The following is a 67,930-nucleotide window of genomic DNA, read 5'->3' as shown; positions in this document are numbered from 1 at the left end:
TTAGGTTGTGAGTGTATTGAGTATTTGAATTCACACCTATGCCACTATTATATGATGATATGGTGCATATGAATATCATCAGTGTTAGAGAAAAATGTGCAACTTTAGAGCGCAACATACAATGTGGCTTATACCTTGCCTTAATGTGCGACTTTCAGTACACAACTCCAAACTAGTGCATTAATGTTAAAAACACTGGAATTTTGTTCCAGAAGTATAAAGTTGTATGATAATTTGTGCTTATACACCAAATTCAGGCTAATTGTTGGCACTTGTGCTTGGTGTCTATGAGACTATGAGTAAGGTACTAAGGTGCTTGCAAATAGGTTCATTTGTTCGTAGAATACTTTGTCTAAAACAAGGTTTCACATTGTATCATTTTCAATTGGCTCCCGAATGCAAATGCAGATCCAGACTCTTGCAGTTGTGGTATTACTTTCTGAATTACAATGAACCGTGGTCAAGCTTATCTGCAATACCGAAGAGGGAAACCATTAATCTTATGTTATTTTGATTTGATCATACTCATCATAGTGAGATAGTTAACCTACCTATGCTGTTATATGTTTTCTTACTGAAAAAATAAGTAATACTTCTAACATGTTTCTTATTCTTCTATGTTTGCTGCAGTGATGTTGATGCCGCTACACTGGCATGTCTTGCAGTTTCCTGCCCAAGTTTAAAAACTCTTGAGATTACCATGGCTGCCAATGCAGTCAACAGGATGACTGGGTATGTTATGCTTGGTTGTACTTTAAATGATTAGTATGGAATGTGGCCTATGTATTTTCCAATGCTTGCTTCTCAACTAAAATGGCAAAACCATAACAAGGCTCTTGAACAATTGGATTCTATCAAGCAGAGATCATATGTATATTCGATTTTATTTACAAATTTACTTGTGCAGCACGATTAGTTGATGTGTTTTCAAGTCATTGCGTTAGTCATCTGTTGATTGCCATGGTAGCGTTTCTTGCATAAACCTGTCTAGTTGTGGTTATCCTACTGCACTAGTCATCTTGGTATATATTGCTTTGTAAATGGTTATATTTGTGAAACATATAAGGAAAATCTGGTTTTCTTTTGAACTTCCAGCACCTATTTAAGCTAAGTTGATTTTATTTTGTGCACAGAGAGGATCTAAGTCGTTTTGTTTCGGAGAAGTCTTCTCTGTCAGTCCTCAAAATTGGTGGTTGCTCTAATTTGGATTTTATTAATCTATGCTCTTCAAGCCTTTCGGTTATTTGGCTGTCAGATCTTTGTTCCCTTTCAAAATCGGTAATACTGTGTTCTAATGCTATTCACAGTGATAAAAAATTTGTTTTCTGCATTAATTCATTGCACGGCGCATTTCTTACAGGTCATGAACTGTCCTAATATGAGTGAGCTCTCACTGTGCTTCGCACAGCAAAGTAATGATTGTACTGATATGGTTACTTTGATGGATGGCATTGGTCGTACATGCCCTAACTTAAACAAAATGCACATATCGTCAAATCAATTATCCAATGAAGCTGTATTTGCTCTAGAGAGTGCTAATCTCAGGTATCTTTCTGTACCCGTCTTTCTATCCAACTCTCTTTGATTGCCAGATCATTTAATTGTAACATGCTAAGCTCATCAATATTCTAGTTCTGTATTATTTCAACTTTCTAATTTTTAATCTTGTTATGGCTTTATCAGGGGACTGTCAATGCTATCTTTGATTCTAGGTTCAAAAATAACTGATGCAGCTGTTGCATCTATTGTTCGATTGTGCGCAAGCTTGGAGTTGCTTGATTTAAGTGGGTAAGCTCCATTTCTTCACCTCGTAACTAAAATGAAATTGTCGATTATCACAAAGCTGCTGTGTTATTTCCCAGCAGAAATTACATACAATTAGCTGATGTGATTATCTGTTTTGATTATACTCCAGATCTAGCATCAGTGATAATGGTGTTGGGATGATCTGCAAGGCGTTCCCTCATACTTTATCAAGGCTGCTCCTTGCCCTCTGCCCAAATGTGACTACACGTAAGGCCCCAATTTCTTTCCACGGTCTATTAGTCCCGCCCCATTGAAGATGAGTTCATTGGTCACCATACGCGTTCCCCTGATGTGACAACCATTCTTTATGTGATCTTCCAGGTGGGATCCAGTTAGCCACGGCACAGTTGCCACATCTTCAACTCATGGACTGTGGAATGAGCCTATGTGCTAATTTGAACAATGACAAAGAGGGGCCATGTTTTGGTGAAATCAATGGAGGCATTAGAATCATTCGAAAGTTATGCACCTTAAAAAAGCAACCTGTTCTTCAGAAGCTTATTATAAAGCATGGTAATTTGAAGAAACTCAGTCTGTGGGGTTGTTCAGCGATTGATGTAAGTCTTGGAATTTTATCTGCACTGGTACATCCTAATGCTTATTTAAAGTCTAAACTAATTTCACATATGGCAGGCTCTATATGTAAATTGTCCACAATTAAATGATCTCAATCTCAACTCTTGCACAAATTTGCATCCAGGTATCATTGCCTTTGATTTTTCTTTAGGCTGTCAAGCATGTAAAATAGTATCTATCATTTTTGACAATCAGAATTGCTTGTCACAGAACGTCTGCTTCTTCAGTGCCCAAATTTGAAGAATGTCCATGCAGCTGGATGCCAAGATATGTTGATTGGAGCAATCAGAAATCAGGTATTCCTTGACACTGTCAGCCAAACATGTTTAACTAGGCAATCATTTTCTTTAGAAAATGTGATTCGTTAGTATTTGAATTCCCAAGTACTAGAAATGAGGCAACTAATGGTTAGGGCTATTAAAGCTAAGAGGTGCATCTTGGGAAGCATGCCATGGGAGTAGTGATGTGTGAAATCTTTGTGAACGAGAGCATTGCTATACGTACAACCGTTTGAGTACAACTCAAGATCCAGTGGTTAAAATGATTTGGGATGGAAAGCTCATAAATGCACTGTACTGTTTAGATGCACGGATTTACATGAGTTGTACTCAAGTTGTTGCATTCAAAGCATTTCCCACATGTGACCATGCATCTAAACCATCCAAAATATTAAATACTGGGGGAGTACTAATATAATGAGCCAATTTCTCATGGTTACTGTTACTGCTAGGCAGAACATAATTTTCTGTATGAAGACACAGTAAGTGGATAATATTTCTTGAGCTTCTTATAGTCATGGGAAGTCAAATAAGACACTGAGTTGAACTGACATGAAAGTTTTATTGGCAATTGGTAAAACGTACTCATTTCTAATTTGTTGGGAAAGTTAATTCATTTTGGCTTTTGATTTTTGGCTCATTTTTGCCCTCCAGACACTGATAACCTGCAAGCCACAAAACCTAAACAAGCAATTTTTGTGAACCGGAGTCTAGCATGGAGTGAGCTGCATTGGAGCCGAAGGTGTACCAGGCTTTGCTATAAGCCTATAGGCATTCCGTAACTTAAGACACCATTAATTTGGTATTACCAGTACAATGTAACTGTAGTGTCGTATGTAGCGTGTACTGATGTTGTAACTTAATTCTTTCAACACACTGAAAGCAGTCATTCTGCTCCCATAGGAAAACATATTTATAGACTTCATTGGCTCAGGTTCCAGGAAATTTCACTGGGCGTCAACCTCAACAACCCACATCCTGGATAGGCAGGTTGTACTGTAGCACCACATGTGCACCCTAACCCTAGCTACACTTTTGAGTTAATTCTCGTGTTTGGTTTGTTCTAGATTCCTTGATCTACCATGACCGGTGCTATCTACCTTTTGTGACTTCTTGTTATCACCCAGGCATTGCCGTCTTTCAAACTGATGTCTGTGCGTGGCCACGAGTCACCTCAGTGCAAGCTACACTTGTGATGAGGTGGCTCTGCCATCCATGAATGTGTGGACATTACTGCTGGTATATACTTTGTTGATCATTGAACTGTTAAGCATGAAAAGTAAAGTATTTGGTTTATTTTTTTTTACCAAATGCCCTTAAAAAGTTTTGTTTGAGCATTTGTAGATGGAGAACCCTTTTGTTGTAAACTGAAATGGAGACCATATAAGATACTGTTTACTAGTACTGCTCTTTAAGAGAGCATTACGTTGTTGATAGAGATAATCTTAGTTACAGTTTGAAATTTGTTGCTGAGATAGTCCTAGTTACTGTTTGAATTTCTTGCTGGTTATGTAACAGAAAACTTCAACCAAAGTATAGCTTGGTTGTGTGTTCCAGGAAGAAAAATTATAGCTTGGTTCAGTAATTTCAAAATTTAAACAAAGAGACAAGCAACTAAACCTAGAGGTTACAATGCAGACCCTTAAAAAAAAGACTCCTATTTATTGCTTTCACAAAATTAACTGACATAATTATGAAATTTATCCAATCTGCTTTGTCTAGTTTTCACGTGAGCCATCTATTCATTACAAAAATAGAAATAGACCCCTTGTCTTCTGTTTTTCCAATGTACTGCCAAAATTTTGCCAGGTTCTGAATGAGTTCGCTGCAGCTGAATCATCTCTTCCATGCAAGCGGCTAGTGGACGGTTCAAAACGTGTTCAACTCCCCCAATTCCTACAACATCAGGTAAAACTCTCATCTTTCAGAGCTGTGCCTGTCCCCATAGTCCCTAACAGTTGTGGCAAGGCATTGTCTAATAACTCTTGTATTTCTTTCAGCCGTCGGAGGATGACAAATTGTTTGAATTGAGCCGTACCCAGTGCACCATGCATCTTGACATCACCAGAGCCAGTTAACTGAGCAGTTGTACACACCCAATTATGCGAATTATGAACCGCATAAACTTATTAATTCTTTGTGTAATTACTGCATTGCCTCATAACCTATAGTGTTTGTTGTATAAGTTGCTAATTGCTGTGTAGGATTTGCATGAATTCCATCATCTGTTTCTTGTAGAGCAATAATTTGTAACAATGACCCTGTATTCTCTTGGAAGCAATAATGATCCTAGATCCCTTCAACTGTTGCGTTTGATATGTTACAGCTATTTTCCTTTTTCAGCTGATGATGCTAAATCGCATGGCCCGGTCTTGTTAATTTCTTAGGTTCGGTGGTGGCCCTGTTTGTTTCCTTGCTAGATTATATAAGCTAGCTTATAATTGTAGGACTATATAATTTCACCACCTGTTTGTTTCCTTGCTAGATTATATAATCTAGCTTATAATCTTAGGACTATATAATCTTGCTAAAAGGATAGATTATAATCTGAAATAAGCACCTCTTTCATAGCTTATAGGATTATCATAATTTAGAATATAGATCATATAATCTACATTATAATCTGAGACGTTTGTTCACCACTGAAGATTATTTAAGCTATATTATATAATCTACGGGTAAGTATACGGAACCTTAGTCTTTTATGATTTATGCACTACTGCAGTGATGATTTTTTCTCGAACACGCAATTGAGCTGCACAATCGCGCACACACGCCCCACACATCAAAATACCAACGCGCTCGAACCAAACATGAGTCGACCACGACTACCACCACTCACTACTAAACACCAGGTCGAGAAGCGACCAGACCACGACTACCACCACAGCACTGATGGTTATTTCTAAAATGTTAAGGCGTGAAAAATTACCCATGATCCATAAACCTAGTATTCTGCTTTTGCTCTGTATATATATGGAAAAGGGCTTTATTTTGGAGAGAGAACCAAGAGCATTAGCACTTTTTATGTATCTATAAACTTGTTGCCAAGATACTTGGGAGCTTAGTCGAATAATAATGATTAATAATAATAAGGCTTTTCGAGCATTGATTGAAGCATTAAAAAAAATTAATCGATTGCTTAGAACAAAAAATGAATTTTTTAAAGAAACAATTGAGTTTGCCATAGAAATAGTTATCCTGTATGAAGCCAGCATCGTTTCGCTTTCGCGGAGAGCCGGAGACTGGTCCAACCTTGTCCTTCGCCAACCTTACATCCTTAGGCAGATTGGCAGCATGCAAAGAACCACAAAAAAGAAATAGTTCAAGTTCTTGTTAACAGCCGAATGTCATTTAAAAGTATGACCCCCTAGCTCGATGCAAGCTTACGGTCCATCCACAACCTAGGAACAACATCCCCAATCTGTCAACGCTAACTTTATTGCAAATCCTAATATCCTTGCACATCAAAATTAAATGGACCATTTCAAGACAAAACGGTTGCCTTTGGTGCTTCAAATCAGCTCCGAGGTAACTGGAAAGCACCTAGCTCCAGGGGATGGAAGTGCAGTTGCTGGCAGTAAGAAACAATGGTCTGACTGGAATCTCTCCTTGCTAGCGGTTGATGGGGGTGTGCATCCGCTCGACGATTCTATTGATCGCAGCTCGAGTCATTACAAGGGTGTCATGCTGGAGGATACTGTAAACGTTGAGACCCTGCATTCCAGGGTATAGAAACATCAGCACAATGCTCCTTGATCCCTCAAAGACATACTCAGCAGAAAACACTAATTTTGATTACTCAAACACTCAAGTAGTGAAATTATGAAGCTTACAATGGAAGGAAGGACATTCACATAGTGAAGGTTTTGAGTAGCCAGCTTTAGCTTCTTATCAATATCATCTCCATCCACCAATAAAACCTTCTTTGTATCATCCATCTGGCGTATGTATTGCACAATGTTTTTTGTCTTGTGGCTAGGAACTTCCAAGTCCTCAAATATCAAGAGCTATACAAAGATCAAGGACCAGTAAATTTAAAGCAAACATTCTGATAGCGAATAATGAATACATCTGTTAAGGACTTAAGGTACAGACATTTTACTATACAGGTATTCACATGAAGGACAGAAAAGGTTAGGGATTAGAAGTGCTCTGAATGTTTGTACGCTAAAAGTATAACCATATTGGAAAACATGGCAAACAAGCATGTATTGTCATATACTCATATTGCTTCACAAATTTCAGTTAACTTTCAGGAAAGCAGGGTAAAGATGTCAGTTTCTAGTTACATCTGGTAACTAATGATTCAGCTTTTTGTGAGAACGTGATAATAGTAATTTAAGTTGACAGTAATATCATTAAGTCCTCGAAGACCAAGAGCTATGGAACAGCCAAACTGCATAAATTTTAATAGCATGGAAGAAAATTATAAGAGACACACCAGAAAACATTGCGTAAAACAGATATTTATTGTCATATTATTTGATAGATTTTAGTTAACTACAATACTTTCAGGAAGGTGGGGCAACAATATTAGTTCAGAGTAAACTCTGGCAACTAACAATTCAACCTGTTGTGCAAACATGACCCTAGTAATTTAAGTCGATCATAATATCATTGAAATGGCCATCTGAAAGAACAGCATATTCATGTATAACTACAAAACTCAAATATGCTACAAGGACATTAGGACACAGGGGACCAGCACCATGTATCATGGGACTAAGCTCATAAGTAGACATGTGGCTGGCCGCGTAGCCTGTAATCCTTAAAGGGATCTAGAAAGTCAAGATATGCAAAACAGTTCTCCAATTATGTCAGTGTCATTTACAAAGTTCATCATGTGAAAACATTGGAACAAAGTCTTGTATATGTCTAAATAACAAGCATATTTCTTCCCAGAGCACACTATTAAACCATTAAACATAGCAATTGGCTTGTCTATAATAATTTTGTAATATAATATAGTTGTTAACCAAAAATGACCACATTGAAGCGCATATATATTTAGTATGTTAGCAAATACCTTCCCCTCTGCAGTTCGAGCAGACAGCGCAATCTTAAGCCCCAGCCGCCGTACTTTCTTTTGCAGCTTGATTGCATGGCTTCGTGGTTTAGGCCCATGCATGGTCGCACCACCACGAAACTGTTACATTCTTAGTTTATTAGTTGACTGAACTCCAAACTGGATGGGATGTTTCTAACAACCTCAATAAGAATGATGTTTAATTCAGTAATAATAACTAGCCTGAGGACCACGTAGTGTTCCATGCCGTGCTCTTCCAGTTCCTTTTTGGTTGTAAGGCTTTCTTCCTGTGCCACTGACTTCACTGATAGTTTTAGTTGAGTGTGTCCCCTGCAAAGACAAATGTGCATCCAATTTATCAGAACATAGAACTGTTATTTCATCAATATGATACTGTAGATCTCCAAGAGTCAAGGTTCCAAAGTCAGGGCCAAATAAAGAGAACGAGAGATCCTATGAGTGCACCTGCTGTCTTTTAGCAAGCTGCCACCTTACAACTCGGTGAACAATATCCTTCCTAATTGGAACATCAAAAACATCACCATCCAAAACCATGAAGCCCTTGTCCTCATTATGGAAGTTTGTCACCCTAGCTACCAGGTCTTCATACTGCCCTGCAATGTTATAAGAAATCAGGTAGCCAAAATTTGGCATATGCTTAGTTCAAAAGAAAATCAGCAACTCAGAGATCCTATATTTTTTTTCATCGGCCCATAAAGAAGAAACTGTAACACTGCAGAAGTGAGGTCAAGTTGCATTCATGTCAAACTTTGATCAGGATAGGTAAACAGCTAGCAAAGCTGTAGTTAACCAAAGATAAGATAAGCAGTCACGCAATAAATCAATCCTAGTTAAAAGGAAAGTTGAAAAGACTAGTTTCATCAGAAATGGCATTGAGATGGTGCCTTGCAACTGGTCAATAGGGGGAGAAAGTACCAAGTTCGCGGTCTGGTGTCCAAACAGTCTTGCTGGATAGAAGTTCTGGTGGAATCAGCACCTCGTTTGCCGGAGCCAAAAGAGTAGAATACCCACTGAAACAGGAAGCTGGCAAATTCTGGAAATGAAAACAGTAGTTAAAACAAATGTCAATGCTAAAATCATGTGCAGTTAAATATACCAATGCACACTTCAAAAAGGAGAGATGCAAAAAATCGACTTCTTAACAGATGAGTGGATAATAAGCCAAATATTCACAACAAGAGAAATTGCTTTGTTGAAATATCGACAACCCAAATCGCTAGCAGGGGGCATATAATCGACGCCATCCTCTAAGGTATACCTATCTTATCTAGGAAACGCAATATATCAATTATCGTCAACCAAAATACCAAAAATCGAAAGGAAAATGCGCCACAAGATCAGAGCATGTCATAGATGTAGCGTTTGCAGTGCATTTATGGGCAAATGCCAAGCCCAAGTTTAAAGGATCATTTCAAACCCATAGTGAGCAGTAACTGAATGCAGCCTAAGGTTAAGGTAAGCAGGCAGAATCACAGCACCAGCAGCACCAAGAACAGAATAAACAGAAAGAGGCAATTGGACTAAGGCCCAACTGAATCAACACCCACAACCACAACTAACACAATGTAATTGCAGTAGTATGTTTTCTCACCCAAGGCAGATTCAGAGATGAAATCTCAATTTTCACCAGCCACCAGCATGCTATAATTAGATGGGCACCCAACAACGAAATCTACTCGATGCACCCCTTCCTAACCCGAGCAGCTGCTGGTACAACAGTAATTGCTGGAAAATGACTTAATTTGGCACCGCCCTTCAGGAACTTTGGGAATGGAGTAATCCCTGGACATGCCAACCAGAGTAGACCTCAAGCAAACCTAATTGCAGTCGAGTGAAATGACCCCCCCAGGTGCATTAGATGTTTGCTAATCACACTAGATTTTCAAGTCGAAATACGAATGATCCAGACAAGCGGCAACTAAACCACAGCTCTACCCCCAAAAAGGTTCATTTCCCATCCTACGCGGCACCGAGCATCCGAACGCAAAAGCAACAGCTACTCAACCCTTTCTCCTAACCCACTCGTAAACCCTACCGAGGCGGCAACCAGACGCAGCACAGGATGTTCAAACGGGCAGATCGGAAACCCCTGCTGCTGCTGCTGCCGCCGCCGCCGCCGCCGTTGCGGTAGCAGCAGCATCACCATCGGTACCCGGGCAACGGGGCACCGCCGCACGGAGGAGAGGAGAGCGGAAGCGGAGGAGAGAGGGGGAGGGGGGGGGGGGCGATCCGGACCTTGGCGAGGCTCGGCCCCGCGCCGGGCGGCGGGCGGTACGGCGCCACGGGAGCCGGAACCGACCCCGCAGCGCGTCGGAGCAATGACGCGGCGCGCGCGAGGGCTCGCATCGGGAGAAGGAGAGGGAGGCTGCGGCGGCGGCGGCCGGCGGTGCGCAAGCAGAGGGAGGCGGTGGCGGCGGAAGGGACGAGCGCGGAAAGGGGCACGGCCTGGGCATCACATCTTCCGTGCGATGGGAAGCTTCATCATCGCACGGCCTGCGGTCGGCCCAGGAGGAGGCCCATATAAGCAAGCAGTAGCAGCAATTTGACATCTGCTCTCACGGTCCCATCCAACCAATCACTATCACCGTTTTTTTCCTTTCATGTTACTGGATATGCGGTGGTTCTCCCTGCTCATCCAGCCCAGCAGAATGTAGGTTACATTATTATTTTCTTTTGCTTTTGTTTACTAAAATTCATGAGCAATGCATAATCTGTAATTAATTTTTATCTAATTTATTATACATTCAACATTCCGAAAGATTAAATTAAACATTTTGCATAAACTAATTCAACATTCTAAAAAAAGTTCAACCCTTCATGTTGAAATGATATACCTAAAATGTTGAAATGTATCCCCAAAATGTTGAAGTAATACATTCCAAATGTTGTTTTTAGTAAGAAAAATAAGTAAAATATACACATATGAGACCTTATTTTATTGTATTAATTCTAGACAGCATACTGGTCCAAACGGAATCGAAAACGGAGTTACGGTTTGAGAGAAAAATACGTTTCATGATTGCAAATCAATTTAAACCTTCCCACCCGCCAACCAATCCCATCCTAACACCTGTCATCTACTGTTCACAGCAGCTCACCCTTCACTCCCACCTGCATAAATCTCGGTTGTCCGTTTACCTCTAGCACAAATCATAAAGCGGAAGTTTGATAGAAACTCTCTTCCGAAAGATGTATTGGTTTTCCAGCACGGCTAGGGGATCCTATGTATCTCATAGAAGATATTTAATCTATGTATCTTTGATCCAGTAACGACGAATACACTAGCAGGCCCATGAGGCCCATAAACCACAAGCAGCGACAGTCTTCAGAGATTCCTTTTCTTCTTCCGCCCGCGCCCCACGGGTGCTTCAACAACACAGACAATACGTTGGATAGTGGTGGTGGGCCAGCAGGAGCAGAACCACGTGAGCTGCTTGCCCTGTACCGTGAGCACTGGATCAACTTTTCTCTTTTATTTTTTCTTGCTCTCGCTGCACTCAAAGCTGCTGATTTTTAGTTTTCCTTTTCAGCAATAGAAAATGAGTAGATATTGAGCTAGCATATATTATTTCAAAATTTTAAAATACCAGAGTCAACATCACTTCGAATTTAATTCAGCATTCCGGGTAAACAAGTTCAACATTTTATCTAGTTATATTGGAATAATTATCGGGGCAAATATCACGGATCCCAAAAAAATGTTTTTTAGGAAGTTGATCATGGATTAGCTCTCCCAAAAATGTTTATTGCACGATAAGCGTCCACTAATTGCGGTTGTTCCCACGAGCCACGATCCCCATTTTCCTCTGAACGTGCTTTCCTCTCGACGAGCCCATCTCCTCGACTCAGGCGTCTTTGCGCGGCCCGGCGAGGGCGCACCGGCGCAGCCGAGAGGAGCAGCAAAGGACGTCGGCGACTCAGAACATCCCCCAGGCACGGTGGAGCCGCGCACCAGGCTGCAGTGCCTGAAGGATGCAGGCCGCCGCCACCATCACGGCAGCCGTGCCTGGAGGCAGGGGTGCGCGGGGCCAGCGGCACTGGGCGGGCGGCAGATCTAGCACCGGTGGTAGGGGAGCTGTGTAGGGATGAGGCTCGGCGTAGCCACGGCGAAGTGGCCCGGCTGTCCTACCTTATTCGTCCGCATCGTGAAGGTGCATGAATGTGTTGGGGTGACAGCAGCATGGTGAATGTGCTCGTGGTGGCGGCTGCAGGGGCACCCGGCTGCCGCCGTAGGATCCATGGCCGGCAACTCAAATCTGGTCGGTTTGTTTTATGAACAAAACAACGATGTGCTGTCGAATTCATGCTGATCGGAGCACGTTTTACCATAGAGATTATCCCCACTTGTGATTTTTCACGTCTTAATTTCCCTTCTTCTGAAGCTGCTAGTGATCGGTTCTTTTTTTGTGATTCAATTCACTGTATGTGCTGATCTGATGTTATCTTGTTCAGAGTTTTGTGCTTAGTCTAGCAACCATTTGATACTGTCAATTTGGTTTTTGTTTAAGGTCCAACGTTCTCATTCTCTGTTTGTGTGGTGAGTGGTGACTAGTTCTTTGGACTGAAATACAATTCCATGCCATTGGTTTGTGATCAATTGGTGTAGCCTGCTAATATTAAATGGGAGCTTCAGGAAGCAATAGTGTGATTGGAATTTGGAAAGCAGCTGCAGATGTTGCAGTGAATCTGATAGTGAGAGGCAACTAAAACATTCGTCTGCAGTAAATCTACGTTTTTGAACTTTAATTCGACGTTGCCTGCAAAGATGGGTGCATTCCTCTGCATTGATCTTAATCACACAGTGATATAAGCTGCTTGCAGTGAATTCATGTTCATCTTTTTGCACATATATGCAAGTTATTTTATACCATTAACTCAAAATTGTTCTTAGAGATTTGGAGTGGAAAAACATGTGGTGTTCATCTTCACAAATATGCATGGTCAATTATTGCAAAAGCTAGCAATTCATGTATCCAAAATCGATCCCTTTGATAGGTTTCAAGTGCAAAAATTTATGTACTCAGATGCAACGACAATTGATTCACTTTTGCCGACCAATTATGTAGGTACAAGTGTCACTATAGGTGCTTCCGGCCAGCATTGGTCATTGAAGCTGCAGCTGCGTTCTGGTGTTCTAGCTAAGTCACGCGCTGCTGCTGCAAACTTGAAAGTGTTCGTGTGCAACCTGAGAAAACCATGTCGAGTCTGACGGCGTGCGACCGTTGACTGAAGAGGAAGGATGCGAGGATAAACTTTGATTTTTTTGGTCTAGTACATCTGTGTGAATATCTTCAAGCAGGATGTCGTACTTGTACCAAAGAAATATGTTGATTATTTTCACTTCACTAGTTATGAATGCAGATGTCCCCGCTAAACAAAAGAAAACCATCATGTTTCATCTTGAACACAACGAATCAGCTTTTTACGGCTATAAGAATCAATTATTTTTCTGGTTACATTTGCGCTTTTTCCCGGTTTGCACAACCACACGCTAACAAGCAGCTACCTAAAACATATGATTTTCCGTTCGCCAGAGGTGAGCATCAAGTGTTTTCTGTCACATAACCAATTTCTGGTCACAGATCGTCATTCCGGTCAGCGGCCGCAAGAGAGCGGTAGTGCGCCTTTTTCCTGCCGTGGGACTCAAGATAGGAATCTTTTCCGGTTAGGAGGTTTTTCTTTTTCTTTTTCTTTTTCTTTTTTCCGGCCGGGCAGCCACGAGCGGCACCTGTTCAGTATGTTCCGGTTGCGGTGAAGATTCACTGCCTTTATCGGGATCCTGCAAGCATCATGACAAACAGCGATATCTGATCCCTCTCTGTTTTTTCTTCTTGTTGTTCTAAGAAGATGGCACGCATCACTAGAGATCAGGCATCAACAATCACATCTTTTGTTAAAAAGAAACAAAGTTGAAGAGTCCGGTATGCGAAAGGCGCAAGCCGATCAATCACACCATCTTTGTTACGTGTGTGTGTATATGCTTTATATAACAAGACGAAACTTAACCACAACAACAATACATGCATGGAGTCCCTAGAATTAAGAACGAGAAAGAACACACTAATACATGGACACGCCTTAACTGAGACGACGAAGACGATGACGCAGGCTTTCAGGGCAGTAAACTCGATCAACAGCATTAATATGACACAGAGAGGAGCAGAAGCGTATCCATCATCCTTGCAGTTAATAATTAATACAGGCCGGACGCTTGCGATGAGCATGCCTTCCTCAGCAACTGTTCTTGCACTTCTCCATCGCCCTCGGCGCTGAAGAAATTAACAGCCCAGACAACGAAAAGAACATGTCAGTGTCAGACAGAATATCGCAGTGTTTGGTAAGTCATCAGTGACCGACCGAGGCCGACGGCTTCCGATCCTTTCATGATCCGGAGGCGCTTGCACGACTCCACGAACATTCTGCAGTAGTTTCCCAGAAGAGACTTGGATGGTAAGAACATTCGGTTGTGTCGTTGATCAATCAGAGAAATTAAGCGGCGGCGGCGGCGCTTACTCCCAGGGCACGTCGCCGACGAGCATCCAGTCGCCGTCCTTGTCCTCGTAGGTGGGCACGTACTCGGAGCCGCTGAGCAGGTCCGCCAGCTTGGTCTCGTTCACGCCCTGCATCCCCTGCTGCGACCCGCCGCAGCTGCCTGGAGAAGAAAAGAATGGATTGGACGACGAACATTATTAATTATTGCAGCGCGACATGCATTAGAATCATCATGTGGGCAGAAATGCAGAATTGAAGACAGCAGAATGAACTGGCGGAGGTTGCACGAGCAAATCATGGATCAAGTTGCTAACAGCAGTGGAACTATATATATGAAAACCTTATCTTTTGGTATGAACGTATCTGTCGAGAGTTCTTGATTAAGCAACTGACAAATCATGAAGCGTGTACACATGGTCAGCCGTATCCCATCGTACAGCTGCTGGATTGGATATATACGTACACGCCGACACGGTGAGTATATGTACGTCCCCGTGGTGGGACAGTGCCAGCCATGACAGACAGCTAAGGACCAAGCAACCACCGTACGTACATGCCTTCCTAGCATCATGTCAGCAACCGAGGTACCGTATGTGCAGTGCGTACCGATGGTGAAGGAGCTGAGCATCTTCTCGAGCGCCTTGGACAGCTCCTGGTAGCTCCCGTACGTCCTCAGGTCCACCTTGCGCAGGTACGGCGCGCCGTCCATGCTCACCTTCACGAACGCCGCCGCGCCGGCGCCGGACTTGCCGTCGTCCTTGCCGCCTTTCTGCACGGAGAGGATGTTCTTGCGGGACGACCGGACGGGCGGCCACCCCACAGCCTGCGCCCTGCAAGCGCCATCAGACGGGACGCCGTACGTTCAGATCACAGACGCGTTCATGATCCACACACAGCTTCTGGTGGTGACGAAACAAAAAGAAAACATTTCGCAGGAAATGAATGCAAGGCTCTTTTAATTCTTTTTGGAATGAACAAATCGTGTCGGCAGCACTGCAAGCTAGTTGGGGTGTCCCGGCCCGGTCCGTGCCCCCACATGGTACCCGCCTGTCTTATTCTCTGCGCTGTTCTTGCTGTTCATCCATGGACCATCATCACGCCTGGGTGTACGAGTGTGCCCACTTGTCCAGTCTAGAACTCTAGATGTCAAGATCCAAATGACCCCGAAACACACAGACCCTCAGCAACTGTTTTTGCGTGGAATGCATAAATTTTGTAGCTATGAATTCATACTAGTATATATAGGTGCCAGGCACGAAATGGTTAAAATTCGCCGCAATTTATCTGCTCGAGAGGCCGGCTGGAACGATAAGAGAAAATAGAAGTAATGGCGGGGAGGCCGGCGACGAGACGTACTTGGGCGCGCGAGGCTTCTCGGGGTCCGGCTGCGCGTCGTCGGCGGTGACCACGCTGCTCTGGCTCGGCGACCTGCTCTTCATGTTACCTCCGCCGGTGGCGGACGCTGCCGCCGCCTCCGCCTCACCCTCCTCCGCTTCCTTCTCCACGCACGCCGCGGCCGCCGACGCCGGCTGCTCCAGCTTCAGCTTGAGGTCGATGGTCTCCTCGAAGCCCCGCTTCCTCGCCGCCGCGGCGTCCCCGGCGTCGCTCCCGCCGCCGGGCAGGCCGAGCCGGAGCTCGGTCTCCTCGAACCCGAGGCCCGCCATGGATCAATCCCCCCCCGGCGCCGCCGCTCCAATGCGCGCAGCAGAGGTCCTCCCGTCTCGTATAGCTCTCGTCGGATTTGTGTGCGCAAAGCTTTGGCTTTTGGTCTGTGGGCGCACGCGGAGACAGATGATAATGGCAGGTGGGTGGTGAAAGAAGCTCGGTTCCCTCTTTCCGGAGCGGCGTATATAGTATATATACCAGGGCCCATCATGGTGTCACAACACATGATGCAAAAATGCCGTCCCTTTGCGCCCAAACTTTGGACAATGAACGTAGCAGTGCTGAATTTCTCTTCGGCAAATGATAGAAGGGCCCGTTTGCGCCATGGCGCCCTTTTTGCCTAAAGTTTGGAAAAGATGATCATTGTTTTGGTGTACGCTAAACAGCACGTTTAGTTTCAAGCCACCTGTCTAATAATAAGTATGTTACTACTATTGATTGTTCTCAACTCCTTTTACATATAAAAAGCATAACTTGGTAAACTCCAGAAACATATATTGCGTGAAAAATGGTCAGTAGTGGCGCGGGAAAACATCGTGCGTCACTAGAGATGAGCTAGCTAGTGACGGGCGGTCACCCACAGGACTATCAGTGGTGATGGGATGGGCGTGCCGGCACCGGCACGTCAATATAATCGTACGTGACAGGCACTAACGTCGTCGACCCTCACCGTGAACATTAACCCCTCTCGGTGCTTAACGAGCTAATCGATCCGAGCTCGAGCCTGATCGATGCACGACCACCCCTAACCACGCGAAAGCAACTTAGGCTTTGGCTTCTGCACGAACCTGTCGATCTGTACTGAGGTGAGGCCCTACCCGTTACTAATGCAATCAGTTTTCAGGTGATGTACCTTGTCGCTGCACGCGCGCGTCTGCCCTCTGGGTCGTCGTCGTCCCTGTTGGCGCCCGCCCGTACCAGCCCCAAGCACGGGCGCGCTGCGCATGTGGCGCACATCTCTACACCACGCCAAAGTATGTACGGCCGCTAGATATATAGCTAGGTTGCCTGCCTCGTGATCTATTGCTGTTTGCCGTGCCTCCTCGCACGATCTCCAGCCTCCCGCACGTCCTTTCCGTTCTCTTGCACAGCCCGTGAATTAGAATTAATATAAAAATAAATTTTATAGCTAATAATTTTAATTAGCTATCTCACGCCCTTTTTCATCTATTAAATATTCTAACACATACTCTAGAATACATATTTATTATTATTATATAGTTGCAATAGATTTCATTTTGCATCACACCTCTACGTGTATTTGATATATATTTAATTGAACTATTTATTTGTGAATTGTTATTCTTATCTCTTCCATCATGCATAATACATGGTGGCACATATCGTGGGTAGTATTTTTATATAAACAATAACATAAAAAATATATTCATAATGATAGAAATAGTAATTTAGAATTTTATATTGGTGCACTTTAATATTTTATTATAATTATATAATTTAGATTCAGAATTAGAGGTTACTTTAACTTTTAATAATGACACAATTGGATAATTTATATACAAATTTAGGGAGTTATTTGCATTATTTTTATAATGTCATAGGTGGGTAATTTACACAAAGATTAGGGGTACTTTAGATTTTTTATAATGGCAGAGGTAGGTAATTTAATACATGTTTAGGAGGTTACTTTAGTCTATTTGCATAATGACAGAGGTGGGTAATTTATTAAGAAAGATAATAGATCCAATGACTATTATGATTAGAGTTGCCGGATTGATGACCGGATGTTTCAGATTTTTGTAAAAATTTCTAAGATTTCTCTATTTTTTAAAAGTGTAGCTAGGATCCTAGTAATAGTAAGGATTTCTCTTTTTTTTAGTGTCTAGCTAGGATCCTAGTAAGGATTTCTCCTTTTGTTTTAAGTGTCTAGGTAGGATCCTAGTAATAATAAGATACCGTAACAACATAGGACCAACTAAGTTTTATCTTCCAAAAATGGGCAGCCGTGCGTGCAGCATGAACATCCCCTCAGGACCTTAGCCACAACAGTCTCAAGCATGACCCGTACCTATAGTTACATCCTTTGCTACAGGTTGTGATTGAAGCTAGGCACCTACCTTTCATTAGTATGGATTTGTTGTGCTGATCGAGTGCTGACACAATGAGTGTATCTTGCTGTCCTCTTCGTCCTTTTCCCCAAGATTGCAGACATGCATACATGATGCTGCGCTATAGGTCTGCATCTCAATGATCTCATCACAGACGTCTCACTTGCTCCAGTGCCATTGCCCCCGCGCCCCATCTTTAGATGTGTCGGCTACTGATCGTGACGTGGGCACTGTTCATCTCCGCTTGTCTCCATATATAACCATACCACGAGGGTTTGCAGAAGTCCAAGTGTAACTATCCGGCAAGTATAGTCGTATAGTCTGATCTTTTAAATTCCTGTTGTGAAAACACTATTTAGGAGGCAAGGTTTCGATCAGCTCCACTGCTCCAGCATGGAGGACGGTGTGCCACCGCGCCACCACTTGGTATCGATCCACACTTGCTTCCTGACTCATGCCTGTGTTCAAAGTTTGAGTCACCATCAACCTGAAAGTTTTGATCAGTGCTTGGATGTTGAGATGAAAGCTACAACATTACATTTGGAAGTAATTGTGGGCCGGATCAATGGACTGGCATTGCGGTTTAGCCATATTGGAGCCACCATGGGTTCTAGAAGGCTCAGGTAGGGGCACGGAGGTGTTGTTCTCTGTTTACAAATAAAGGAGCGGCGGCCATGTATGGTATATGTAGATTGTAGAATAGGCAATCCTATAGACCTCTACATTATTATTATTATTATTATTATCTACTTTTTTTCACTTTTGTCGTGATATAGAATATAGTGATACTTAATCTCTGGTCAAGGGAACTTAGTCTGTGGTCAATCAAGCATTGGCAGAAACAAGAAGAAAGGTTTAGCTGCCATCTAATTCCCTACTTTAGTAGTGGGGACCGGCCGGTTACTTCCTTGATCGAGAAGCGCTAGCTGTACTGAAAACTGGACGCGGAAACACAATAATCAACAGAAACTGGATGCAGAGAAGATGAATAACTGAGTAGCACATGATTCATTATACGGTTCACGCACCGGCAACTGCATTTGTTTATACGGCTGATGTGGGAGGTTATCGCGACACATGGCATCTTTTCCAAACAGAAAACTAACACTGGACATGAACCTTTGCTCTGATCGTGGTAGTGGGAACCCGGACGACGCAGTATTCAATACATCCATCGAGCTGCGCGGAACAAGTCCAACTGCACTGCATCGATCGGTGCCAACACTTTAGTCGGTGCAGCTGTCAGAATCATACGCGATGCATATGCAGCAGACCGCCTGGAATCCAAGGAGTTTTCTTCTCCGCTGGCCGGCCGGGCGACACCAGCAGCAGGACAGGTACACATCGCAGCTTCATCGAGAATATATATAGCACAAATAAATAAACTTTTTAATCGTGTACGGTTGAGACGCACATAGTTTAGTTATTAGGAGCCCAATTATCAGAAGCGTTAATTAGCTTGCTAGGGTTTCTATCTGCTTGTGCCTGCAAGAGGTTGCACGAGCAGAAGGCATCTGCCAACAGTCAGATGGTACTGGGGAGCTTCTAGTTTGATGCATACGAGTGCATGCATCCAATCATGGACGGCACCACTGTGACAGGGAATCAGGCTGTTGCTTGATTCTAGCGCGTTAGTTAGGTGAGGAGCTCCATCATCATTTCAAGGCAGGCAGCTGCTAGCTAGATCATCAGCAGTTACCAACAACAAACTGATGGTCAATAGCTAGGTCCGATAGATTGCATTTGGATCGATTGGTGATGACAAGAGGAGCATATATATCATATGCAGCATGGGATAGCGCACACGACCTTGCTAGCTGCTGCAAAAACAAATCATGGAGCACTGCGCATGTGTCGACATCAGGAGCAGGATCTGAAGTAGTTCTCAACACCTAAAGAACGCAAGGAGGTCAGATTAGCTAGGCTGGGTATAGCTACTAGGCGTCGATCGACCTGTTTAAAACGAACTGTACCAATATTTGTTAACTTAATTTGGACGTTTTTTGTCCATTCTATCAATCGCCCGAGACGTTTGTTACCTTTTGTTTGGCGCCTGTTCCTTGGCGTGATGTCCATGTGTACATATACAGCCTAACTACAATCTATATGTCACATGTGCATACGGTTAGACCTCGCTTGCGAATCGTGCTATATATATGGTCCATACCAATGTCGAAAGATGGTCGGTTGTAGTGGCAACTTTGGCAACGGTTCTGACAGATTAGGGCTCTGGTTCACCGGTGTCCCCCGGGCTTTACAGGGTCACCTAGCTAGGAGGTTGACTTACATATATGTAGACATTATTGCAAAATATAATCTCTAGAAAGAAGATGTTAATCTAGGTAATTTATAAATCTTTGTTTTCATGAAAAAAAGTTTTATATGGTTTTCATGCCACGAGTAGTAGTCTTTCATCTTTGGTGTGCTGCCGTTTGGCGTTGGGGCCAAACTAGCATAATGGTTGTTGTAATGTTTTTTTTTCTTTGAGGGAAGTTGTTGTCTAGCTTGTTCTTAATGAAATACATGCATTTGTACATTCTCGAAAAAATGATTTAGATGATTTTGCCCTCCTGTTAAATTTCCTATCCTAAAGGTTTAACTCTGAAACTTGATATCCTTGTTTTGTTTCATTATTGTTTCCTTAATTGGAACATACATGCACGCCAAGGTTGCATCTGCTTCTTGTACCAGTTGTGATGATGAGCTAAGAAAGGAGCATCATGCATAGAGTTACTATAGTTTTTTTTACAAATCACCTGCTTGTTATTGTGACTATGAACAAACTTGCTTCAAGATACTAGTAAGTGATCATACGGAGTTCTTGCTTATTTGTACGAGTATGGATTAGTCCTATTCAAACTGATGGCAAAAAAGAAAAGTAATTTCTTCACCATTATCTAGAAGGCACTGCAAACAAGCCCTTAAATACTGGAGGACATGATTTTACCTACGTCGTACAAGACAAGCCTGTTCCCGAAAGCACTAACCTTTTGCTTTTCTAGAAGTGCTCGTTAAGTGTTGTTTCCAAAAGGTATGTAGTTTGATTCAACTAGTCCCAACTTCCATCATGATACCGTATTATGAGCCAAATCTTTTACGCAGGGGGACCATTCGGTTCTCATCATCAAATTAAGGAGTGCACTTTATATTTAGGGACTAGCACAGCCCAACAATATGCTTTGTGTGAAGATTTTCAAACAAACAACTCCCCCACTTGGCTTTGTTGGACCTTTACCAAACCAAAAGGTGTAACAGCAACAGCAAGAGAGATTTGCTGAACAACAGTATCTCATTTAGTGGTTAAAGCAATGGGGAAGTGAAGTAGATGAAGATAGGATAGAGAATTATGAACCTTAGCTTGAGTAGCCTATAGCTTTAATTCGCTCGCCTCTTTTATTCGTCAGTTTTAGAGCGCCTTTCTCTTGTTAAACACCATTTAAATGTTGGCCCGACAAAAACAGCTGTGGCATTAAGTACGTCGACTATCATTTTTTCCCCCAGTGATCATCAATTGCATGTATTTTAGATCTAACCGGTGCGAAGAATTCCTTCATGTTGCCTAACCTTAAAGTCTAGGTACGAACCAGGAGACGCGCAATGATAAGCAATGGGTGTAGTTTACTCAAAGATCCGTGGGAAGTGGAGGAAGAGATGTGTGTGGGCATCCGAAAGCAATGGACAGTGCCCCATATTCCGCGATACACATTAGAGATCATGCACCATGCGACAGACAGGGCCGAAAGGGAACAGCTCATAGTGCTCCTCCGATATCTCTAATCATAGCATCCTAGTAATCATTCCTAGTACTCCTTGATCATCCTATTGTTCATCTACAGAATCGGGTTATCGGCCCAACAAAACACCCGGTTTCGCCCTGCAAACAGCCAGCAACCTGAGTTTCTGTTCAGATCAGTGCACCCCCAAGCTACTAGTCTGATGATGATCAAGTCGGATCGCCGATCCTATATATGAACCCGAACCGGCATGATCGACAACCCATTAACACGCCATGTGCCCTGCTGAATTCAAAATCAACCCGGGACCCGGAAAACCGCGTATCCAGCCACCCATCCGGTCCAACTAATGGAGCAAATTAAATTAGGGAAAAAGTCTAAATTAGTCCCCTCTACTATTGCCAAAGTCCGGATAACCTCTTGGACTATCAATTGGTCCATTTCACCCTCCAAACTATGCCTTTTGGTTCAAATTAACCCCTAATATAATTTGCCTTTTTCATTTCTCCATGCATAGGTCGAGTTTTAAGTTGAAATTTTACAAGATGATAGTAACATCATAACAAATGTTAGAAAAAATGCACCATCATTTTTTAGCATTATTTTGATAGGTTAGGCTATTTAATAATAAATTAATCATTGGAGTTCAAAGTTATATGAAAAATAAAGATGAAAAAAGTATAACAAATTTTTTTAATATGCATTGTGATGTCCATTGCTACTCTGCAAAGTTTGAAATTAAAATTCAACTTTTGTATGGAGAAACAAAAAAGTCAAATTGTATTATGAAAAAATAAACTAAATGGCAAAGCTTAGGGGGGTAAATTGAACTAAATTATAGTTTAAAGGGTTATTCAAACTTTGATTATACTTGAAGGGAGTAAATTGAACTTTTTCCTTAAATTAGATATGTGCGTACCATGATTGATGGCCAAAGGGAAGCCACCCAGCGTATAAACATATACACGCTACTACACTATAGATACGTATATATATATCCTCCGGCCAGCCGGTGGCGGGCCCCACCCACATGGGCTGCTCCTCCGGCCCCGAGCGCCGTGTGACCCCGTCGACCGAGGAATATAATCCATGTCGCCGGCCGACCCGGCAGGCCGCTCGTGGCTGCGCCCCGGTCACCCTCGCAGCACAGCCTAGCCCACGCCCCGGACGTCGCCGCATGCATGTGTCCGTGTCGCTCCTCACCCTCGCCGTCCCGGCTGTCCACCTCCTATAAAACATGGGCGCCGAGGCCACCCCAAGGCCAACAAACACACCAGCTCAGATCTCATCTCATCTCATCTCATTCTCAGCTAGCAGAAAGAGATCGCAGAGCAACTCGCTCGAGGCGTGTTAGAGACGCGGAGGCAGCTGCTACCGAAGGCGCAGGACTCGCCGTCATCGTTGCCGGACTTGCTCAGAAGTTGGGAGATGGAGACCGTCGTGGGCGACCTCATGGCCACCGAGCTCAGGCTTGGCCTGCCGGGCACCGTCGACGAGATGAAGGCCGCGGCGCTGTCCGCGCCGTCGACGCCTAGGGGCAAGAAGCGCACCACCGCCGACGCCGTGGAGGACGCCGCCGCCGAGGAGGCCGGCAAGCGTGATGTCGAGGCAGCACCTCCTGCAGCCAAGTGAGTAGCAGCCTTTCAGGCTTTCAGAGTCAGAGCACCTATACGTGTGAAGAACTGCCTCTTGTAGCTCCGGTTTCTTACATGCGACATGTCAACTCTTGCAGGGCCCCCGTCGTAGGTTGGCCACCGGTGAGGTCATACCGGAGGAGCTGCTTCCAGGCGAGCAGCAAGCAGAGCAAGGCGACCAAAGAGGAGGCGGCGCCCAGCAGCAACGCCGCGCCATCCGCGGCCGCGAACACCACCACCACCGGCGGCTCCTTCGTCAAAGTGAGCATGGACGGCGCCCCCTACCTGAGGAAGGTGGACCTGAGGATGTACAAGGGCTACAGGGAGCTCCGGGAGGCGCTGGAGGCCATGTTCGTCTCCTCCAACAACGGCGGCGCGAACCTGTCCGAGTTCGCCGTCACCTACGAGGACAAGGACGGCGACCTGATGCTCGTCGGCGACGTGCCATTCGAGTGAGTACCATAGTTCATCATCTTTCGAGAGGGCACCTCAGACCTTTTTTGATGCTATCAACGAGAGTACTGATGATGGTCTTCGCTATATTTCTGCAGGATGTTCGCTAGCACTTGCAAGAAGCTGAGGATCATGAAGAGATCTGAAGCCACAGGCCTGGGGTCAGCGAGACAATGAAGATCGATCTGAGGGCCAGACAGCATGTCAAGAGCTTCTTGTTTCTTTTTATTATTTTTGTTCTTCTGGTTGGAGATCCCCAAGCCAAAGGATGAGCTTGGTGCATCAGAGCGCTCACATGGATGTGTGCGGCTTTGGTTCTATAAGACAATTAGGTCTTTTAGCAGCACAAAGGAGATGCTGAGGTTGCTTCAGTTAACTCTCCATGTGTTTGTACAAACGAAACACAGTTATATTGATCGTTGATTATTACTTGAAACCATGTTCCCGGCCGGGCAGCCAGATAGCTAGAGGGAACAGCTAGCTCGATCTGGTTCTCTATCTAGATAGCTTTGCCTTCAATTTTTTTCCTCCAGCTTGTTTAGTGGTTTGATGCCTTCGTTCTCGATCGTATTCAGATGCTAATTCAGTTCATGGCGTTACTAAGACCTTTACTTCTTCAGGGTGGTCAAAAGGCAAATTGTTTTTTTTTTCAGAAGAACATTATACAGAAGAGAAGACAAACAAAGATGCAGCACAAAATCTTCGCAAAAATTGAAAGCGATTCCTCTTGTGTTTCCTCACAGCACCTCAAGCTATTCACAGCTAAAACAACGGATCACATGTTCTTCATCCTTGCAGCACCTGAACTATCGCCCCCTGCACGTTCTAGAACAAATTGACTTCGATATGAAAAGCTCCGATGCGAATCGATCCGCGCCATGCCCATCCATGTGCAACCCGATCGAGGATTAGAATTTGATGGCAGCCAATGCCGAGATCCAAATTAAAACCACTGTGATCGACCGAGCCGAGTCAAACGAGGAAAAGAAGAAGGTTATCTCGCCGAGATCGGTCCAGGAAGCACGGTGCAGACGCGGCGCCGACGGCCTGCCTGCCTGCGTTTTGTTGTCAACACATGCGGCGGTCGAGGCACCGGCGGACACGAGACATGTGGGCGCACATGAGAGCGCGGCATCGGAGAAGCATCCATTGGCATCGGGGAAGAACTAGCTCTTAGCTCTAGCTGATCTGCAGTTGATGCGTTGCCACGTCTCCGTCCGGCCCACCATCAGAAGGAGAATAAAATGGCAAGGTCAATACCCTCCCTCTCAAGTATACAATGGAAACTTTGGGGTCCTGGCATCGTCGTCGACCTTTCTGGGATGCTGCGGTTTGTAGGGTTGCTGGCATGCATGACGCCTGGAGATACGGCAGGTCCATCTGCTGAAGGCGTAGAAAATGCTTCAGAGAAGATTCTTCAGACACCGCCCAACAAGTCAAGGGGGGCACCATGATACTCTACGAGATTTATCGACGCATACCTTGGTGCTTAGTCAGTTAGTGTGTGCCATGGCAATGAGACACACAAGGTGCATGATTTGGATGTAGTGGACTCGGCACGTCGAAAGATCCTCTCAAGTTCCAGCTGGTATAGGAGACATGCCTCCGTTGCATCACATAAGGAAACACAAAGTACACTGTTACCATGCAAGGACACAGGCCCTGAGCATGCTTTTTTACTTTATCTAAAACTAAAAATAAATGGTTCTCCGTCGAGTCGGCTTTCATCAAATCGTGTTCGTTACATGTACCTCAGCTCAAGTCGTGTCTGCACATGCTTCTGCTAGACCAACGGCGGCCGTTGCTGTTAGTATTGCCTCGTTCTCACTGTTCACTGTTCATGTTTAATCTTTCCATCTTTGCGTTCTGCTTCTTTGCATGTTACAGACTTCTAGAACTTCCGTTTGAGTTAATGGAATTATGGAAATCGGCTTGAGCCTCGCCTCGAAAAAAAAATGTTTTATCTTTCCTTGTTTTAGTAGTTTAATGTTCTTTTGGTGAGTGAATTCATCGCTATGCATCCCCAGGTTTTTTTCTTAAAGCACACATACGCATAAATGGGCCACGGTCATTGCAATGCATAATCCGTCCGAGTTAAGTCACAAAACCTGAATACCAGATGACACTCAACATACCAACAGATTCACCATATGTCAAACAAGTAAACACCAAGGCTTTCTCCAACTTCTCTCCGTTTGTTTGTCATTGCTACACTTCAGAGTGCTACATAATACTACTGAAAAGGCCGCACGTCCACCTCCCTGATAAACCTTCACGAGCCCAGATATGTACAACAAAACTGATACAGCATCCATGAACACCAGCCAGATATCACGCTTTCAGCACAACAGCTTGCTGAGAAGCACAAATGGGGACTGCGAGGCTTCCTCGGTTGACTATCGATTGCCATCCAATGTCATGAACTCGTCCGCATACATATAGGAGACTGGTTTTCTCTCATTGTCTTGCAGAGAACCCATTCTTGAGTCCAACACTGCCAGCTGAGATATAACCCAGTTGGGGTTGTTCCGCCCATCAACCCACAGGGCTTCACCGGTGTGCTTATGCTTGAAGTCTGGATACCTTGGGTTCTTCTGTTGATATGAATTAAGGCCATAGGTCAAATGTATTCAACATGATCAAACAAATGTCAAGCACATATATCTTCCTAACAAATCGTTTTGGATAGACAAATTATTGGAGCAATAAATACATCAATAAGAAATGTAACCGTCTTAAACGATCTGGGAGCAGGAAAAGAAAGAGCACGAATTCATAACGTAACACATTCTTGCATGTTACAATGAGGCCAAGTAAAAGAATGTAGCTTCTACTGGAGATCATTCAATTTTAACTATGGACCAAACTAGTCGCTGTCCATGCATTGCAGTATTTCATCATTTATTTATACAAGCAAGCATATTTAGTGTAAATCATTATGAGACTACAATAGACAAATAGAAGGAAACTGTTTAAGAAAACTCATGAACATATCACTTATTTTAGTCTAGCTCCATATAAATTCAAGAACAAATTTCACCTATATCAGGGAAAAAGACTCTGGAAAAATATCTCTGAAGTAGAAGCATAAGGTGAAACAAAATATTAAGACAGCATACTTCTATTTTTTAGGTTTTCCCGGACACAATTTCCGTTCAACAATGAAATTTTGAAGTGCACAGCATTCTCTAGACTATATCCTAAATCTTTTTTTTGGACATTTTGTATTGACTTGGTGCCAATGGTTGCGTGATTGCATCTAGCTATTAATTTAAAATATATATGTCATAAGGTATATGATACATAAATAAACATTTCCTTGCAACCAGTTCAAGTTTGATTACAAAGCAAACACTGAACGGAAGTGAAAGCGTGTTATGTGACTGATGACAGGTCTTAAACTCTTGATTGCAAACCTAATTATATTTGCTATTGGTACTAAAATTGTTTATCGATTCAGGAGAGTGATTTTTCACAATTCTGCATGGCATATAGAACTGTGATTAAACCACTAAAAAAATCAGTTACATCCCTCGCAAAGAAAAAACAATTGCATGGGTCAAGCAGTAAATACAGCTACTATCTTAAGTTGACTAAGTTGCGACTTAGATGTTTTATTTCCACTATTCTAAATCAGAAAATTCAATGTACTCTGTTCTGGTTAAATTGGTTAATACCAAGAAAGAAGGCTAAGTTCACAAGTCAGAAGACATCTCCGGCATACAATGTGCTGAACCCTGCTTAGACTAGTCTTAAATCTTGAGGTAAGAAGAGCAGAACTTAAGCATAAACTCACCAGAAAGAATAGAAAAAAAAGGAGAAATATCTTTCCTAACAGAAGTTTACCATTAAAGTTTCAATGTTTAACCTCACTCCACTGACCACTTATCCCTTTCCCTTAGTAAATAATTGAACTTCTTTTAATTGGTTCTAGGTATTCATGTATTCTCTTTTCTCTAATATTTTCTATTTCCATTTGAAAATCGGCAATAGACCACCTAAAAAAAGTTTAAGTCGCTACATACAAGATAACTGTTACATTGTAAAATGATAAATGGTTGTCATTTTAAATCATTCAGATGAAGAAGATAAATAAGATATCTAACCTTATTTGTCCTGTTATCCCACCAATCAAGTGGATTAGCAAAGAAGGCCTGCCACAGCTCTTCAGTTGATCGAGAAGAACTGCTATTGTCCCTATTTTTATCCTCAGTTGAACTAGAGGTAGAATCAAAATAATCACCACGCCTTCCACCTTTGATTCAACAAAAAGGGAGAGTTAATTTTTAACTTTTATGAATTTTCATTACATCAGTAAACAGCTACCTAGAACCGAGTCATGTGCATCATTGGCTAGTAAAACATTTCATATACTGAAGAAAACTACATCAATCAACTGTTTCTGCAAGAACACTCAAGAATGATGCAGGTAAAGATTTAGGAGTACTCAAATTCCTTGCTGTTTTTTTCCAAAAAGCAGGTTGACCGTGAAAGAGTTACATACACATCTAATGTTATGTTTTGTGATCTTCTAATACTTAAGAGTACTCGAATACCTTGCTATTTTTTTCCAAAAAGAAAGTAAGTGGACATGCCACAACAGACTAATATATCTAACAGGAATATGAACAGACAAGAATGGGAAAAGCAGCAATTTAATGATAAAAACAGAAGGCTTCACAGCCGAGCTGAGATCCATACCTGGGGTATCCTGGCTTGCCTCTGGTTCATATAATCGAACTGGCTGCATGGACTCGATGAAATTTAACTCTTGAACTGCAACCTGAGAAACAGTGTATCCATCAATCCATCATAATCAAAGAAAAATGGAGAATTAAAATAGAGTGTAACCACTCTTAATGTAATGATACGCAGATCACCTGAGTATTAGAGGGGGGAAAACAGCACTGAAAGCAAACTAGTAAATATGATACCTTGTAGTAAACATGCCGCTTCTCAGGCCCCTCATCAACAGTATCTGACACAAGCCGTCCAGAAACATATATTCGGTCACCCTTCTTCACATGCTCAGAGGCCACATGAGCCAGGTTATCCCAAAATTGTAGAGTCACCCTGTAGTATAATCGCCCCAATAAACACTTAAACAGCAATTACTATTAAGAATGCATTTTTCAATACCAATATTTCTGACTCTGACAGCATGTAAAGTTAGTAATTATGTAGCTGCAATGCGAGAAATATTTATATAGACAATACATGGTTGTTCCATGATTTATTAGTATCTTCTGACCTCAATATATAAGCAGCAAAACCCTTTGCCACAACAAAACTGTCCACAAACAAAACTTCAATTCATGGTCTCAACAATCATCTTGCTACAATCCAACATTTCCAGACTGGTCCCGTCCTTATATTACCAAGGCCTTTGCCGTCACCTCAACAACCATGCATCTCTCTTACACTAAGCTACATGCCTACAACGAGTGACCGACGACTGTCTTAACACGCAACCGGAACCCCGATAATAGGGTAGAATAAGAGACGCGGAAATTGAGGAAAAGTTAGCATTGCGTAGCACCACTAATCGAATTAGGAATACCATGTAGTCTCGGTGGCCGACTTCCAGACGGCGAGGCGACCCCTCGCGACGGCGGAGCCGCTGGGCAGCTGCCGCAGTTCGACCTCGGTGCCCACCGTTCCGATGAGCCGCACCGAGTTGCAGAGCTCCCTGCTCCAGGGTATCTCCGCGGGCCGCGGCGTCGTGGGAGGCGCCGCGGCCTCGCCGTACTGCGCGGAACACTGGAGGCGGCGCCCTCGTAGCACCGGCGGCGGGAGGCGGAGTAGCAAAGTGGAGAGGCGCCTGTGGCGGTGGCCCGCGGAGCTAGGGTTTAGGGTTTTGAGCGGAGAGGCGACGGCGAGGATAGCCATGGTGATTTTTTCCGGCTTTCGCCTTTCTCTGCCGGAGATGGGATGGGAGGCCTCGTGAGCTTATTTCGGTGGCCTTTTCTCTCACTGCAAGTGGTCCCGGAGCCTGCGGCGGCGGTAACTGACGCGTGGACCCCACGAGCTATCGTGTGACTGCCATGCTGGCACTTCCTCCAGGCTGCTATCTTGCAAGGCTTGTTCCAGTGTTTTCAGCTCACAGGTCACAGCGACACAGCCACGCTGCTTAACTCGAATCACTGAGTCTTAAATTAAGTGCTACAGGTAACTGACAATTGCAAAACTGAATATTGCTCAAGATAAGCCTCATATTGAATAACACGACATTTTTCACAGAAAAGTTGTTCTTCCCGGGTACAAACTACAAGCAACATCGCTACATGGCCTGAAACTGCAAGGTGATCAAAATAAACGGGCAGGAATTTGCTGCTACCTCCAGAAGCCCAGAATACAGTTGTACATACAGAACCCTAACTGACAACTCTAGGTAGATCCTCATGTGCGCTCCTTGCTACTTGACCATGCCTCAAGCCCCTTTTTTCTCCTCCCCATCGCCTACGGCCGTGGGGGTTGCAGGTGGGGGCTCATCGCCGCCTTCCCCAGGCTCTTTCTTCAGTTCAGTTTCAAACTCCTTAGCCGCCTGAGAGAGAATTTAGACAAATGGGTCAGTAAACAATTTTACAAACTGGAAAAGATCTACTAGTAGCTTGTCTTGTGAAAACCAAACACAAAGCGTGCATATCCAGCAAGCTTTCAAAAAGTGCAAATCAGTATCGGACGCTGACGTGGACCAGTCCTATAAAAATCTTGGAAAAGTGAGGCCAAAAGGAAATGCAAAATTTCCATCAGTAAGGATTATAAAACTACTGCTGTTGCGGTTTCCAAAGCTCTAGCCATTAGTGAGCTTCTCCACGGACTGCCTACTAAAAACAAGTTGAGCTAACTGGTGACATTGCAGAATGAAAGCACTTCTCAACTTCTACGAGCTGCCCCTTGTAAACCTTAAAATCACTTCTTCTCTGCAGCTTTTATATCCTACCAAGTAGATTGGGTAACCATAAGCCAAAGCATGCCAGGCCGCCAACAACCAAAAGGTAGATCATGACCCACAAATCACCTTAATTTTTAGACCAGAGACCTGTTTGTTCCTGTTTTTATTAAAAACAACAAAGGCTTAGCATGCTGGGGCTACCAATTAACAAATGTAGAAATGTACAGTCAGGTCAAATTGGATAGGCCATAGTTTCATCGAGTATGCAGAGGAAAAATGCTGGATAGCAACTGCAGCTATATACTAGACTATGTAATGTAGCAGCAGCAGACGACAACAGCATATACACATTTGCACTTGACAAAGTGATAAAGCTGATAAGATAGCAGTGAAGACATAAGTAATATTATGTGCTTTAGCCAATAGCCATAGAGCATGATCCAATAATTGTTATGGTCTGAATGTTCAGTAGTTTGCCTAAGTTAGGAAGCCAGATCCAAGCATGATAGCTGCATCTCTGTTTTACTGTTTGTTGAATGCCACGGACATTAGAACTTTAGAAGAAAGCATATTTCATAAGTCTCATCAAGTACGAACACGGAATAGGTAGCACACTGGCACCTGTAAGTTGCAGAACGTGTAGTACAGATAACAGCTCTAATTTTCGCTACAGCTCTAACCTCTCTATATGACATATTTCGTCAGAAACAAAAATAACTGTGCATATCATAGCATTCTGGGAGATTGTACAATTGCAAATGCACAAGAACAGGCAATAACCGTTCAGTTGCATCCCAAACAATTAAATTGGAAGAAGCCTGAACACACCAAAAATATGTTCTACTTCCTGTTGCAGTTCAGAAAACATGACCGTGGCTCCAAATCTCACATCCCTGAACCCAACGCCACTCATCACGCTGCTATAACAAACAGGATTCTCAAGTCAAAATGAGAAAGCAATGTGGCAACATTTCATTCCGTTGGTATTATCCCGCTAAGCTCATAATAACCACTGGGCTAAACGGTAAGGAATGCACTATACGTCACTATGTTTCTAAGCCACAGGATACTAAATTGAACATTCTGTAGAGCACAAAAATCCTCAGAATTGCAACGGAAACTGAAAGCGCTAGCGAAGAGTGCCTTGTAAATTGGTAAAGACACTAGTTGCGCTACGAAGAAGACCTAAGCTTTAGCATTTCGAGCAAAAGGGGGTCACCCCATTTTTTTTCCTCAGCTGCTAACCACCAGTAAACTATTGCCAGTACCGCACACCCATCCCCACAAATTACGAGCTTCCGTTACAGTTTACGCTCCGATTCTCACCTGCTGGAAGCTCTTGACGGTCTTGCCGATGTTGCGGCCGATCTCGGGGAGCTGCTTGGGCCCGAACACCAGCGCGGCGACGCCGGCGATTACCGCGAGCTCTGGCACCCCGAGCCCGAACAGGCACTTGCACCCGAGCGCCCCGCCTCCCCCCGAGCCCGTTCTCCTCGGCCGCGCGGCTATCGAGGCGGCCGCCACCGCGAGCCCGCACCCGACGAAGGAGGACGCCCTCGAGGACATCCCGGCCGCCGCGACTTGGGCGCGGGCCGGCGCCCTCCCCGCGGCGGCGGCGGCCCTCGGCGGCGCCCCGAGGTAGGAGGAGGCCGCCGCGACGGGAGCCACCACGGCTATCCCCATGGCTGCTGCTGCTGGTGGGATATTTTGTCTCAGATGGATGGGATAGCGTTCTATGGTGGTGGTGGTGGTGGAGTTAATGTGACAGGCTCCCCACGTTTTTCCGACACGCTCCCTTCGGTCTCGTGTAACACGACGGTGATGCCTCGCTGCCCGTTGGATGCAAAGTGGGCCGCCACTTGTAACGTGAGGGTGCGTTTGGGCTGGGCCATACAGACTTGCAGACAGTTGGGCCAGAAAAGTTCTAGATGGGTGAGTTTGGGCAGGGGCGCAGGGCCATAAAACTTGCAGAGTTGGACTAGTTGAACGTTGGGCCTCTTCGGCTTTGTATCTTTGCATATATTTTCTAACTTCAATTCGTATGGTGTGTCCTAGTAGGACTTATTACAGGAAGCGTGTTGCTTACATTTATTTTTCAAAAAGGGGCAAGAAGAAGATGAAGAAGCGTGTGCATTTCTAGCTACTTTTACCACCTTGATTCACGCTTTCAATCAGATTCCGGAACATGCCTGTGGAACTGTTCGTCTCTGATTGTGACCACTTTGTTCTTGCGCTTCCTTTTGACACGAGGGGAGAAGGAAATCCTTTTTCTCCTCACATCCAATGGGAGGTGAGGAGCCTAGACACAGTTAGACTAATCCAGTACACGATGGCAGCTAAACGACGGCAAGTTCTGCTGCGATGCGGGGGGTGTTAGGTATCGCTCATCTTCAGTTCAGGATGCCTTTCGTTGACTGTAAGGAACAGGGGACTCCTCCATCCACAGAGCTGGTAAAGGAGCTGCAGTTGCAGAGAACTTCTCCGGGTCAGACTTCTTCGTTCGCTAGCTAGGCGCCAAGCCTGCTTTCAGAGGATGCATGCCCTCGTGCGTGTATGCGGATTCATGCAGGCTTGCGTTGGCCTCATCATTTAGCTAGCTCAATCATCATGGTGTTCTGTTCCGAGGCCAAGGGCCATGGCTGAAGAGACGGTGAGATCGAGATGAACGATGACTGGATTTAATTCCACTGCCTATCGAAATGTCTCTCAGTTCAGAACTGACCAATTGACGAGCAGAGGAGGACACCAAATGTCGTTTTGCCATGCTTTTCTTGCACATGTGTTCCATCGGAGCTTCTTTCTCCTGAAACTATAGCCGAACCGGCGTATTAGATGGGCATCCAGTCAAACCTTCAACGCTTACTTAGCTGTTAACTCACTTTCCACCACTTTACAGGTTGTTGAGGACGTCAGGAACGGAGAAATTAGAGCTGCGGAGCTCATCTTGTTGACAGAGAACTAATGATCCGGAAGAAGAACCGAGACGGGATAGACGGCCGCCCATACAAACTACTCGCATCGGCATTCTGTAACACAGCACAGCTGCTTTTGTCTCGTCCGCTCCTCCGATCGGCGTCCGTGTCAAGACCGCTCCCTTTTCCTCCCCCTAGATCCTACCCATTCTCGCTTTCGTCGGCACCTGCTAGCACACACCCACTTGCAGGCTTGCAACTCTGGTTACCCACTTGCAGTTGCAGGCTTGCTACTCTGGTTATCCAGGTACTAGGCCGCAATTTGCCGACGCTTGAACAGTTCGAGTAGCTGACGAAGTCACGCTACACTGCGTGCCTTTGCGTGGGTCTGCATTTCGACGTGTTTAATAAGATGACTGGTGTGGTTTCTACTGGGTTCTACTCGCGCGTGTCGAATTTCATCATGCATCTGGCGGTGCCAAAAGTCACTGAGGATGATGCCATCGACGTGATCTCGGGTTTCCCCAAACTTAAATTTTCCATGCACCTTCCACTGATCCTGCTCCTGCACACCGTTTTCATCCCGATTGGAGGCGAAGCCGACTGCGACTTCCACTGATGAACTCTCGCGGTATATTTTATATAGGCGTATCTGCCAACCGTACCTTTTGCGCCATGGGTTCTTGGTTAGGATGACATCTTCTTCAGCGCAGCAAGATTCAGCAGCACCTTAATTTGGACTGACTGAAACTGTTACGAATGCAGATGGGAAATGATTTGCCACCCAGGAGGCAGAGCGAATCGACCTCATAGCTGGGTGGGTACAGAGGCAAAATGGACGGCTTTCCTGCGGTTGGATTGCCGGCCGCTGTCAGGGAAGACGATGAGTCCATGGCGAGGGGAATGTACAGTCAAGTCTGGTGGTCGAGTGGGCCAGGAGCCCAGGAGCACTCTTGGAAACTGCTTGGTATTGCAATCGACTCAAAAGTTTATTCCAGTTTTGGTGCTTGCAGGACATACATATGCCATGCGTACCCAACGAACGGTAGCCATTTTGGCAAGTCTTCTTTCGGAAAAATTTCCTTGTGACTCCAATGTTCTGGAATCCAACTGTTTCCTATCAGACTCTAGCAAAATCCTCGTACAACTCCTGCGCTGCAAGCATGCTCTTGGAAAACTGCATAAGGACCGGAATGGAGTGTCGTTTGAGTCTCTGAAAAACTATGTCGCTTTCTTCAGCACTTCAAGAATCACAGAACGAAGATGCTGCTATACACAGTATATGGCAACCTGATCAAACATCACACATTAGATCGAACTACCAATCTAACTAATCTCAAGCGTCACACATTACAGCGCGTCCTAATCAACTTTTCACATTGTGCACTTGCTATACATACACTTTCCATGGATCCTACGAAAGAATTCTGATCCTGCAGCTCCCGTTCCAGCCTGCGGAATCAACCTTCCTCGCACACGTGCCACGCCGCGACCACGTCGCCGAGCTCCACCCGGAGCTCCTCCCACCCGAACGCCTCGGCCTCGTCGCCGTCGCCGCCCTCCAGCCTCAGCTCCACGAGCATCAGCGCCGGCGACACCTCGGACATCTCCATCGACATCGCCACCAGCCCCGACAGGCCGCCCAGCGGCAGGCGCTCGGCCCCCTTCTTGCCCACAATGAAGTAGCCGAGCCTCGCGCCCGCCTGCCCGAGCCGCTCCACCGTCTGCTCCGGCGACGCCGTGGTCATGAACCGCTTCTCCCGGGTCCGCCGGCTCTCGCCGAACAGCCCGGACAGGTCGAGGCCGGGAGACATGGAGATGATGTCGAAGGCGTTGAGCGCGGGCGGGGCCTGGAACACCAGCTCGCGCTCCGCCTGGCCGCCCAGGAGGCCGCCGAGCTGCGAGTCGACGCTGAGCGAGCGCTTGAACCAGGGGTGGCTCGCGAGCTCGGCCACGGCGAGGCGGGTGTCCGGGTTCGGGTCGAGCAGGCGCGACACGAGGCGGCGCGCCGGCTGCGACACCCACCGCGGGACCGCGTACTCACGGCGGTGCGCCTTTCGGCACATGTCGGCGATGTTGGCGTCGTCGAAGGGGAGGTGCCCCGCGAGGAGGACGAAGAGGATGACGCCGCAGGACCAGGCGTCGGCCTTGGCGCCGTCGTAGGCCTTGCGGCGGAGCACCTCGGGCGCCGCGAAGGCCGGGGTGCCGCAGGCTGTGTGCAGGCGGCCGTCGTCGCGGAGCGAGTCCGGGAGCGCGGCGAGCCCGAAGTCGGAGACCTTGAGGTTGCCGTCGGCGTCGAGGAGCACGTTCTGCGGCTTGACGTCGCGGTGGAACACCCCGCGCGCGTGGCTGTAGATGAGCGCCGACACCAGCTGCAGGAACACGCGGCGCGCGGCGTGCTCGGGGAGCCGGCGCGCGGGCAGGGACGCGAGCCGGGACAGGAGGTCCCCGCCGGGCGCCAGCTCCATGACGAGGTACACCTTGGAGCGCGTGGCGAGCACCTCGTGGAGGCGGAGCACGTTGGGGTGGCGGAGGCGGCGCATGGCGGAGACCTCGCGCAGGACGCGCGCCGCCATGCCCGGGGCGGCCAGCCCGGGCTTGTCGAGCACTTTGACGGCCACGGGGTCGCCCCCCGTGAGGCAGCGCGCGCGGTAGACCTTGGCGAAGGTGCCGCGGCCCAGGAGGCCGCCGAGCTCGTACTTGCCGAGGAGAGGCGAGCCGGCCTTGGCGGAGGACCTGCTCTTGGTGCCGGCCATGGCGCGCGGCACCCAGGCGACGGGCAGGGGGCAGGGCGCAGCCGCCTCTGTTGCTTTGCTGTGCTCCGCTGCGAATCTGCGATGGCGGTATGGGTTACAGAGGGGCTCGTGTTTGGTTTATAAAGGATTTTAGAGAGTGGTCGAGTCTGCTACGTTGTCCTCGTATGTGCCGCTCTAGAGCATTTGCTGGTTCCTTTCACTGCCTTGCTTTCGGTATTTATATAGCGTGAAATTATGATTATCGTAGATCGCGTAATTAGGTCCGCGATAAAAATTTTAAGACCTATTTGGACCGCAGAAAACTTATGGAATTTCAAGAAATGGAATTGTCTGGTTTCAGAGATGCCTAATTGACAATGGCACATTTACAGCTTGCGGGAAATGACATTCTCCCAGTAATCACAGATATATACTTATACCGTTCCAAATTATGTATTGCTTTGATTTTTTAGTACATAGTTTTACCTATATATTTAAATATCTATTATATTAATAAAAGAGTGTTAAAGTAAGTCACCAAGTTTGCCGAGAGGTCTAGAAATTTCTACATTAATCTAAAAAGAGAAAGATTTGCAATGTTGGATTTTATAAAAATCTAACGGTCTACACTAAACCAAGAATCTATATCAAATACAATTAATCCATTGTATTAATAACGGAGTGTTAAAATAAGCCACCGCATTCGCCGGGAGTTTTAAAAGAAGCCACCACGTTCCCCGAGAGGGTCTAGAAATTCCCACATTAATCTAAAAAAGAGAAAGATTTGCACAGTTAAATTTTATAAAGATCTAACAATCTAAACTAACTCAAGAATCCATATCAAATACGATTAATAAATAGCTAATTTCGAATTAAAAAAAAGAATATGACCATACCAAATACAATTAGTAAATATCTAAATTTGGAATTAGAAAAATAAGAAAATAGAACCTAATCAAGTAGTTCATATCGAATACAATTAGTAAATAACTAAATTTGGAATTAGAAAAATAAGAAAATAGAACCTAATCAAGTAGTTCATATCGAATACAATCAGTAAATAACTAAATTTGGAATTATAAAAATTGGAAAAAAATTAAGAAAATTAGGACATGATCAAAGAATTTATGTCCAATACGATTATTAAATAGCTAAATTTGAAATTAGAAAAATAAGAAAATTAGGATTTAACTGAGTAGTTCACGTATTGAATACAATTAGTAAATAGCTAAATTCGGGATTATAAAAATAAAAAATTTTAAAAAAAATAGGACATGACCAAATAGTCCAGGCCGAATACAATGAGTAAATAGCTAAATTTAAAATTAAAAAGTAAGAAAATTAGGACTTAACCAAGGAGTCCATGTCGAATACAATTAGTAAATAGCTAAATTTAAAATTATAAAAATAAGAAAATTAGCATTAGCACTTGAGGAAATTTTATTATTAGCAAAATAGCTATATTCAAAATTAATATAAGAAAATTAGCAGTCAACCAAAAGGATCCATATTAAATATAACTAATAAATAGATAAATGCAAGAATTAAAATACACAAACATTTCATGTCAAATAGCTAAATAAATAGCATAGGTCAAATGAAAATAATAAAACCTAAATTTGAGTGAAAAACAGGACTACAAGTTCACAAACATTTCATGTCAAATAAAGTTAATAAATAGCTAAATCTAGGATTGTAATTAATAAAATTAGTAGTTAATTTGTATATGAATTTTGAACAAAATGTCAAAAGAAGCCATCAAGTTTGTCAAGAAGGTCTTGGAATTACCACATCAATCAGAAAAAGAGAAAATTGATGAGTTAGCTATGAAGAATCTTAGCCGAACAAGGCGAACAGTAGCATACTGTACACAATTAGAAAATAAAAATATTGCTAAGAAGTGATTTTATTCTGAAAAATGATGAGTAGATGAGAGTCTCTAAACATAGAAAACACATAGGTAATCGAGACGGTGATGTTTTGCTTATGAAGCATTGTCATCTGTTGATGGCCGAGAGCTAAAAATTTTAGAAGAGAAGCAACAATAGATTATACAACCACTATGGAGTGATAATGCAAGATTTAGAATAAAGCAACTTGAAAATCGATGTTTGACATTCACACCCGTCCATAGCAAGCCACGGGTAGCGTTCAAAAGTAACGACGTACACCATCAGTGATGTATCTTTACCATAGTATAGCAAACAAAGATTCTTAAAAGCATATTATACTTTTGGTGCTGGTGGTATATATATTGAACCACTTACCTAAATCTTTTTCTACAAGTTTAAGGGTTATTTATTTATCATGTACGGTATTAGAATACTAAAAAAATTTGTACGTAGCAAATATTTTTTAAAAGTAATATTCATGTCAAAATAAAATATATAATATTTAATTAATTTCAGTAAATACCCAAAAGATGTATAAAGCATTCATTTTTCTTTTAAATTATTATTCAAAAATACACCATAAAATATAATAAATAAAAAAATAAAGATTGCACCTATGTTTGGACCATGACTATTAGAAAAAAATAATTACAAAGATACAACTAAACAAAACTATTTGCATTCAATTTTTTAAGTAAAAAATCTAAAGGTTTGGAAAAAACTAGGTACCTGCACTATTTGCACGGAGCACCTCGCTAGTTGCATAATATATTAAGGTGTACACTTACAACCAAAGAGTTCAAGCGCATGTCGTCAAGCACATCATGAATGAGACAATTGAATTATGCAGGAACTCAAAATAGAGAAGAAACTCCATGGCCTCGCCGGAGCGGCCTGAGATCTTTTTCTCTCTTTTTTTTTTCCCCACGCAGCACAGATCAGCAAGCCTACGTGTCCAGTGCCCTTGCTGATCTGCAACAAAAAAAAAAGGTGACCTTGTCCCTTTGATATTTGGGAGGGCGGCCAGCCAGCAACAGGGCACTCCAGCCGGCCCCAGAAAAGTGGGAGCGATCCTGACATCACCGGTCCCGATCCGGGCCGTGGCGCCGTGCGCAGGTGAGACCGAACCGAACGACGCGCTGTTGCTGTTCGCCGGCGTCGCCTCTCGCAACTGGGACAACTGCCGCCGTGGGGGAAAATATCAGCGGGGGCGGAGGCCGCCAGCCGTGAGCTCTGGACTGGACGGTTTGCCAACTTTTTCCGGGGGAAAATCTGGCGGCGGCGTGTGGTGGCGGGGCTGGCGCCAGTCGTGCTCCAGGGTGAGAGGGAGGGTGGCGTACATCAGATGTCAACCGCGCGGCGGAGTTTCCCGCCCCCTGTGGTAACAGGAACCCTCACGATAGGGGCAGCGATGGCGCAGATAAAAACCGGCCGGGGCCTTGTTTAGATTGTAAATTTTTACAACCGGTGATACTGTAGTGCTTTCGTTTGTATTTGACAAATTTTATCTAATTATGGACTAACTAGGCTAAAAAGATTCATCTCGTGATGTACAATTAAACTGTGCAATTAGTTATTTTTTACATACATTTACTGCTCCATGCATGTGTCCCAAAATTGATGTGACGGAGAGAGAGTGTAAAAAGTTGGAATTTGGAGGGAAACTAAACAGGGCCCGGGTCGGGTGAAGGTCTCCCTGCTTTACCACATGAATTTCCTGAGAATAATAGTATTATTTGTCAGGGTTTTTTCCTTGAAAAGAAAGATAGAGACCCTTTGATTATTTCTAATTAAAGCATTGGAATTTCTTCGATGTGATGTGTATTGATGACTGGCCATAAAAAAAAGTTCAATTTATATTACTTCCTTCCTTCAAGTATAACCAAAGTCTGAATAACTCTCTAAACTATAACTTGATTCCGTTGGTACACTATATCATTTAATTCATTTTACCCCATAATACAATTTATTGATTTTTAATTTCAAATTTTGCAGGTAGTAGTGAATATTAAAAAAACTGTTATAACTTCTTCATCATTATTTTTCATATAATTTTGAACTCCAATTATTAATTTATTATTAAATATCCTAACCTATCAAAATAATGATAAAAAATTATGATATATTTTTCTAACATGTGTTATGATGTGTACTGTCGTCTTGTAAAATTTCAACTTAAAATTCCACCTATGCATGGAGAAATAAAAAAAGATAAATTGTATTAGAGGGTAATTTGAACCAAAGGGTAGAGTTTGGGGGTAAAATGAACCACACGATAGATTAGGGGTTACCCAACTTTAGCTATAGTTGAGGGGAGTAATTTAAATTTTTTTCTCGCTTAAATAGACCAACAGTGGTCGGTGAGACCAATCGAGCGTGCTATACAAACAACCGTGGTCCGGTTAACTCAAGGTTCCTATAGTATATCTACTAGTTATATATATACACTAGTTGATATATATATATATATATATATATATATATATATATATATATATATATGCTATATGTTTGCGGCGACCATATACGTTACGGCTGTGCTGGTTGACGACCTAAGATCATTGCTAGCTCGGAGCTAGTGAAAATCGAATATGAAAGTACAAAATTTTAGAGCCATATGCATTAAGTATTAGCTACGTGAATCTCTCCAAACCTAAACTTCATTTTCAAATCTCATAACGAAAAAGTCGATTTTACTGTCTTGAATTATCCAATTTTTTTCCGTTGATCTCCTAAACAAAATTTTGGTTCCATTTTCTCCCATAAATTATTTTAACTATTCAATCTATCCCCCTAGTGTGATTGTCTTTTTTTCCCCTTGCGCCTAAAAGTTGAGTTGTAACCTAATTTCCGTGGGTTGACAAATGACACAATTAAGTTGTGTTTTGTTTTGGAAAAAAGCTCAGCTCGCATGACGAAAAAAGTTTAAGAGAGCAAATCAAGCCGATTTTTATTTAGGGTTAAGGAGCAAAGTGGATGTCCATAGCACGTGACATGCAGACCATTTCCACTCTGTGCTAGTATTAAAGCACATGCTAGAACCTTGCATGTGTATAGCAGGATCCGTGTGGCTTCCCCCATCCTTTCTACCCACTCTATTTATTTTTATAATACGTACGGATTTGCTTTGCTCGAAAACGACCTTCTTTTGCCTGGAGAAATTAATGTCGCGGGCGGCGATAATTATGGATCTAAACGAGATGGCGAGTACGCGTTGGCGCCGGAGCGGAGACACACGGACCGGTCGCTGGAAGCCGCCCGGCCGCTCGGGTTCTGCAGGTGCAGCGAACGAACGGAGAGGAGGCGCCCGGGTGCGGGGAAGGGAGGCGGAGCAGATGGGTTTGAGCTGGATCCCCGTCCACCGGCGCTGACGCGCAGGGCGATGCGCGTCCACTTCTCCTTGGCTCTCGCCGTGTGTGGCAACCAACCCAACGGCTACCAGCCCGGCAGCCACCCAGCCCCAATTCGCCGAACCTGTCTGGCTGCCTGGTGGGGCACCTCCCAGGAGGTTTCCTCTCGGGCGGCTATGCTATGCGTGGCACACCGCGCACCGGCAGGTGCAGCCCGAGCCAGATCGATGCTGCCGCGCCCGTACGAGCGACGCGCTCGATCGCCGACAGTACACTACTGGTCGGCTCCCGGTAGTAGCGGCCGCCTCTGTTTTTTTCCTGTCCACGATACGAGCACTGCAGATCACATGCAACTCCGTGTTTTTTCTCAGGATTCTGAGACTGCCTATATCCCCACTCTTGTGTTCATACGCTACGGCAGCAAGAAAAATCGCCCCAGTCGTGGTTACCGTGTCAGTTCAAAGATGCAGGTGATATGCTGCAGCATTTTACTTCAGTCTGCTCTTCAAAATTGGTACTAGACTTTGCCTGTTGTTACCCGGAATATATGAAGTTTGAATTTTTAATAATACAAAAGTATGTTCCATGTTTTGACTGGGCGACAGAGGACATGCTTACCTGTTCGAAAAGTTCAACTTTTTTAAGCAGCCGCCGTACATTTTCAACTAGCTGAAACAATATCCCGGACTTTTTCTAGCCATGCAATTTACATGCGTGGAAAGATGGTAACAAAGGTCTTGTGAGAATCAATTCGATGTTTATTACTTTATCCTTCTCCCCTGTTCTTCTTCGGATTTTTCCCTTCCGTTTGGAGGAGTTGTCGGTCACAAGAACACCCTCAACAAAAAGGCTTCCCATATCTTTTCTATTTATACATTCGATCCACCTGCTACAAGATGCTGAACTTCACATTGTCCTTCCAAATTTTACGCTGAAAACCGTAGCTTTTCTCCTGTGTCGATCCTCTTCGAGATACGGATGCTCATCTATCTTCGTTTTCTTTTTTTAAAAAATGGATGCTTCTTTATCTACATCATGCATGCCACTTCAACAACATCATGCATACACAATGCAAGTAACTGTTGCACTACGCATAAACATGACTAGCAAAGTGGCGCGCGCGCGCACATACACAACTTTACCAGCTTATATTAATCATGGCACAAACCAAAAATCTCGCACTATAGCTGACACTAAAAAATCGAATGGTATTCATCTATTGGCTATCGCCCATCTATCTAACCCCACTAGACAAAGTACATTGCAAATAAACGAACACGTTATTTTTTAAAACTTTAGGCAATGCCATTCCAACACAAGAACTCTCACTACTAAAAAAAACAGCCTTTAGTCCAGTCCAAAAAAAGTTAATTAGCACAAGCACACCCAACCATGCAATTCATGGGATTTGAACTCACAATCTCTTGTCTTGCGCACGGCTTTCTTACAATCCTGTACCTACACAGCACATGCGACTCTACATGTGATGCTTTTCGGGGCCCATTGACTTATGCATTTGCATGCTATTCTTACGCATCGATATGACATCGAAAAAGTTTTCGATGTATATCGAGCTCAAGAACACACACTTCATTTGTTACTTGTTCATGGCAAACACGGCACGAGGACCAGATAGGACTGGAGACGATATTTTCCTGGTGAAGAATCTTGCTGGCTAGTCTTCAGGATGATGTTCTCTGGCTCCAGTGCTACTATTTCGATCGATGCTGTGTGGGCCAATGTGCGTGTATATCTTCTTCGCTTTGAGTGACTTGAAGGTGAAGTGAATTCTGCCTGGCATGCATCACCTTATGTCCTTATTGGCCCATCGCAATCATCTTTTGAACAACTAGATGGATCGCTCCAACTTTAGCTAGACTTTCACAAGCATACATGTAGCTTCCTGTGTGACTTAAACTATCTCGGACTTTTTTTTCTTGGAAGCTATCTCGGACAGTATTATTTGCCAGAATTTGGGGTATTGATTAATGCACTTTAAGAGGATACGACATTTACTTTGGAAAAAAAAGGTATAATCAACTAAACCAAGTGTGGCTCTAAGCTCAGCAGTGGGGGATATTACTCACTGAAAGTGGGAGAGGTTTGAATTTGACAAATGATGATGAAATAAGAGCTCTAGCACATTCAAGCATTCTATATCTGTATTTTGAAACAAATGCATCTCCACTCAAGCCTATGGGGCTATAACCAGTTGGTTCTAAGTTGAAGGAATTAATTTGTAGTTATATATCCCTAAAATTGCTATAAGTTGTTCCTGAAGCTCCAAACCTTCACAATCACGCTAATTCGCCTATTAGTAATCAAAGTGTACACCATGGGTTTTGAACCTCAGATAAACCACTCAGTAAGTTAATGGACATGGACCTACTCGTACCCTTGGACAAGTTCAAAAGCCCTTTGGTGCATTTTACTCTATTTTAATTGCCTCTAAGGCAGGGTGACCTAATATATGTTTATCTCTGTTCAGTTATCTGTCAGGATATTGACATGTTGGTCTTTAAAATGATATGTAATGATGTAGAAAACTAGCGGAGTACTAGTTACAGCTTCCATTTCATTTCAATTAATAAATCAAGTAGGACAAATCGAATCCATCTCAATGAGCAAGTTTGAAAGAAAAAGACAGTGACAATATATGCATATGTTTCACAACATTCCTAATCGATTGTCACTTCTCCATACTATTTTTTTATCCAAATCATGCATCCCATCATTTTTTTTGTAAGAAACTAATTCTTTGTGAGGGGTCCTCTAGACACAAACATAGTTCAATACTGAACATATAAGTGACGAACAATAACTTTACTATTAATAAAGGCATCTCAGTTCATCGTTGGTACTATTTATTATCATTTTTCCAACAACCATGATTCCCTATATCATATAGCCATCAATATTAGGTACGTCATCGATGGTATTGATATGCTCATACATTTTTACTACGTATTAGAAGTCATAAATATTTACATTTTTCAGCACCCAAGGTTCTGTGGAGGCCAAGGCTATGTTGAATTCTTGATGCTATTGATACTCTTCTAAAACTGAGCATCTTCATAAGAGTATTTTGGTTGCTTGATTGCTCCCAGGCTCACTTCACCCGCTTCGGTTGCCCCACAGGTCAACTACGAACTCAAGAAATCGGTGGCACCAAGTGGCACAAGTGTGGGCCCATGGAAGGCGCCATTTCATATTTAGATTCCCGAGGAGCCGCCACTAGCAAGAAAGGAACCTTCGCTGTTGATGAACAGCATTTGCAAGCCCATCACCTACCCGCAGCCTGGGAAGCCGGAGATTATTTAGGTTTGCATTATTGTGTGGTTTTAAGATGAAGGCAGGCAATGATATGTACAAGTGTTTTACTGACAGTCTGAACGCGATGCTTGATTCATAATTCCTGCCGGTAATCTCTGATCATCAAACATTTGTGCTGCTGCGAATATATAAATTATTTTTCAGCGTCTTGATACTACTTTCATTGTGTGATTTATCATAGCAGCCCAAATCTTGTGATGAAAATAAGGACTCTGTTGATTTTTTTTTGTCCTTCCTGAATCAATGAAGAAAATTGCAACGATCAAAACGTGATACATTTATGACATGCTTGCTTCAGCAAATATACCAGTTTATTACAAGCTATATTTAAACAAATGATTGATGAAGTTCATAACAGCTGCGACTTAGTAGTAGTATGCATTATTGCAACATTATTATGATGCATGTGGAACACTGTTTCTTCTTAATCGTGTTTCTTTTTTTTTCTCTCTCTCTCAAGGTCCATGAAGTTAGACACTTCGACTGGGCTTCTTGACACCGACTTTTGCCCGGATTTAGACTAATTAGGGCGCACATGACTCATGTATATTCCAGATATGTTATATGTAACAAGTATATCTAAATACTACTAAACGGTGTAAATACCTGAATGTTCATAAACACATAACTAATAATCATATAGCTAGACATATAAGGGCCCCTCGTGATTAACGATTAGGACGCGCGATAAGCTTATATACTGTTCTGCACCAACTGCAACCAAGATCTAGTACTTGTCAACACAATCAGAGTATTTTTTTTTTAGATTAAGGATAGTTTCGGCCTCAGCAATCACATGGTGAATGCTTGCGGCCACTACACAATCAGAGTATAGTGAGTATCTTGATCTAGCTCAAATATAAGTTCTTCAAGTATGCACTCCTTTGCAGCACGAGACGAAATTGGGAAATCATCTGGAATTAATGATCAAACCAACGGATGAGAATGCGCCATACATTTTTCTAAAAAGCGGCACATAGTTTAGTACTCTGACGGTGACAACCCGGTATAAAAATTTCCAGAACCAGCATAAACTACACCTCCGCAGGCCATCCATTTCACCAGATATTGATCGCCGATGGAAGGACAATCCAGCTTCAGATTCGCATTCGCTGTCAGAATACTAGTTCAATAGCAACAGCCGATGCAGATAGGCGTTTGATTGTGTGGTGGTAATTGGTATTGTAATTGGACTGAACTGACCTCTTCGCAGCTAAGAACTGATCAAACTTCACTTGAGGCCCCTCCACCTGGATTAACTAGTTCGTGGTTGTTGAAGGGTGATGCATGCATTATTCGTGTAGATGCGCTGTATATGTTTAGGTTTGTACTAGACGAGCTGATCTTTGTCTGCTTCGTTGAGCTGTTTTTGTTTGTTCCAAATCAGTTCAGGCTTCAGAGTTTTAAGCTGACCTTTCAGTAGTGCAGATGACGGTTGAGATGGTGCATCAGGATTTAACTATTTGATGGTCAGCACAAGCAGAAACACATGTCAAATTTTCAGTTTCCTAGATCTGGAAAATGGTAGGTGTATTTGATGGCCAAAGAGCCAATTTGTGGATAGCTTCTAATGTTTATGTACATATCAATCTTCGAAAGTCAATACTGGCCACGCATGCTTGCTGCTAGATGTGTGTACCGAAAGTAAGGCGATACAATGCCGCTACATCTTCCAGAGTTCTTCTGATGTATCACCAGAGAAGGCCAAGAACATTTTCCCTAGGATCCTTGAAGAACCTTTAAAAAACCGTATCCTTGAAGGAGATGCAACACCAATATGTTCTGGATCGTTCCATGTCTGCAGGAGGTAGTTGATCTGAGAGCTAGCAAACTGGTCCATGAACCAAACATTCCCAAGAAATGGACGAATGACCAAGCCTTATACTGCAGCCACTTCCATTGGAGATCTGTAGCTCCCTTGTGGAAAACAGAATCCGAATTCAGCTCCAAAAGCAAATCCTAGTGGCAACAAATATGGGGCAGTCACTGTCCACGCACTGCACAGCGACCACGAATCGTGTCATTTTTGTGGTGCGCATCGTCTTAGGAACCGCTCAGATATCTGAATCTAGGGTTCCAGCCCGACGTAATCAATGGAGCCCATTGCGATTTGCTTGCTAATGCTGATGGAGGCACTCGTTTAGCTTTTGCTTAAACGACAGTGATCTGCACGTCCCCGGCGCGTGATCGCTGCTGATCGCGAGCAAGTGTGGGTCGATCGGGTTCTTTGTTTCTTGCAAAATTCTATGTTGGTTTGCGTGACTCGTGATGTCTCGTCAGTACTTGCATCTGGGCCTACTTGAATAATAAATTAATAATGGGCCCTGAATTTTAGTTAAACCAAAACAAATGTTGTTAGAGGGAGTAGGGACTGTCAAGGAAAGCGAAGATCAAGTGGAGACTGCACCTCATCACCTAATAATGGTTGATTTATCATACCACGGCTCTTGGTTGTACTGTCTTTCAAATCCTTTCAAAAAAAACATGGTTCAGAACAATCTTAGGCTGCTGGGCAGTACTCCCAATCAGGCTTTGCATCTGTTACTGAGCAGTTTCAGTTATGAGCTCAACCTGTATTGAGTACAGTTACATCTGTGCAATGTACGCCGTAGGGCATTTGTACAATTGTACGCTTAACGCTTTTACCACCATAGTACTATACAATTATACATTAGGCTTGTACGCCGTAGGTGCAGCTTTATCATGCTCTGCCACCGCACTAGCTCACAAACTCGTGCACGACGCCGTTCACCTCGATCATGCTGCACCCGGGCACCTTGCCAACGCCGGCCTCCCTCATCCGGCCCCTCACGCCCGCGGCGGCGCGGCCGCCGTCCCCGCCCCGCACCGCGACGCTCGCGGCCAGCACGTACGCGCCGCTGTCCCGCGGGTCGAACCGCACGGCCTCGCGCGCCGCGCGCGTGCCCAGTTCGGCGTCGCCATGCAGTCGGCACCCGGAGAGCAGCGCGCCCCAGACGGCCGCGTCGGGCGCCATCGGCATCGCCAGGATCGCGTCCTCCGCCTCCCGGAGACGCCCGGCGCGGGCGAGCGCGTCGACGAGGCAGCCGTAGTGCTCGATCCCCGGCTTCACGTTGTGCTCGGTCGCCATTGATGCGAACGCGGCCTTCGCCTCGTCGGGCATGCCGGAGTGCCCGTAGGCCGTTAGGACCGCGATGAAGGTGACGTTGTCGGGGCTCAGGCCGTGCGATTTCAGCTCGGAGAACAAGGCGATCGCTTCTTGCCAATGCCCGTGCACCGCCAGCCCCTGCATCATGGAGTTCCAAGAGGACAGCTTGGCCAGGCCCTGTGACCTTGCGGTGTCGAACACCTGGCGAGCCTTGTCTATGGAGCCACACTTGCAGTACATGTCGATCAAGGCGGTGACGACGAGCGCGTTCATGGCGACGTCGTGGTGGTCTATGTACGCGTGCACCCACGCGCCCTGCTCCAGCGCGCCGAGGCTGGCGCAGCAGCCCAGCACACTGACGAGCACGTTGGCGTTCGGCTCCACGCCGCCCGCCTGCATCGCCGAGAAGAGCACCAGGGCCTCGCCGCACCTCGCGGCGCGCGCGTACGCGCTCACCATGGCGCTCCACGTCGCGACGGTCCGGTCGGGCATGCCGTCGAACACCGTCCGCGCCTCGTCGACGCGCCCGACCCTCGACAGTGCCACGATCACGCTGTTGCACGCCACCACGTCGAACTCGGGGCACTGGCCGAACAGCGCCAGCGCCTCGTCCGCGCGGCCGCACGACGCGTACATGGCGATCGCGGCGTTGCGCACGTACGCGTCCCCGGCGAGCCCGAGCTTGAGCGCCATCCCGTGGAGCGCCGCGCCGGCGCCGGCGCGCCCCAGGCGCGCGTACGCCGCGAACACTGACGGGAGCGTGCGCCGCTCGGGCGGCGTGGGCGAGCCGAGCATGTCGACGAACAGCGCCACGGCGGCCTCCGGGCGGGCCCCGTCGGACAGCGCCCTGATCACGGTGTTCCACATGAAGGAGTTGGGCCTCGGGTGGTGCCTCACGATGCGCTCCGCGTAGGCGACGTCGCGACCGGGGCCCGCGCAGAATGATACGGCGCGGCTGGCGGCGATGGGGTCCTTGGCGAGGCCGGACTTGACGAGCGCGGCGTGGAGCTGGCGCAGGTGCGCCATGGAGGCGCATCGCGTGTGGAGGAGCGTGAGGGCGGGGTCGGAGGCGATGAAGGCGGAGATGGAGGCAGAGGAAGGGAGGAGAGGGGGAGGGGCGGTGGTCGGGGTGGGCGAGGGGGAGGGGCAACCGTGCAGCGGCGCCATTGCCATCCTCTTCTCCACTCCACCTCGCTTCGGCTTGGCTCGTGTGGTTTTGGTGTTTGCGCGGTACAGATTTTTTTGGATAAGGTGGTTTAGCTAGGCTGGGCTTAATTGGGCTATGTCTTAAAGCCCAATTGTAAGGCCCAATGGATCAAATGACTCCATTTATAAGTCCATTAGACCATCATATACTTTCAGAAAAAGCATGTTGCATGTCAGATGTTTTTGGTGTACCAGAGTTTGCTGCACTTTTAAGAAGCCGAGGAAAATCAGCAGGTTTGTTTGCATCCAAGGATTCAGATTTCAAAAACACATCGTCTTGGCCACAGTATATGTTTAAAATTGCTAAGAGTCAGCTACCACTTTTCAATACCGATTTACACAATTTCCAACAGCAAGGTAGAATAATTGAAAAATGAATGATAAGAATCACAGAGAAGTTAGATGCAATCTCTGAGGCATTCGGGTAAAGACCAAACGGAATTGACTACCAACCAACAGAATTCAGTACAGGGAACGTGAAAGAACAAAGTTTTAGTACTTCCGAAATACCGGCTTCTCTATTCCAGAGTTCTTTTCCCAGGTCATTCCTTGAACCTAAAACTTCAACAGGGCTTGCGATGTCATTTAGAATCCTCAAGAAAAGGAGCTACCTCTCGCCTCAAATAGCCCTCTGTGCTGGGGGAGACTTGATATACACTTCAATCGTAGCAACAATTGCCTCTTGGAATTTCACTTGATATTATTGCCAAGGATCAGAAAAACCAGCATTTGCATCTGCGCAGATCTTGTGGACCTTCAAACCACCTATCCCAGGACTGATTCACAGGTCCCATAGTTCTGCAATTACAGGGGGGGGGGACCAAACAAGAACAGACATGTAATGTGAATATGGATTAGATGCAAGCAACAAAATTGTTTTTCGTTTTCTTACACAGGAAGTAGAGGGTCAGCTTTGCTTTCCATCGCTGTTAGAAACCTGGTTCAAGTAAACGATGAAGTCAATATCCAACAAGAAGCCACATCAAAAATGCTTTCAGAGCATAAACAAAATAGCAAAAAAAATGGAGTTGATCTATTTCTTCCAAAGGTGACACATACTCTTGCAATGCCGATGATACCTTATCCGTTTTCTCAAGCTCTTCAAGTTCCTCCTGCATACAGTGTCATCAGTCACATCAGTCTTCTAAAGCTGAGAATGTCACTACTTTGGTAAGGATGGAAGACTACAAAAGTTTAAACAATAAAAATACATCTTTGCCAGCTGTGCATAATTATATATTAAGAAAAAAAATATCTGACAGATCTGACGATGATAATGTCCAGAACAAAAGGTGAGGAAATGTAGTCTATAGCGCTGATATTGAGAAATTTAATATGTTGTGAGTTGGTAACTTGTGCTTTGTTTCATATGTGTAGCTTTGTTTATTTGTATATTTATTTTGTGAAGCCAGGGCTTTTAGAAACAAAAACTGCAACTGAAGATTCTCTTTTATATGTACACAAATATGTTAGAAGATAGGGCCATGAGCACTGTAATTTTTTTTCCAAAAAAACAGCACTGTAAATCTGTAATCCAATCTCTACCCAATGGAAATGAAAACAGCCTCAAAAATGCAGCCAGAATCATCATAATTTGGCAATAAATGGTGATGCTTCTGATTAAGTAGTCTATATCATGACTAAAACTAGTGGAACCGCTACAAGGGACCTGAAATAGTCATAATTTATTTAGTACAGTAACTGAGTCTTAAACACAAACTCTGATACCTTGCAGCCTTTTTAGCGGGTATGCACATGGAAACTCGGTTAAGCAGAGTGAGATGAAAAACAATTATGGTCAATCTTCCATGTTCTTAACAACCCAGGACTTCAGATTATATCTTAGCGGCAATTAGTACTTAGTAGGGATAGAATACCAAAAATGTTTGATGGAAAAAATCATATCTGCCCAGTTGCATAGAATTGTATTTTCAAGTATAAAAAAAGAAAATACTTGAAGATATAGATATATGATTGTGAACTTTAGAGAATGGGGTGGACAGTTACAAATAAGGTTGTGAACTTTATAAAGGATGACCTTATTTATATATTTATATATAAAGTCACATCTACTCAAAGAAAAAGTGGTAAACAGATTAACAGCCTAAAATAGCAAGTTGCATATTGCTCCTAATAAAAATTAACAAATTTATGTGAACTAGCATCCTTATCAGCACTCAGGGTATCCTGACATATGAACCTTTTTTGAAAAACTCTGACATATGAAACTGAAACACCATAGTAGCACTAATTTTAATAACAATTTACACAACTAACTCAGTTAACTTGGCTCAAATACTGTAAATGTCAATATAAAATTTCTTTTCTGAGAAGTCAGATGATCTATTTGTCAGAGCCAGCCTTTTGATTAAAGGGGCAGGAATGACCATGCAATGCAACTGCAGCGTACCTTTTGAAGGTAGGCCCTTAACTTTGATGGCATCTGCTGTTATTTCTGCTTAGCAAGTGCAGATGGATGTCAAGAGAAGGATTTGCCACCAAATAAGAACTAGGATGCTATTAAGGTCCCGTTTGGATCCCACGACCAATTTTTAGTCGTTGAATTTGGCACGAACTAATTGGGACTAAATATGAACTAATCACTAAACTAATTGCACAGATAATTGCTAATTGGTAGTTCGAAACCATTAACCTTGATTAGTCTATGTTTAGTCCATTACTTCATTATCACAGATCGGACTAATTTTTTGCTCCTATTTTAGTTCATCCAGACAGGACCTAAGATTTATTGGGAGTTCTACATGCTTTTAACCTTGTACGAATCCTTTTGCAGAAAAAATATTATAAGAAAGTATCTAACAATGCCAACCAAGAAAGCACTCATCTTGCAGGACATGCTCCTTGCTCAACGTACTCACTCATGCTAACATACCAGCTTGTCAGTTGTTGCCAACAGAGCTGAAGCTTCAGAAAGTGCAGAATTTCCAAGACAACAGATAAATTGTGAAGGCTCCATGGCTTTAATAAAATCGCTTTCGCTGATCGTTTGTGCTCTGCTAATGGTTTTATACCCAACACTGCTATCCCCACAAGTTAGTACTATATTAAAGTACAGGGACTGTGTCTCAAAAATTAGAAAAATAGCTTCCCATGCCCACAGGTCCCCCCAGAAAGGGGCATCAGCGAGCCACATCAGAAGTTCAGTCTTCCAGTACACTGTCCCCAATCATTTGACCCAGAAGAATTTTCAGTTTTCGTTTTTCTTTTCCGGACCGCAATATCCACAAAACTACATCTAGTCCGACAGAAAAGAACTGCTTGCTTGTCTTCATCAGGAAAACGGTCCACAAAAGGGTACGGACAATGAATCTTTCCAACAAGAAAAATTGCTGCAGCAGGTGAAGGCAGCAAACAAAGAGCACATGGAGCGGGAGTGTGCACATGCATATGGATGCTTTCCTCCAACCCAACTCACACACTCCTCCATGGCAAGAACCTGGGTCCAGGGACAACCATGGCAAGAGCGTTGTAAGAGCCTAAGAGGTAGGTTAGGAATGTCGCAAATTATGCACGGATTGTTCTACACAACTTTCCTTTCAAGTTTGAGCGAACAGGGATAATTCTACACCATTGGGATAAAAGGCTGCATGCTTGGCCGAATTCGGTGGGACGAATGCTGCCTCACGCTGCATTTCGTACGACTGCTCCATCCTTTTCAGCTTTTTTCACTAGCAATCATGGCAAGAAGAGCCTAAAATGAGTGAACTCGCAAAGAAACTCTTTTCTTTTAATCGTTTGCGAGGATTCAAAAAGATTGTTTTTTTAGCAAACACAGCAAGACCAGAAGAGCAGGCACGCGATGGAACGGAATTGAAGAAACAGGAAAGGTTGAGAGGGCGTGGAGGCAGTCAGGCGCACACACCTCGAGGAAGCGCGCTTCCTGCTCGAGCTTCTTGAGCTCGGCCTGGATCCGGTGGCGGCCCCGGATGTCCGCCGCGTCCCCTCCTCCGGCGCCGGCGCCGCCGACCTGCATCGCCTCCGAGGAGCGGAGAGGGTGGGTGCGATCCACTGGGCGGGGCGCGGACTTGGGAACGGGCAGCGGAAGCGTGAGTGGGTTGGGGAGGCGAGCAAGCGGGGAGGAAGAGGACGAGGAACTGTCACGGAATGCGGGTGGCCGCCGGACCGAAAAGGCTCTGCCTTTTTTGGTTAGCGAGAGGGGTTTGGAGCTCTGACAGGGGAGGGTTTATTCTAACATGAAAAAAAATTCGTTCTACTCCTCTAAACAATTTATTTTATCCACTTAATACACTAAACAAAATTTAACTCAAAATATTATTCTAAACTATTTCAATTGGTTCAATCTGCCCTATAATAATATTTCTCCTTTTTATTTCTCCACTTACAAGTGGAGTTTGAACTTTAAATTTTGCAATATAACTTATAATATGATGCTCTATGCTAGAAAAATACATTATAATTTTTCTATGAATATTTTTTATTTAGAATTGTATTTTTTGGATAACTTTCGTATTAAATATTTTCAAATTATGAAAATAACCATAAAAAATTCTTAATGTATTTTTAACATATGAGATCATGTTCTCTGTCTACTCATAAAATTTGAACCTAAAATTCAATTCACAGGTGGAGAAATAAAAAATAAATAAGAAAAATATCATTAAAGGGTAGATTGGACTAATTGGAATTGTCGGGGAGTAAATTGAGCCTAAATTTTGCTCATAGATTTAAACGGATAAAATGAATTGTTGAAGAGAGTAAAATAGACTTTTTCCTTCTAACAACTGTACTAGCCCAGCTCTCTCTCTCCTATCAGAAAAGGCCATCTCTCTCTCTCCCTGTGTGTGTTTGTGTGTTTTCTTTTCCAAATTTTATTTATTTTCTATTTCTAACAATACGATTACGTGATAACGTTCTAGTCTCTACCAACAGTGAAGTTGTAAAACACACACACACGGTCAAAAGAATCCATTTGCTTTGGATTATTCAATTACTGTTTATCTGGGCGTCAAGAATGGGAATGGCCCAATGATTGAGTAGGCTCGCAAGCTGCCATGGCATGTCTTGTGGGGGCTGGTCGGGTTCCTGAGGAGACGCGATGCAATAAACAAAGTGCTTTTTCGTCATCTATAGCACCGAGCTCCGATCCTAACGTGCATGCATGATTTGATGTGCCTTATCCTCTGGGTTTCTGCCTAATTTAGAGAGCGGTCCCGTTGGACTAAACTTTATCACATCTTATTTATCATTTAGAAGTATATAAAAAATAAAATCTAATTAGAAAACTAATTGCAGAATCTCAGATGAATCTAATAACGTATATTAATCTATAATTAATAGATGGTTTTTAATATCACTGTAGCAAATCATAGATTTATTAGATTTATTAAATTCACCTCGCGGATTAGCACCTATCTAAAAAATTTGTAAACAAATTTTATTTAATATTTCTAAATAACAAAAAAAAATTAATATGACAGGACTAAATTTTACCCTCCGAAACCAAACCGACTTTAATTTGCACGCTATGTGCACCGGATGGACGGATAATCAAGGGAATGCCTATCGATCGGCATGTTGATGTACAGCGTGCGGTTTATCCACGTTTTCATCCATTCACAAGTCATGTTGCTTGCCCGTGGTGACCTGTAAAAGGGCAGGCACCTGGGGAAGAAAGAGGCTTTATTCAAAAAAAAGAAAGAATTTATTTTGCCTAAATTGCCGCACGATTCTCTCTGAGTCTGGTCAAAGTTTGTCCCTCTCTCCAGTCTCTATCAACTGTGTATCCTTTTTTCTTTATTTCTCGTCCTTCTTGGATCAGACCATGACAGTAGTAGCTAGGCCGGGCCGAGTGAACTGAAACCCAACCCAACAGGAGTCCATCTTAATTTAAGCCTCCACGGTCCATGGTAAGAGGAGTTTGAGGTCTTCTTCTAGTAGTGTGTTGGTGTTCGTGGACGATCCATTTCAGGATTTAACTGACACGCTACTAGTGGCAACAGGGGACGTGAGGCGTCGTCGATGACAGCGATGGCCGAGGGGAAGCGATCTATCCACGCAAACGCACGGCCAACTTGCTTGCTAGTTAGAGGTAAACATTATCGATGGGTTCAGCTTCATCTCTCGCATGCAAGCTGGTCAGATAGGCCAAGGAAAGAAAGGATGACCCGTGGCTGCCTGAATCAGATTCCACAGGCGATGGAGAGGAATTAAAGATGGGTAGTATTCAATTCTAGCTAGGAAGGCCATGAAACGACCTCCCTGATTTCTTGAGACTTTATCTCTCACTCACTTACACACGCAACTCTTCCCCCGCGCACTGCGTCACTTGCTGGAGATGGAGGCAGGCATGAAGCCTTACTGCGTGGCCGTCGCCATACAGCTGATCTACACCGGCATGTTCGTGGTATCCAAGGCGGCCTTCAACCAGGGGATGAACACCTACGTCTTCATCTTCTACCGCCAGGCAGCTGGCTCTCTCCTCTTGCTGCCTATCGCTCTCTTTTTTAAAAAAAAATTGCAGTAGCACTGCTATGTCATTTAAGAGAAGAAAAGCAAGTTCATAGTCTTACATAAGCGATATTACATAACAAATGAAACACTCGAACTCAAAGGAAACAAACTTAAACATTAAACAACGAAGGTAACTCGAGGCCACCACAGGCCATCTTCCTGTCAGTGACTTCACGCTTTATTTCTTGCATTACTTCCGGTGGCGAGTCAACTTTCTGATCAAAGACCCGGTGGTTCCTCTCCTTCCATATGTTCCATGCTGCATAGATCATCAATGCTGCCTTCAGCTTCCTTGTTTTCTTCGGTAGCCCCACTAGGTCCTTCTCCCACCAATCTAGGATTTGTATATCTGGAGCTGGTTTGATCACCAAGAATTGCGTCCAATCCTCCATTCGGCTCCACACTTGCTGGGCAAAGTTACAGTGCAAGATCAAATGGGCAGCGGTTTCTGATTCCTGGTTACAAAGTGAACGGATAGGATTTCACGGCCACTGGCTTGCCAAGAACTTGTCTGCTGTCAGTATCTTGCTTTGAACCAATAACCAAGCAAAGAACTTGTGCTTTCCCTCTGTCTCAGCTTTCCAAATATTATCCCCTCTGAAGGTACTGTATAATCCACTGAATTGCGCATTACATGCTGACTTTGCTGAGTAGGTTCCATCTGTCGTCCACCTCCAAGTGATGCTGTCCGGCATATCTGAAAGTTGCACATCTTGCATAAGATCCCACGGCTGAACGAAACACGCAATTCCACAGATTGCATCCTCCAAAGCCCCCGTGTCCAATTGTGATTTTCAAGTTCCTCCCTGACTGTCTTGTTCTTCCTCCATGCTAAGCGAAACAAGTCCGGGAAAAGATCCATCGGTGCTCTTCCGTCCATCCACGATGACTGCCAGAAGCTTGCCTTTGCTCCATCATCCACTGTCACAATGGTGCTAACTCTGAACAGTTGTTTATCTACGGCATCTACAGGAGGTTGCATACCCACCCACGGCCCATCTGGCTCTGTCCAGCTGTACCAAAGCCATCTTAAATGCAATGCTCTGCTGAACATATCGAGATCCAGGATCCCTAGTCCCCCAAAGCTCTTAGGCGGCAGTGCCTTACGCCAATTCACTAAGCAATGGCCCCCGTTTGCCTCAGATGTTCCTGTCCGTAAAAAACCTCTCCTTATCTTCCTTTGCTCTTCTGCAGAGGTATTCCAATTTCCAATCAACAGCAACTACACATTAACCGGATGCTCTTCAAGCTCTTCTTTTGCGCCTTAATCGGGTATGCGCGCATGCATGCAGTGTTCAGTTTCATTCTGCAAAATAAAGAAGAAACCGATCGACGGTATATTTGATCTGCAAGGCGAAACAAGACAATTCAGCACCTAGTTTAATTAATTTACCTGTGGTAATTGTTTTTTCAGGATTACGCTTGGCGTAAACCTGTACCTGTAAGCCTCAGGTTCACCTCTGCGACCGTGGCATCTGCAGCCGACAGCTCCATGCCTGCGGTCACCTTCTTCCTGGCGGTGCTCCTGAGGTTCTACTATGCTACAATCGTATCACCGTTACTCCATTCGCCTACCATTCCCTACCTGCGACTGCGAGCTGAGTTCGACAGAAGCCAAACTACAGAGGAAACAAGTAACCCTTGCCATGATGGAAGATGTGAAGCTGAGGAGCCGGTCAGGAGGCATCGCCAAGCTCACCGGCGTAGCGCTCTGCCTCGCCGGAGTCTTCGCCATCATAGATTAATTGCTGAACTCTGGCCGGTTCTTGTCTGTTGACTGTGTGCAGGCTGCAGTGCTGAAGGAGTATCCGGATAAGATGGTCATGACTGTGGCTCAGTGGCTCAGTGCCTATGCCTATTCAGCACGGCGCCGTGCTTCGTTGTCGCGGTGGTGGCCGAGCGGGACTTCTCCAAATGGAGACTCCGACTCGACGTCAGCTTGCTCGCCGTCTTGTACTCGGCAAGTTCTGCCCCTCTCTTTTCCTTCTCTTCTCTTTCAATCTTCCGGTTTTGCTTTTTTTAAAAAAAATATTTCAGTCGTCATCTTGCCACTTCTGTACATTTATTCTTCACGCCATCTTTCAAGCACACGCCTTTGACTATTTTTTATCATTTATTATTGAATTTTATTGATGGTGGATTAATAATTTTATAGTGTTTTTCATGATAAATCAATTGATACTACTAGCTCTTATCTGACAAACCTTGATGGTTACTTGTAGTTGTATACTAATAACAGCCAAAGTTCCCGAAGTTTGACTGCACGCATCCAATTACTAAACAACCTGTTTACCTCAGGGTTTTATGGTGACGGGAGTGTCCTACTACCTGCAAACTTGGTGCATAGAGATGAGAGGAGGCCCCATGTTCTTTGCGGCCTGGACCCCACTCTGTTTTCGTGCTCACGATATTCTGCTCCTCGTTCTTCCTCGGCAGGTAGCTCATCTACTTACTCATCGCCAGCTGATGAATTTGCAACATCTCAAAAATCCGCGCTGAATCTTTGTTTTTGCACGCTTCTTTTGGTGGTAGCATCGTGGGCGGAATTTTACTTGTCGGAAGTCTGTACACCATGGTGTCAGAGATGGTGCAGAGAAAGATGGGCATAAGAGATCCGCAGAGAATTGCCCGGAAGAGCAAGAGCAGAAGGAATCAACATTGATAGGCGTTTCAGCTTCGCGTGTCGAAGGACTGAATCTGTCGTCCATGGATTCGGCTAATGTACTCTGACTGCGTTATGTATCCAAAGGTAAAACTGTGGTTTTCCTTGTAGCGCGTAAAGTTTACTCAAATCCTTAACATCCATGTAGTTGCAGTCCTCAAGCAAAACGTCATCTCTAATGCTACTATAACAACACGTTTAGTAAGCAAATGAACTTTATGATAAGGTGAAAATAATTCTGCAAATCTCAGTACTACTATTTACATGAGCGGAGGAGCCAAAGACTCACAAATGCAAAAGAAAAAGGTCAGCTGCATCCCAATTCCAGAATGTGCCCATCTAAATTTGAGGTCGAACACCTGCAGTCCTGCACAAACATGGCGATGTGTCTCGACATTAGCTGGGTTTAAGCAAGTCACCGAGTCACCCAAAGACGGACCAGATCCATGAGATACATCGCGTGGCAGCAGCTCCTTTGCAGCATGCATGGCCTTTTGAAATCTGCATATTTCAAAAGCCCAAGCAACTCCAAGTCTCCAACCAATGGGCTTCTTAGGCTGGATAGGGATAAGATTACGGACGGGACGGAAATTTTATTTGCTGGCACAACATGGGCCCGTCGGTCCAGTTCAGATTTCCCTCACAAAGCCCAAACCGTTGTCTGCTTTCTATATTGGAAAAGTTCTTTTTATCCCTCTAAACTTTGGGACGAATCCATGTTTCCTACCTAGATCATTATATCTACCTAGATCATTGTATGCTTGATCTGTAGTAAAAGTTCCATACTCATTGGATCATGTATGCTTGCGCAAGCATACATGATCCAATGAGCCAAATGGGGCCCCACGTCTACACAAATTCTTCAAGAAGTAGTAGTGTTTAATTTCACAACTTAATTGGTAAGAAAATATTAATCCGGAACCTTCTTTCTGATGGTCACATTAGACTTGGGGCCATTTTGCAATTCTGTCCAAGCTCCGCGCACTGCCTTTGTAGCCACCACGCGCCACTAGTCACGTGCCTGGTGAACGGATCCGAAGAACTGGCTGCTGCGTGAAACCCAACCGTGATATCATAAGATGTACCTCCACACTTGCAAAGTGAACGATCGAGCATGACACGATGAACAATAATAGAGTTATTAATGTCTAGATTTTAGGCCATGAGGGAGGACTTCACTTGAGTTTCTCCAAGGGACCAGTATGAAGTTCCCATGTGTTCCTTGGTGTGCCAGCATGGTCGGTTCTTGCCATGCCATGGCAGAGCTTCTACAAGAAAAGAAGCATGCTTGGGCCAAAGGAAGCAACGCAAAAACTCGCCTGGTTGGATATTCCAAAACAGGTCGTCGGCCGCTACTTTCCCGTAAAGATGAAGGCAACGCGTGTGCACACCAGCCGGCCGCGTGGGTCCTCGTCCGGATCCACGATGTTCTGTTCCCACCGGCCACCACGACATCCCAACGGCGGCGGCGACCGGCGGGGTACCACGACCGGAATTCCCAAGCCGTACGGCGAAAGGGATGTCGTCGGCCCCGGCCCCGGCCGGACACCGTACGGCCGGCAACCATACCCAAGTACCGAGCCCGTTCCGTGCGTCGCGCCGCGGCGCAGGAAACAGGGGTTCGTGCTCGGCGAGCATCTCGTACGTGCTGCTACCGATAGCCCGGGCGCCGCACTGACCTCGTCGCCGGCTAGCAGCCTCGTCGCCGACGGAGACAGGTACATGTACGAGCACTGTCCGTACAGCTACATCTTCAGAGAATGTACAGGCACTCAAGCAGTGACCGGCCTTGCTTTGGGCCTTTGGCCACCGCGTGTAGTGCATGTGACTGTAGCTCAACGCAACACAAAGGCTCTCGGCTCGCCGGCTCGGCATGCGAGTCCTCCCCGCTGCAGGGGCCGGCCCTGCGCGTCCAATCCGACGTGCCAAAAGGCCTGCAGCTGCAGGGCTCCGGCCTCCCTCCGGCACGCAGCATCTGAGCTGACGGCCCGAGTGACCGCCGGAATTGACCTCGTTGTCGTCCGGATCCCAATCCTTCCTTCCTCAGCTCCTCCGGTCCTGCCCCGGTCGCATCTGTCTTGGCTGGATCACAAGAGCCTCGCCTCGGCCAAGCCTCGACTCCTCTCCACTGATCTGACGGCGCGGAGCTCTTTCACCGCTCCCCGAGCAGGGAAAGAAGCAAAGGCAAAGCGGCAGATTCTCCCGTCCCGGCGCCCAAGGTCCGGGCGCTGGCGGCGATCATTGAGCTCGCTGCCAAAGCGCGGATGCTGACGCTGTGTCCGTCCCTTTGCATCGGATCAATCAGATCCGTGCTCCAAACCTCGGCCTCCGAGTCCGATCATCCCCTGCGTGTTTCTTTCTCCCGCTGTAGTTGCATCGGGTTCGGCTGTCACCGCTCACTCTCTGTTTCTGTGTTTCTGACTTTGCGTGTGTGTTTCTTTGCAAGAAAAGCTGGGAAAGGAAAAGAGAGGTCGATCTTTGGGTCACCGATCTCGAGCGCGGCAAAGAACATCGCGCGCGCACACTCATGAGCTGCGGCGAGCAGCTTTTTTGAGCTCAAACTTTGAAGCACAAATATACTGCAGTCGATCTTGAAGACCTCAACAACTCAGAGCGAATGTTCATACACTCCAATACCTGCATTACATGCTGCTGCACAAGAGAACAAAATCTGAATACCCCGCACCTACTTTTGTATGCAGAAATCGGTGCGCCATGGTCCTGACCCGAGCTGTCCAATGATCAGGCGGCGTGGTCCTGGAACCGCCACCATCTGGAGCGGCAAGTCGCTGCGTCGCCCAACAGCGCACAGGGGCGCCGTGCTGTGCTGGGTGATCGATCGCAACGCAAGCTAGCTCCAGGAGGAAACAGGAAGAGGACAGCGGAGGATGGAGGAAACAGGAAGAGGACAGCGGAGGATGGAGCCTCTCGGCCAGCAAAACCAAACAAGATCATCTGGCGGCGGGCCCCAGGGAATTCATTGAGGCGACGGGCAAGCCTCGCTGTTCCTGCTGTTGCCGCCGGGGCCATGACCTCGGCCTCCCACTCGGCTCGGCAGGATGATGGTGAGAGCACGGGGACGAAGCAGCTTTTGCCCCCCCAGTCAAAGATTCTCACAACCGCAACGGCCACCGTCAGCGGCCGATCGCCGTGGCAGCCTCTTTCAGAGATGCATCGTGCATGTACGTTGGGACAGCCAATCAACATGCGGAGTAACAATGTGGGATGGAAATGAACATGTGCTTAATTTACCCGGTGATTACTACGGTAACTACAGAGTTACTGCTACTAGCAGAACAAAGCACTTATCTTTTGCCAGCTACAGTTCCAGTATGGCCACACCCCAAACCAGAAAAGGAAGAAAAAAAAACAGCAGCAGCAGCAGCAAAACTTACAAGAGAGACAGAGCAAGAGGGAAGAGCACAGGCAGAGATCTGCGAGCGCTGCTGCCCTTGCATCTTCCTAATCTCGCCACTGACTCACTGAGGGATGGCACCCCATGCATCGGCGTCGCATTCCCCAGAAACCACACCGCCATCGACTCACCCAATCTTGTGCACTAACAGCAACAGCAACAGGATCCCCCTACCTAGCTACATAATCCCTGTGTGCCCATGTCGCTCGGTTGCTGCCTTCGACGGCCTCGCAGGCAGCATCTACAGCCTAGCAAACAACAAACGGGGCGGTGACGATGGATGCCCCCGGAGGGGCCCAGGCCACTGCGGGCGGGGGCGTCGGCAGGTTGGTGACGACGGCGACGGCACGGGTCGCGCAGGGTGGGTAGGTCGGCGTCGTCACGCGAGGCGCTTCCGCTCGCCGGCGAGGCTCAGGAGCCGCGCCACGCCCTTGGTCCACATCTCGTACTCCCGCTGGCTGGTGCACTCGAACTCGATCACCCGATGCTCCGCCGTGCGCAGGCCGAAGTACCGCCGGTGCTCGCCGTCCTCCAGCAGGTGCCGCCCGGGCCACGCCGGGACGTCCCGGCACACGTCGATCACCACACCTGCACGGTAGCCAGAGGCATGGACAGTCGGCAACACTGTAACAGTGCCGTGGAAGATCGCTATTATGAACTGATTGATTTGTTTGGCTGCCGCTTACTTTTCTTCTTCTTGGTGATCGTCCCTGCGACATGCCGGCTCTTCATTTTCAGCATCACCTGCGAAAACCATAGGCCACAACTTGTTAAGCAGAACATCACAATAATCACTAAAAGCCACCAGTTCATGAACAGAAATCATTTTTACCAGGCCCATCCGGTTGATGTACACCGATACAACCTTCCAGTGCAGGGCGCCTGTAAAAGGTGAAACGATCAAGTAAAATGGAACCGTCAGTGCATCCCGTTCCAACAGCGCATCATGAGCCGGAATGATGGCAGAGGACCGTTACCTTTCCGGGTGCGTTTGAGCAGCTCGGTGCCGCGAGCGAGCAGCTCCTGGCTGCAGATGCCCAGGAAGTTGTTCTCCTCCTCGAGCGAGACGTCGTCGCTGATGCTGCTGCCGTTGCTCTCCAGCTTGCGGTGCTGCTGCTTCGGGGCGCCGTGCTTCTGGTGGTGCCCTCCGCCGCCCACCACGCCCTTCTCCACCGGGATCACCGCTGCGATGTTCCACACCTCCTTCAGAGCCCTGGCCTTCAACGTCGCCGCGCCTCTCAATGCTGCAATGGCGGAAACATTACCACTTACATCTATATGTTAGCATCAGAGGAAACGCAGATTACTCCATATGGTGGTGGTAGCACACCAGTGGCAGCTGCGGCTGTGACTGTGACGATGTCCCCAGGCGTCCTGACGTTCACCGCGGACCCCACAACGGCCTCCAGGTGCTCGCGCTCAGCACCCATGGCCTCGGCGGCCTCAACGCACTGTGCGGCTACGAGCGTAGCCGCTGAGGCAACAGCCATGTCGGTGCGGGCAGCACGGTCGTCCTTGCCGGACCCTGACACCGCAGCGGTCGCAGCAGCTACAGCCGCCACCGCAGCTGCCACTGCCGCGACCGAGACCGCAGCGTGCACCTGCGCGTTGTGGGCCCGCGTCTCCTCTTTCTTCTTCTCCTTCCGATCCTTGAGCCACCGGCCTACCGTCTTGTTGCCGGGCCGGTATGCCTGAGGCTTCGGCGTGCTCACTGCTCTGCAGTACTGCATCATTTCGAAGGAATCCAATTAGAACAGTGGTAAAATTCGCGAAAATTGTAACCAAGACCTTGTACTAAACTTTCTCGCTTCTTCTCTTAAAAATGGTAGTGCTCCTCTCTTCTTTTCAAACAAAATCGCGGAAATTTGGTTCTTGTTCACACTTATCACTGATATATTGTGAACTAGAAAAAACAAACATAGTGCATTCAATCAGCAGGAAAAATGTGGTGAAGGTACAAATTCCATGAAGTGAAGGTGTTGTGTCGATTCTCAATTGCAACAACCACAATGGGGTACCACCTTGAATTGACAGAACGGTTCCAGTTTCCAGAGATGGGTCCTTAGCTTACAGTAGTTAACTAGTGTTCATTCAAGAAAGGTGCAGTTCATCAGCCAGAGCCAGTACCCAAACCACTATGCTTAGCACTGCACATTGTTAAACCCACAAGCCTGGGACAAAACAAATTAATCCATCCATGAAAGCTAAAGCCTGCCAATATTCCGTTTCAGACACCAGTAAACACTAAACAAATGCATAACAAGAGAGCCACACAGGAGGAGACAATGGACACAATGATGAGGCGTTGGGGAAGATAATGCTCGCCCTAGATCAGCTAAAGAGCCCATGATCACGCTAGGATTAGAAAAGCTGGAGGGAATAACACTCGATTAGGGGCCGAAAAGGCCCAGCCAGCCTCATGATGCCGCGACGGCACGGACTGCGAGCATGCCATATGCCATGCCTGCCGCCGCTGCCTTTCACCCAGAGCCGGTGATGGGCAGAGGGGGTAGGGTGACATGGGCTGCCAGCCGACTGGACACGCAGCAGTGTTTGCTTGTGCAGGCAGGAGACCGGCTGCAGGCGCTGAGACGGTACCGGGAATCAAAGCTTCTTTATGGTATAGCGTAGTATAGGCTACTGGTACTCTACTACCCCCAGAGCAAACAGCAAAATCCATCGGATCGTAGCTCTGCTGGGCTGCTGCTCGGAGATAGGACTGTGATTAGCCTAGGGGGGAATGGCCAGAGTGCCCCCCTGTGTGTGGGGCTTTGCTTTGGCTATCCTAATCAGATCTTTGACCATGACATCTCATAAGGCTTTGTCTTTCTTGGGGCATGTGGACCGGCAGTGGCGTGGGGCAATTCTTGGGCCATTTGTCCCTCAAGAACAAAAAATATGGATGAGCTTATGGGGGAACCAGCTGAACCTCTGGAGGCACTCCACACTGCTTTACAACATGATGAGTTGGTAGAGGTTCTTATCAGGCACCAGATTTGGAATTTTTTGCCAGGTGACGAAAAAATCCAACTCACAGACAGGCTTCAGGTCTATCTGAACTGAACGAGTCAAACTGGGAAGTTTCTCCTAGGAGCACAATGCTGGGATTGTTTGCGAAAATCATCGAGCCCCTCCCTATCTATCATTTCGGAGGAAACATGCTTGGCGATCAGAAAAGGAAATTGGAGCAAGCAATTATTGTGGCTAGGACATCCAACCACTTGCACAGTGGCGGAGGTACAGGGAGGAATGAAGCACACAAACAAGAGCATGGAAGACAGGGAAAGGAGACGCTTTTCTTGACTGGCTGATTGCTACAAGGATCCTACATCTAGGAAAAAGGAGGATTTCTTGCCCCAAGCCAGAGCTGAATAACATGTCTATATCAATCAACCCTACAAATTTGTAGGTAAACGATGAAGCTGTTTGCTTGCTCAGGTAATCAGGCAAATTTGCAAATGGAGATTTCACTGACCCAATGTTACCATCACTCAGTGTGCCTTGGGGCACAGCAAGAAAACAAATCATGCAGGGGTTTCATTGAAGAGGAAGGTCTGCTATTAGTACATCCTGTTCCTGTGTCCGGACAGCGACGTCAAGCTGCAACGCCGGTGCTGCCTGTCGGTGTGGGACTGTGGGGGAGAGGGAAAGAGACGCCTCCATGACAAAAGAATACGCTACTCCTGCGCGCGATCGCAGGCACCGTGGGGCATGACCGCGACGGCGAGAGCTCACAGCACAAACACGAACTCTCAGGGGGAGCAAGCACGACGGATTGGGCGAAACAAAAGCTGTGGGGAAAAAGCAAAGGGCTTGCAAGTCAGGGGTTTTATCGGAAGGCGCGAAAGGCACGCCTACGAAACGGGTTCTTCTTTGTCTAGCTTTGTTTCTTGTTCTCTCTTCCCCCCTCCATCTCTCTCTAGAAAATTTGGTGCCCGGCACAGGGAAGGCTGCAAGGCTGGTCGCTTTGTCCCAGGCAGACCCACAGCTTCCGATGGCTGGTCTGGTCTCTCCCTTTTCTTGGAGAGAATCATGCCTGTGAGTTTTTTTTTAACCACTGCCAGGTGAATAACTCTGCAACCGTCTACGGAAATGCAGGCAAAACTAACCGAAACTGCGTTGCATATTGTCATGTTACTAGTATATAAACATGTAAAAAAATTGTTTTGACAAGTTACTGTTTACCTTAGCACACGGTACGACACAAAACTACTACTACCTTACTACAAAGAGACAAAAGGTATGCAAACAGAAACTATTTTCTTTTAAAAAATGAACAGAGCAAAAGACTGGTAACCTGAAGTTATTACTCTAAAAAGACAGTATAGCATATCAAACACAAGGGGAAAAAAAAGCTCAGCACAAAAGCTTCACTCTCTTTTGCTTTTCGTTAGCAGTGTGTGCGAGGTGTGAACCATGGAGCACACAGAAATGATTTCCCTCCCAAAAGAGAAAGCACACGGCACGAGCAAACGCAAGATGTAAAGAATCCCACGCACCAACACGCAAACAGTGCGTCCACTAGCCCGGCAGTAAAAGCAGCGCCTTGGATTATCTCCCCCTCTCTGATTATTCTAAAATTAAAACATTAAAACCAGCTAATGTAATATAATGGCTTCTAGTACGGGGCTCAATATTCAACGGCAGGTGAGCCAAACAGGTGCTGTAAGAAACTGCAGGTTACTGCCAGATCAGTACAGTTCTGGCAATTAAAAATTTGCAGAGAAGCTGTACTACCATCTCGAAGGCACAACACAGCTGGTACTCATGGTAGGAGGAGCAAGAAGGTGACAAGACAGGGACGGACCTTTGCGTCATCGATCTCCGGCGAGACCGGCGGGCTGTCGGAGAGGGAGCCGCCGCCGTTGAGGGGGCCGCTGCTGTGCGAGAGCCGGCCGGAGGTGAGCGGCGCCACTTCCTGCTGCAGGGTTGCAACACACATCATGGTTCGGTAAGGCATCAAATTGCTGAAAGCAGAAGGAGAGTGAAATCTTGTTTTCTCAGAAAACAAAAAAGGCATGTTGGATGAATGAGAGGAATTGATTGGCGGTGCTTAATGGAAGACGCCTGATCATTAATGGCGACTAAGCTGCGTAATTAACTGAAATTGGTGGGGATTACAAACACTTCGTTTTCCGGCCTTGGCAGAAAAAAATCTCTCCTTTGGACGTTTCTCCTTGTCCGAACATGGGGTCAAAGAGAACCCAGAAGGAGAGCTGATGTCGAGTTGATTAGCGAAAAAAATGGCAAGCTAACCAGATGTGCAGATGACGGAAAGATCCAGCAATTCCCATAAAAGTTTACCCGCAGAAGAAACCATGACGTTTCTACAGAACAGATGGAACCAACCAATCTGCAGCGAAATGCAGTTCGGGAAAAAGAAGAGAAATCGGCAAAATAAAAAATGACCAAAACAGAAGAGAGATCTCTACCAACTATTGAAAAGAGACATTTTTTTCTTTAAAACGAAGAGCGATTCAGAAGGTGGGGGGAAACAAGATGGAGAGGATGGGGAGGAAGAGGTGAAGACAAGACGAGGCTCTCACGGATTGCGCGAGGATCCGTTCCATGATGAGCTGCGACGTGGCGGCGGACGCGAAGGAGAAGGAGCTCCCGGATGCGGCGGTGACCCCGCAGTCCTCGAGCTCGCACGCGGCGTCCTCGGCGATGGGGCTGACGAGCGCGGCCGGGGGCGGCGTCGGCGGCGGGGGCGCGAACGCGCGCCCGGACGCGCTCCAGGACCGGGAAAGGAACTCGAGCGGGTCCAGCGGCGGCTCCGGTGGCCGCAGCTCGCCGGCGGCCACGGTGGACGGGCGGGCCCGGGGATCGCCCATGCGCGCGGGGGGAGTTATGGAGGAGGAGAGTGTGATGCGAGGGAGTGAGTGGGCGCGTTACCAGTGACCGGAAGAGGAGAGAGGGAGGAGGGGAGATTGGGGCGGGTGGTTAAGGCCTCCGGTGGTTTTTATAGAGCTCGCGATGCAGGCCTTGCCACTTCGTGTTTGTAACTTTTCAAGTCGTGCAAGCAAACATTACGGTTAGTGATGATGGAAAAGGCTGTGCGTACTGCGTGATGCATCGTACTGGCATACAGCACAACAATGTACTCTACCACACGTTGTTCGGTTTTTTTCTACGAGTACAGTCCAATTCTCCT

At 45.6% G+C, this 67,930-nt stretch overlaps 9 protein-coding genes and 1 pseudogene across 21 annotated transcripts in view; 3 read left to right on the top strand and 7 right to left on the bottom strand.

Annotated features, from left to right (window-relative positions):
- LOC112875256 (F-box/LRR-repeat protein 17-like) overlaps window positions 1-4,976 on the top strand; it is a 6,537-nt gene extending 1,561 nt beyond the window's left edge. For 2 of the 12 annotated variants that reach the window (XM_025939033.1, XM_025939034.1), the window contains 10 exons: window positions 631-732; window positions 1,134-1,278; window positions 1,361-1,545; window positions 1,684-1,788; window positions 1,916-2,013; window positions 2,128-2,363; window positions 2,440-2,506; window positions 2,593-2,678; window positions 4,470-4,568; window positions 4,661-4,976. In XM_025939033.1, coding sequence (XP_025794818.1) covers window positions 631-732; window positions 1,134-1,278; window positions 1,361-1,545; window positions 1,684-1,788; window positions 1,916-2,013; window positions 2,128-2,363; window positions 2,440-2,506; window positions 2,593-2,678; window positions 4,470-4,568; window positions 4,661-4,738 — 1,201 coding nt within the window. In that variant the 3' untranslated portion in view covers window positions 4,739-4,976. The other 10 variants (XR_003225172.1, XR_003225167.1, XR_003225166.1 and 7 more) reach the window with 10 other exon arrangements.
- Window positions 4,977-5,835: 859 nt separating this feature from the next.
- On the bottom strand, window positions 5,836-10,200 carry LOC112878102 (50S ribosomal protein L4). The gene is made up of 7 exons (XM_025942505.1): window positions 9,946-10,200; window positions 8,626-8,743; window positions 8,155-8,303; window positions 7,912-8,019; window positions 7,690-7,809; window positions 6,497-6,670; window positions 5,836-6,377 (listed from the first exon to the last, which is right to left on the bottom strand). Exons 1-7 carry the CDS (start codon window positions 10,054-10,056, stop codon window positions 6,276-6,278), a joined length of 882 nt encoding a protein of 293 aa, XP_025798290.1. The 5' UTR covers window positions 10,057-10,200; the 3' UTR covers window positions 5,836-6,275.
- Window positions 10,201-13,615: 3,415 nt separating this feature from the next.
- Window positions 13,616-16,019, bottom strand: LOC112875581 (auxin-responsive protein IAA30-like). Its single transcript, XM_025939468.1, has 5 exons — window positions 15,559-16,019; window positions 14,809-15,032; window positions 14,224-14,362; window positions 14,068-14,129; window positions 13,616-13,979 (listed from the first exon to the last, which is right to left on the bottom strand). The coding sequence occupies exons 1-5, from the start codon at window positions 15,864-15,866 to the stop codon at window positions 13,942-13,944; spliced, it is 771 nt and encodes a 256-aa protein (XP_025795253.1). The 5' UTR covers window positions 15,867-16,019; the 3' UTR covers window positions 13,616-13,941.
- A 6,889-nt stretch (window positions 16,020-22,908) lies between these two features.
- Window positions 22,909-24,193, top strand: LOC112875895 (auxin-responsive protein IAA12-like). The gene is made up of 3 exons (XM_025939898.1): window positions 22,909-23,298; window positions 23,403-23,756; window positions 23,856-24,193. Exons 1-3 carry the CDS (start codon window positions 23,099-23,101, stop codon window positions 23,932-23,934), a joined length of 633 nt encoding a protein of 210 aa, XP_025795683.1. The 5' UTR covers window positions 22,909-23,098; the 3' UTR covers window positions 23,935-24,193.
- Window positions 24,194-25,851: 1,658 nt separating this feature from the next.
- LOC112874187 (protein OSB2, chloroplastic-like) lies at window positions 25,852-29,712 on the bottom strand. The gene is made up of 5 exons (XM_025937381.1): window positions 29,318-29,712; window positions 28,692-28,830; window positions 28,459-28,540; window positions 27,864-28,012; window positions 25,852-26,351 (listed from the first exon to the last, which is right to left on the bottom strand). Exons 1-5 carry the CDS (start codon window positions 29,644-29,646, stop codon window positions 26,154-26,156), a joined length of 897 nt encoding a protein of 298 aa, XP_025793166.1. The 5' UTR covers window positions 29,647-29,712; the 3' UTR covers window positions 25,852-26,153.
- Window positions 29,713-29,945: 233 nt separating this feature from the next.
- Window positions 29,946-36,496, bottom strand: LOC112874188 (CBL-interacting protein kinase 7-like). Its single transcript, XM_025937382.1, has 3 exons — window positions 35,030-36,496; window positions 31,979-32,157; window positions 29,946-30,301 (listed from the first exon to the last, which is right to left on the bottom strand). The coding sequence occupies exons 1-3, from the start codon at window positions 36,318-36,320 to the stop codon at window positions 30,188-30,190; spliced, it is 1,584 nt and encodes a 527-aa protein (XP_025793167.1). The 5' UTR covers window positions 36,321-36,496; the 3' UTR covers window positions 29,946-30,187.
- A 10,853-nt stretch (window positions 36,497-47,349) lies between these two features.
- Window positions 47,350-49,213, bottom strand: LOC112875854 (pentatricopeptide repeat-containing protein At2g42920, chloroplastic-like). Its single transcript, XM_025939854.1, has one exon. It carries the CDS (start codon window positions 49,172-49,174, stop codon window positions 47,594-47,596), a length of 1,581 nt encoding a protein of 526 aa, XP_025795639.1. The 5' UTR covers window positions 49,175-49,213; the 3' UTR covers window positions 47,350-47,593.
- A 271-nt stretch (window positions 49,214-49,484) lies between these two features.
- On the bottom strand, window positions 49,485-53,354 carry LOC112875778 (guanine nucleotide-binding protein subunit gamma 1). Its single transcript, XM_025939749.1, has 4 exons — window positions 53,091-53,354; window positions 50,267-50,319; window positions 50,100-50,144; window positions 49,485-50,005 (listed from the first exon to the last, which is right to left on the bottom strand). The coding sequence occupies exons 1-4, from the start codon at window positions 53,199-53,201 to the stop codon at window positions 49,921-49,923; spliced, it is 294 nt and encodes a 97-aa protein (XP_025795534.1). The 5' UTR covers window positions 53,202-53,354; the 3' UTR covers window positions 49,485-49,920.
- Window positions 53,355-55,416: 2,062 nt separating this feature from the next.
- Window positions 55,417-58,361, top strand: LOC112872737 (annotated as a pseudogene).
- Window positions 58,362-61,582: 3,221 nt separating this feature from the next.
- LOC112875273 (VAN3-binding protein-like) lies at window positions 61,583-67,686 on the bottom strand. Of its 2 annotated transcripts, none has more exons than XM_025939067.1 (7): window positions 67,323-67,686; window positions 66,584-66,697; window positions 63,107-63,500; window positions 62,754-63,020; window positions 62,609-62,658; window positions 62,463-62,520; window positions 61,583-62,364 (listed from the first exon to the last, which is right to left on the bottom strand). In XM_025939067.1, exons 1-7 carry the CDS (start codon window positions 67,608-67,610, stop codon window positions 62,156-62,158), a joined length of 1,380 nt encoding a protein of 459 aa, XP_025794852.1. In that variant the 5' UTR covers window positions 67,611-67,686; the 3' UTR covers window positions 61,583-62,155. The 2 variants fall into 2 exon arrangements, with proteins under 2 accessions (XP_025794852.1, XP_025794854.1); XM_025939069.1 differs by having other exon boundaries at window positions 66,584-66,694.
- Window positions 67,687-67,930: the final 244 nt, after the last annotated feature.

Source organism: Panicum hallii, chromosome 9, assembly GCF_002211085.1.
Source record: "Panicum hallii strain FIL2 chromosome 9, PHallii_v3.1, whole genome shotgun sequence".
Taxonomy (NCBI): domain Eukaryota; kingdom Viridiplantae; phylum Streptophyta; class Magnoliopsida; order Poales; family Poaceae; genus Panicum; species Panicum hallii.
The sequence above is the reverse complement of the archived record's forward strand: the minus strand, read 5'-3'. Positions and strand labels throughout refer to the sequence as shown.

Coding starts and splice junctions, on each gene's coding strand:
- LOC112878102 (XM_025942505.1), bottom strand. CDS start 10,056: ATGCGAGCCCTCGCGCGCGCCGCGTCATTGCTCCGACGCGCTGCGGGG. Junction 8,304..8,625: donor GACACCAGACCGCGAACTTG/GTACTTTCTCCC, acceptor ATAACATTGCAG/GGCAGTATGAAGACCTGGTA. Junction 8,020..8,154: donor AGCTTGCTAAAAGACAGCAG/GTGCACTCATAG, acceptor TTGTCTTTGCAG/GGGACACACTCAACTAAAAC.
- LOC112875854 (XM_025939854.1), bottom strand. CDS start 49,174: ATGGCAATGGCGCCGCTGCACGGTTGCCCCTCCCCCTCGCCCACCCCG.
- LOC112874188 (XM_025937382.1), bottom strand. CDS start 36,320: ATGGCCGGCACCAAGAGCAGGTCCTCCGCCAAGGCCGGCTCGCCTCTC. Junction 32,158..35,029: donor GTGGCACGTGTGCGAGGAAG/GTTGATTCCGCA, acceptor CCGCCTCGATAG/CCGCGCGGCCGAGGAGAACG. Junction 30,302..31,978: donor CCGTCAAGAGCTTCCAGCAG/GTGAGAATCGGA, acceptor ATTCTCTCTCAG/GCGGCTAAGGAGTTTGAAAC.
- LOC112875273 (XM_025939067.1), bottom strand. CDS start 67,610: ATGGGCGATCCCCGGGCCCGCCCGTCCACCGTGGCCGCCGGCGAGCTG. Junction 62,659..62,753: donor GCTCAAACGCACCCGGAAAG/GTAACGGTCCTC, acceptor CACCTTTTACAG/GCGCCCTGCACTGGAAGGTT. Junction 62,365..62,462: donor GATCACCAAGAAGAAGAAAA/GTAAGCGGCAGC, acceptor GCTACCGTGCAG/GTGTGGTGATCGACGTGTGC.
- LOC112875895 (XM_025939898.1), top strand. CDS start 23,099: ATGGAGACCGTCGTGGGCGACCTCATGGCCACCGAGCTCAGGCTTGGC. Junction 23,299..23,402: donor GCAGCACCTCCTGCAGCCAA/GTGAGTAGCAGC, acceptor CAACTCTTGCAG/GGCCCCCGTCGTAGGTTGGC. Junction 23,757..23,855: donor GTCGGCGACGTGCCATTCGA/GTGAGTACCATA, acceptor ATATTTCTGCAG/GATGTTCGCTAGCACTTGCA.
- LOC112874187 (XM_025937381.1), bottom strand. CDS start 29,646: ATGGCTATCCTCGCCGTCGCCTCTCCGCTCAAAACCCTAAACCCTAGC. Junction 28,013..28,458: donor GGCAAGCCAGGATACCCCAG/GTATGGATCTCA, acceptor GTTGAATCAAAG/GTGGAAGGCGTGGTGATTAT. Junction 26,352..27,863: donor GGGATAACAGGACAAATAAG/GTTAGATATCTT, acceptor TCATATCAACAG/AAGAACCCAAGGTATCCAGA.
- LOC112875581 (XM_025939468.1), bottom strand. CDS start 15,866: ATGGCGGGCCTCGGGTTCGAGGAGACCGAGCTCCGGCTCGGCCTGCCC. Junction 14,363..14,808: donor GCTCAGCTCCTTCACCATCG/GTACGCACTGCA, acceptor TTTCTTCTCCAG/GCAGCTGCGGCGGGTCGCAG. Junction 13,980..14,067: donor ATCGGAAGCCGTCGGCCTCG/GTCGGTCACTGA, acceptor TAATTTCTTCAG/CGCCGAGGGCGATGGAGAAG.
- LOC112875778 (XM_025939749.1), bottom strand. CDS start 53,201: ATGCAGGTCGGCGGCGCCGGCGCCGGAGGAGGGGACGCGGCGGACATC. Junction 50,320..53,090: donor AGGAAGCGCGCTTCCTCGAG/GTGTGTGCGCCT, acceptor CACTGTATGCAG/GAGGAACTTGAAGAGCTTGA. Junction 50,006..50,099: donor GCTGACCCTCTACTTCCTGT/GTAAGAAAACGA, acceptor CTGTAATTGCAG/AACTATGGGACCTGTGAATC.